At 49.8% G+C, this 70,331-nt stretch overlaps 2 protein-coding genes across 3 annotated transcripts; both read left to right on the top strand.

Annotated features, from left to right (window-relative positions):
* The first annotated feature begins 2,520 nt into the window (after positions 1-2,520).
* On the top strand, positions 2,521-32,580 carry PRSS56 (serine protease 56). 2 transcript variants are annotated; one of them, XM_083739410.1, is made up of 17 exons: positions 2,521-3,473; positions 7,994-8,155; positions 9,148-9,348; positions 10,517-10,570; positions 12,029-12,218; positions 14,140-14,248; positions 14,563-14,722; positions 15,875-16,017; positions 16,999-17,158; positions 18,227-18,415; positions 22,924-23,075; positions 25,090-25,193; positions 26,469-26,610; positions 28,474-28,633; positions 29,693-29,785; positions 30,674-30,798; positions 31,355-32,580. In XM_083739410.1, the coding sequence occupies exons 1-17, from the start codon at positions 3,380-3,382 to the stop codon at positions 31,526-31,528; spliced, it is 2,412 nt and encodes an 803-aa protein (XP_083595536.1). In that variant the 5' UTR covers positions 2,521-3,379; the 3' UTR covers positions 31,529-32,580. The 2 variants fall into 2 exon arrangements, with proteins under 2 accessions (XP_083595536.1, XP_083595537.1); XM_083739411.1 differs by having other exon boundaries at positions 30,686-30,798; positions 31,355-32,020.
* Positions 32,581-36,019: 3,439 nt separating this feature from the next.
* Positions 36,020-69,762, top strand: CHRND (cholinergic receptor nicotinic delta subunit). The gene is made up of 12 exons (XM_083739630.1): positions 36,020-36,135; positions 38,656-38,801; positions 40,202-40,246; positions 40,697-40,806; positions 42,331-42,486; positions 43,310-43,425; positions 56,457-56,657; positions 57,332-57,443; positions 58,265-58,379; positions 60,383-60,587; positions 66,379-66,497; positions 68,607-69,762. Exons 1-12 carry the CDS (start codon positions 36,090-36,092, stop codon positions 68,787-68,789), a joined length of 1,554 nt encoding a protein of 517 aa, XP_083595756.1. The 5' UTR covers positions 36,020-36,089; the 3' UTR covers positions 68,790-69,762.
* The last annotated feature ends 569 nt before the right edge of the window (positions 69,763-70,331 follow it).

The following is a 70,331-nucleotide window of genomic DNA, read 5'->3' as shown; positions in this document are numbered from 1 at the left end:
AGTCCGAAACACCTGGAGGGCAAGCAGGTTGATTTAGATCCTGAAAAGAAATGGGAATGGGGAGCACAATGCTTCATTCTGAGCACCATGTGCATGTATAAAAATATATGAAATATATGAAACGACACGCCATGTGGCTTTATTCTAAGGGCAGGTTCACACTGTACACTTAAAAGTATATTCAATGTGCATTCAAAGCACGTAACTTCTCCCAGAGACCCTGGGGAACTGTAGTTGATGTTAAGGGTGCTAGAAATGGTACCTCCTGTGAGGGGGAAACTACAATTCCCAGGATTCTTTTTTTTGCGGGGGTGAAATCTGTGCAAGTGTGCATTAAATATGCTTTGAATGTATAGTATGAACAATACACCAAGATACAAAGCCGCAAACAAGTTTGGCCCAAGCACCGTTCACACTCCCTCTCTCCTCAACTTGGGCCTGACTCTGAGCTCTCCGCCCTAACACGTAATGGTGGCAGCAATCCCGTGAAAAGTGGGACTCATTGCCTCATTTTGAGCTCCGAGTGTGCGTACCAAAATCTTTGAAACGGCCCTCCAGATCAAGCCATGTTGCTTTATTCCGAGAGCAGATCCACACTACAAACTTAGAGAATACCCAATGCACATTTGAAGCGCATGGCTTCTCCAGAAGCATCCCAGGAACCGTAGTTTGTTGAGGGTTCTACAAACGATAACTCTGAGAGGGGGAAATTACAGTTCCCGAATTCTTCTTTTTTGGAGAAGATCCGTAAGTGAGGATATCCATTCAGGATCGCCCAAGGTCGGCGCTCTCTCTCTCTCTCTCTCAGGGCGCCATGTCGAGCAAGAGGACCCAAGTCCTGCCTTTGGCTGTGCCTGTGAATACTTTCTTTATCCTGAGCAAACCGTTTTGTATGACTGGCTTTTCGGACTGATGAAGTGTGTAGTGAAACCTGTAATATATCTGGAGAACCGGTCCATGCATACGGCTTTGTGTTTCCAACTCAAGACCCATTGAATAACATCTCATCCAGTTCAATCTTTGAAAAACAGCTTTGAAAAACTTTTTCATATTCTCCAGTGTGCTACCCTTGCCATTGTGGCGGCATGGAGTTGCTGTCCCGTGATTGGACTTACACTAGAATAGAATCATAGAATCATAGAGTTGGAAGAGACCCCAAGGGCCATCGAGTCCAACCCCCTGCCAAGCAGGAAACACCATCAGAGCACTCCTGACAAGCATTTAGGGGCACCAGGTTGGGGGGAGTCTGGCGTGCTCTGCACAACCTATTGCACTCTTTAGAGCCCTGGTGGAAGAGAAGCCCTTGGTTTCCCAGTCGGGTTTCCTAATTGTCATTTGAGTCTCCGGCTTCCAAGAGAACCAGCCCCCTACTTGAAGGGCTGCTGGAGAACAGGCCTCTGTTTGAAGGCCTGAATTTGGTTTAAAGGAGACCTACAGTATAGGGGCCTTGACATCCACAGTGAGCACCTCGGCAGCAGACTAAGTAGCCACACGTGGGTCACTTGGTCCCACTGCAACAAGATCAGGTGCATTTCTATGCAAGTTGCAGGAATTGTTTTGAAACTTTCATCTGTACGTGTAATTCATAGAATCATAGAGTTGGAAGAGACCACAAGGGCCATCGGGTCCAACCCCCTGCCAAGCAGGAAACACCATCAGAGCACTCCTGACATATGGTTGTCAAGCCTCTGCTTAAAGACCTCCAAGGAAGGAGACTCCACCACACTCCTTGGCAGCAAATTCCACTGTCAAACAGCTCTTACTGTCAGGAAGTTCTTCCTAATGTTTAGGTGGAATCTTCTTTCTTGTAGTTTGGATCCATTGCTCCGTGTCCGCTTCTCTGGAGCAGCAGAAAACAACCTTTCTCCCTCCTCTGTGTGACATCCTTTTATATATTTGAACATGGCTATCATATCACCCCTTAACCTCCTCTTCTCCAGGCTAAACATGCCCAGCTCCCTTAGCCGTTCCTCATAAGGCATCGTTTCCAGGCCTTTGACCATTTTGGTTGCCCTCCTCTGGACACGTTCCAGTTTGTCAGTGTCCTTCTCGAACTGTGGTGCCCAGAACTGGACACAGTACTCCAGGTGAGGTCTGACCAGAGCAGAATACAGTGGCACCATTACTTCCCTTGATCTAGATGCTTGTTGAACGGTTCATTTATCCAGTCTGTATAACGTTTACTGCACATGTAACTTGTTAAGATACAGTTGTACATTTATCCACTCCATGTTTACAGTATCTCCAGGCTTTGTTTTGCACATGGCACCTTAGTATGTTTGTTGCTTGAATGGTTACAAGTCTTATCTCTATTCTAGCTATTATTCTAGTAAATTTGGTTTTATACTTATAAGCCAGTTTATGGTGTTGTTGTTTTGTTGCATTATTATTACTGTCACCACATTTGAGGCTTTGTGTATACACTACAGTACTGCCATTGGCCCAGTCACGCCTCTTTGTCGAACCGACCTCACAGGGTTGTCGTGTGAGGAGGGAGAAACGGGCGAAAAGACTCTCCTTTGAAGCTAAAGGCGGCACATAAGCGCAATAAATAAATAGAGGCACGTGCCCTAACACAGAACCACACCAGCGGCCTTCGCGCCTCAGCCCCGGGCCTTGCCTTTGAGGCGGCCGCCCGTCGTCGCGTAACGGCGGCGGCGAAAGCGCCACGGCCCGCTCAGGGAGGCCTGCGCGTGTATCTGTGGGCAGGTTCACGCTAGGCCCTTGACACGCGCGTGTGTTCGTGTGAGGGAACAAGGCCTTGCTTCGTTTATCTCCCAGGCCTCGCCTTTGCTGAGGGGAGCGAGCGAGGGGAGGCCCGGCCCGGCCTCTCCTCTCCCCTCAGCCGAGGCCACGGCGCTCGGCGGCCGAGGACAAAAGCGCGAGCATGATCAAGCGAGGCGGGCCGCCTCTGATCATTAAGCGGGGAGCCTTTTGATGGCCGCCGGCCCCCGCCCGGGCTCACAAAGGGCCTATTCAGCGCGGCCGCCTCCTCCTCCTCCTCGGCGGCGCGCAGCGGGGCTGAACCAGGGCCCGGCCGGGCTCCCCTAATGAAGCCGCCGCGCTGGCCCTCGTGCGCCTCCCCTTCTCACCGCCCCAATGGCAGGACCCTCGCCTGGCACCGCTGCCGGCCCTAATGAATGAATTCTCTCGCGTTTATTTATTTATTATCATTTATTCTTTCGGTGTGCTCCCCCCCCCCACAAAAAAAACATGAGCGTCGTCTGTGCGGGTCCCCCCACCCCCGAGGGCACCGCATATAGGCGCGCAAGGGCGGCCTCGGCGGCAGCCGCTCCGCTCGCCCCGAGGGGAAAGGGAGGCTCCTTCTCCCTCTCCTTCTTCTCTTCCCGCCTTCGCACCCCACGCCACCCCGGAGGCGATGGGTCCCCTGGTGCTGCTGCTGCTGGTGGATCGGGCCCTGGCCGCCCCCCTGGGCAAGGAGCTCTGCCCGATGCCCCCCGGCGCCTTGCGAGGTAAGAGCAGCGTCCGCCTGGGAGAGGGACGACCTGGATTTAGTCATCCTTTTTTATTTCTAAATATCGATATAGCCATGTCAATATGTAGCTTTATTTCAATGGCTCAATGAGCACCTGGTTTTTATTACACGCCCTGCTTGGGCAGGCAGTGTCGCGCAGTGGTTAGCAAGGCAGAGGTTTGAGGAGCAGAGGTTTCAGGGTAGCAGCTTTGGCTGCTGTAGTCCCCAAATAGGTTTTGGGGTGTCCTCCCCCCCCATCTAAAAACCCTGGAGAGTTGTTGCCGGTCAGTGGAAGCAACACAGAGCCAGGTGGGCCAGTGATGTGATTCAGTGCAGGGCAGATTGCTTCCCTTGTTCCTGTAGACACCATAGGGCTCAGGCACAGCCCGTTTTCCAACTCCAGCCTCTTTTAACTGGTTGTTTCAGAGATTTGAACCTGGGGCCTTCTGCATGCGGAGCAGCTGCTTCGCTGTTGAACTGGACACTGTTGTTACCCCACATCCCCTATGACTTCTCTGGGGGTTTTTTAATAGAGGTACTGCAGGTAAAAGGGACACGGGTGGCGCTGTGGGTTAAACCACAGAACCTAGGACTTGCTGATCAGAAGGTTGGCGGTTCGAATCCCTGCGACAGGGTGAGCTCCCGTTGTTCGGTCCCTGCTCCTGCCAACCTAGCAGTGCAAAAGCATGTCAAAGTGCAAGTAGATAAATAGGTACCACTCCGGGGGGAAGGTAAATGGTGTTTCCTTGTGCTGCTCTGGTTCTTAGTTATGCCAGCCACATGACCCGGAAGCTGTACACCGGCTCCCTTGGCCAATAAAGCAAGATGAGCGCCGCAACCCCAGAGTCAGTCACGACTGGACCTAACAGTCAGGGGTCCCTTTACCTTTACCTTTTACTGCAGGTAAAAAATCAACAGGTACTGTTCATTCTCGATACAGAGATGCAATAAGGCCGGTAACAACCTCTTCCGGGTTCTTTTAACCCGGGACCTTCTGCATGCCAAACAGGTGGATCTACCACTGAGCTGTGGCCGTATTTCATAGACTGCTATAGAGTGCTTCACGTTGGCTGTTTCCATAATCTGGATGACAGTCTTGTAAAGCAGACTAGCAGTATTTCTCTCCCACCCACCCCATGTTCGCAAATGGGGAGAGGAAGGCTGGGCTTGAATGCATAATGGGTTGCCGAAGGCTGCCTTAGGGAGTCCCTGGCAGACCGAGGGGGGATTTGAACCTGGGACTCTGCCCCAACACTGGGTCTTTAAGCCACTAGCTCTCTGGCTTGATACCAGGCTAGTAAAAGCAGGGAGCGAAAGGAGAACGGACACTTCTGGCATACTGTAGCCTTGTTTGCATGCAGAAGGGTTCAGTCCCAGCATCGTCAGGAAACCTGGGAAAGAGGAGACTGAGAGGAGATATGACAGCAATATTCAAATATCTTAAGGGGTTTCACATGGAGGAGGGAGCAAGCTTGTTTTCTCCTGCTCGACAAGGTAGGACTCGAACCCATGGCTTCAAGTTATAAGAAAGGAGATTTTGACTAAACATCGGGGGTGGGGTGGGGGTGGGGGGACTTTTCATTGGGACAGACTCTCTTGGAAAGTGGTGGATTCTCCTGTATTGGGTGTTTCGAAGCAGAGGCTGGATGGCCAACTCTCAGGGATGCTTTGGCTGAGATTCCTGCATTGCAGGGGGTTGGACTAGATGACCCTCGGGGTCCCTTCCAACTGTACGATTCTGGGGAATGCCCTTGCCCGAAGTCCTGAAGAGTTGCAGTCAGTCAGTGGGGACAATGTTGTGCTAGGTGAACCATTGGTTTGACTCCGAATGAGGCAGCTTCATGTGCTCCTATCCTGTCTGCACTCATGGCCTCTCTCCCGTTGGAGAAAGATCAGCAGCAGGGCATTGCTCAATCCCTGGCATCTCCAGTTGGGCAGGGAGAGAGACGTCTGCCCGGAACACCTGCTGCCAGTCAGTACAGAGCTGGACTAATGTCCTGACTTTATATGGCATCTTCCTATGTCTCCGTCTTTCTCCATGTTTTCAGTCCTCTTCTATGCATGGAAGATCCATGTGCCTACACACTTCTAGAGCATGGGAAGCTGCCTTCTACTGAGTCAGACCAATGACCCATTTAGCTCAGTATTTCTTGCACTGACTGGCAGCGGCTCTCCCTGGTTTCATACAAGACTCCCCCCCCCCCAGCTGCTAGGGATTGAACCTGGGACGTTCTGCATGGAGAACAGGTGCTCACCCCCCCCCCCGAGCTATGGCCCAGCCACCTGGTGCCTTTAGTTCTAGTTTGACTTTCTCCATCTTTATCTGTTCCATGTATGTATGCTGGCATGCACCCTGCTCTCGGCTCTCCAATCGTCATTGCAAAGTGAATGCAGACACAGTTTGGCAGAGGGCGCTGGGATTATTTGATACCAGATGCCCTCAGCCAAACACTTCTGGGAAATCCTTCGCCTTTGTAACAGAGATCAAGCCAACTTGGGGGTGGGGGGGAATAAGAAAAATTGAATGCAGCCAGGCCAAATGGAGAAGTTGGCTGGAGCCATTGGTATGCCCATCCAACAACTGACTGCCCTAACTGCCACTTTCCCAACGCCTGTCGTTTTCGCTCCAAGGTATTGCCAGGGCCAGTTTGCTCTGTTTTTTTAAACCGTTGACTATTCTTATTCCTATGCAACATCCATATATACTTTTGCCAGTGCCACATCAATGTTTGTTTTGCACTTGCAAGGAATCGGTCCTTCACAGTGGAACTCCCTGCCCATTGATATTAGGCAGGGACCTTCATGGTAGTGTTTTTAGTGTTTAGGGAAGCCTTCCCAGACACATAATTTCATTTGATTATGCATACATATATTTCTGATTTTGCTTACGTTTTGATAAATTCTAAATAACTTATTTTGAACACCCAGTATTTTTTTTTAACAAAACTTTTGATATTTTATATAAACCACTTAGGGATGATTAAGCGGTATATAAATCCCATTAAATAATTAAAATATTTACAGTTTAGCACATAGTTAAACTATGGAACTCACTCCCACAAGAGGCAGTGATGGCCACCAACATATATGGCTTCAGAAGAGGATTAGACAAATTCACAGAGCTGTGATCTGCCTCCACAATCGGAGGCAGCAATGCTTCTGAATCCCAGTTGCTGGAAACCTCAGGAGGGGAGAGTTGCTCTTGCGCTCTAATCCTGCTCGAGGGATTCCCACAGGCATCTGGCTGGCCACTTTGAGAACAGGATGCTGGCCTAGGTGGGCCATCGGCCTGTCCCAGCAAGGTTCTTCTTATGTTCTCAATGATAACAGCCAGAGTGTTTTTAATGGTGACAAAAGGACTACACACATGAGCCTGTGTAGAGTGGGGAGTGGGATTGTGCCTGATTTGCTCCCCTGCTTTGCAGCTTCTGAAATAGCTTGCATGTGCACAGGTTAGTAAAACAGAGACCTCAATTGCACAGATAGAGACTACTTTGTGGACTATTGTACTAACACCAGCTTTTTCAGAAGTTGTGGAGGCAGAGACAGCAGGCCCCAACCTGTTTCTCTTTACTTGTGCCGGTTCATAACACCTGCACGTTCTTTTTTCCCGTTTGGACCCTCCACGATCTGAAAAGACTCTGAGTACTTTTTTGAATTCCAATCTTACCAGTTCCGCAAAGTAGGGCTGCCGGTTTCCCCACCGACTCTGTGGCCGTGCCTTTAAGCTGCAGCTTGATGTTCGCAGGTGGTAAAAGTGTGGGTCTCCTCCACTCCCCGCCAAGTGCCCCCTACTCATCTCTGTCACTCATCCCTGCTCATCAAGCTGCTTGTAAAGACACAGCTGCAAACCCTGGCAGAGAAGTTGGCAACCTTGCCACAAAAAAGGTTGCGTTCCCTAAACAAGAGCCTGCCGGTTCCTGTGAGCGAGAGGGTGCATTTGCAGTGGGTGATGAGCGGGCTGGAGTAGGGGAACTTCATCCTTCCCACACTTACTCCTTCTCTTCTATAAATGCACTCCGTAAGATGTTTTTTCTTTGCAGGGGTTGCCTCCCAGTCCCTGAAATGGCTGTGGTGGGCATTTGCAGGGGAGAAGCGGCTGGCAGGGGAAGGAGTAAGCACCCGCTTCCACTGCTGATCCCTCCCCCTCGCCAAAAAACACCCCCTTTCCCCTGCTTAACATTAGCCTCTCTATGTCTTTTTAAGAAAAAGATATTTATTAAAGTTTTCAATATTAATACAATAAAAAGAAAAAAGAAAAAATAACAAAAATGCAAAAATAAAAATAATTAAAAACACAAAGTTTCAATAACTTATTTTCCATTAACTTATTTCCCAGACCTCCTCATACCTCCCTTTTTTGTATTCCAATTCAGATTGTTAGTTCAGCAAATCCTTATCAATAAGTTTTAACCTGCTTCTATTCTCTTAAAACATTACAGCTGGAAATCACTTAATTTCTATCCGACATCGTTCTAACATTCATTAATAGCCTCTCTATGTCTTGCCCCTTTGCAGCTCTGTCCAACCGTGGGACGCTGGTGCTGGAAGCTGCCATGAAGAGTGCCCTGCTGTCCCTGGAAGGGGCGCTGTTGGAGCATGCGCGACGCCTGCAGGAATGTGAGGAGTGCGTGCTCTGCCTCTTTGGGAACTGTGGCAATCGGACCAGGGAATGTGTCCGTAAGTGTTTCCCCTGTTCCAGCCTCTTGGGGGAGCATTGCTGGGTCCCCACGTGACTTTTACTAGAACCCCAACATCTATGAACCACAGAGCCGGGTGCAAAAGAATTATAGGCAGAATAGCAGGAGGAAAACCAGGGTGCCTCTGAGCATGCACTGAGCCTGTTGCACAAAAGTCTGTTCCTGCCTTGGCCAGCTTCCTTAATTTCAGCCACCTAACTTGGCTGCTGGGCTAGGCAGGCCTTAGCCCCATCTACTGAAAATCAGCCTGAGATCTCTCAGCGCATCCTGACCATCCAGAGAGCCTTGTTGTTTCCAAAAGCTGTGCAGGGGCATGAGCACCAGAAAGGGGAGGAAGCAACGGAGGGATAGGGAAACTAAGGCCTCGGGGGCCAATGTGACTCTCCAGGACTCTGTATCTGGCCCTTGGAATGCTCCCTAAGCCATGCCCTCTCCTTAGGCTGCCCAGAGTGGGAATGGGGCCCTCATGTGGAAAAAGGTTCCCTGCTCCTGAAAAGCAAGCATTGGAATATGACCTGGGAGACCCGGGTTCAAATTCCCACACTTGCTTTTCAGGAGCAGGGAACCCACACAGCCATGAAGCTCACAGATCTTGGAGTCAGTCACCATCTCCCAGCCTAAACTACCTCACAGGGTTATTGTGAGGGTGAAATGCAGAGGAAGAGGACCATTTACATGCCACTTTGATACCCTTGGAAGAATAAGGTGAATGCATGAATGCAACAAACAAACAAACAAACAAACAAACAAACAAACAAACAAACAAACAAACAAACAAACAAACAAATAGAGAAGCGGCAGATATTTCAAATGGAAAAGCAAGCCCCCAAGCCACCTTTTGATCATTGGTTGGTTCTGTTCGACATCCAATAAGACGCGTGGGGTGGGAGAGGAGATTTTGGTTCGCTCAGAGCATCCAAAGGACCTTGGGGTGACCTGGGAGTGGGCTTCTAGGTCTTCCTCTCTCCGCAGCCTCGGAGTTGCCCCTGGGCTCCCTGCCCAGCTGTGAAGCCGTGCTGCAAGCCCAGGCCATCCCAGAGCAGCCTGCCCAGAACTGGGCCCTCAGCAAAGCGTGTGCTCCATACCGACGCCTCTGCTCAGGCCACGAAATGTCCCCCGAGAGCTGCATACGCCTCATGGTCAGCCATTGCCAGCTCCGCCTGCAGGAATGCCGTGAGTGACATGCCAGTGGGAGGCCAAGGCGGGGAGGGGGGTGCTTCTTACGCTTCTCTGGCCTTGCTCTGCACCTAGCGCTGTGTGATAGAGGCTTCACTGTGGCTGGTGATGGTGGATCAGGGACCACCACCCAGTGCCACCTCCCCCACTCTCCTGCCCTCCCAATGCTTTGGACCACAAGCCCAACCAGCCCCAGCCAGCAATGGATGCCCTCCAGAGGTTTTGGACTACAACTCCCATCCGTGCCGGCCGGGACCGATGGGAATTGTAGTCCCAAACATTTAGGGGCACCAGGTTGGGGGGAGTCTGGCGTGCTCTGCACAACCTATTGCGCTCTTTAGAGCCCTGGTGGAAGAGAAGCCCTTGGTTTCCCAGTCGGGTTTCCTAATTGTCATTTGAGTCTCCGGCTTCCAAGAGAACCAGCCCCCTACTTGAAGGGCTGCTGGAGAACAGGCCTCTGTTTGAAGGCCTGAATTTGGTTTAAAGGAGACCTACAGTATAGGGGCCTGGACATCCACAGTGAGCACCTCGGCAGCAGACTAAGCAGCCGCACGCGGGTCTCTTGGTCCCACTGCAACAAGATCAGGTGCATTTCTATGCAAGTTGCAGGAATTGTTTTGAAACTTTCTTCTGTACGTGTAATTGGCAGATGTGATTCATATGCCAATCTGTGTCTTCTTTTGCTGTGATGTGTCCTTTGCCCCCTCCCTGCCCAGCCATCCCTGAGCCAAGATCCTTGCTGTGGATCAATGGCCACCAAACCAGAGGACATGAAAAGAGGATTAGGCCAATTCATGGAGGAGAGGGTTATGGATGGCTACTGCCATAATGACTATGCTCTCCCTCTGCAGTCAGAGGAAGCAATGCTTCTGAGCACCAGTCAATGGAAACCAGAGGAGGGGAAGGTGCTCTCATGCTGAATACTGCTTCTGGGCATCCAGCTGGCCACTGCAAGAAGAAGATGCTGGACTTTGATGGGCCATTGGCCTGTTCCAGCAACCTTTTCTGATGTTCTTATATAGACATCTGAAGGCAGCTCTGCCTTCAGCCTAAGTTTTTAATGTCTGATGTTTCGCTGTATTTTTATATTACGTTGGAAGCCGCCCAACATATTATATTGTTATGATGGCCCGTCTAATCCCCTCTCCCTCGTCCCCCCTTGCAGGGCTGGAAAGCGACATGGACTATTTGAACACAGTAGCAGACCAGTCTGATCCAGGTGAGGTTGCCACCACTGGCGCAGTCACAGAAAATACCACCTTCCCAGAAGTGGGATGGAGCAGGGCTCGAAAGTCATCCCTGGAGGCTCTGGCCCAGCTAATCCTCTCCCAGGCGGATGCTCCTTCACGTGCATCACTGTTTCTCAATTCCCTTGGACAGCCTCAGCGCCACAGGGCTCCGGGGGCCCCATGCACCAGCATCTGTTTTCCAATGCTTCCTGCAAGGGGAAAGGTCAGCGTTGGGCGCTGACAGGGCCACTGGGCCGAGCACTGCTCTCCGGGGACAAAACACTCGCCTTGTTAATTGGGATGAAGCTTGACAGCTACATGAGCACACAGACCACTGCCTCCCCCTCCCAAAGCAGCCACTGCTGTGCTCTGTGCGATTGCTGCCCATAGGTTTTGGGGGAAAGGAGAGGTTTCCACTGTCTGGGTCCTGGCAGTCAGGGGTGGGATCCAACCAAGTCATACTTTTAGGGTTGTTGATTTGGCAAGGGGATTTCATCCACTTCGCATTCAAAGGTGAACGTGCCAAATCCACCCTTTCCTAAACAGTACATGAACTGATACGCAGTCCTTCAAAATTCACCCTTCTTCAGATTTGGCAGTCCGATATCTACAGGCAGGCAATGTGTCCAGAAATGCACATGCCAGGGTAAAGTGTGCATAAAAATGCATATGTTTCTGTATGTAGCATACAGAAATACATTATGCTAGGGGAAAGCAAAGCAGAAAACTGCAATTGGTATGCATTGCACAATGCGAATGGAGTTGCACAATTTTGTAGCATGCAACTGATGCTGTGTTCCCCAGTTTATTCAGCATTTTCTAGATCGTGAGTATGCAGGGAGAGCCGTGTAGGGCAGTATGCAGAAAATCTTATCTGCAGTGCAATGGCTTCTGAGATTTTTATCAGATGCACAGTTCCAGGTCCCATATTAGCTTTCTTTTTTTAAAATAATAATAATAATTTGAACGTAGAGATTACCAGGTACAGTGGTACCTCGAGTTACATAACGCTTCAGGTTACAGACTCCGCTAACCCAGAAATATTACCTCGGGTTAAGAACTTTGCTTCAGGATGAGAACAGAAATCGTGCAGCGGTGGCACAGCGGCAGCAGGAGGCCCCATTAGCTAAAGTGGTGCTTCAGGTTAAGAATAGACCTCCAGAACGAATTAAGTTCTTAACCCAAGGTACCACTGTGGTCGGAATTGGTGCCCAGCTACCCATTCTGTACTTTTTCAGTGCTTCTGTGAAATCTTAGAACCTGGCTTCCTTTTCCCATTTCAGAGTTGGGGTTGTGGAGAGACGGCAGTTTGCCCCCAAATGAGTTCATCATGGCAGAACTGAGACTTGGTTGTGAATCTTCCAGGTCCAGCTATTGGACTATGATCATGAGTCCTGACAGCCGCCCCACAATGCCCCCTAATTTCTCCTTTTTGTTTCAATTGCCAGGGCTCTGTGGGCACCGCGGGGTGCCACCTCCCAACGCAACGATGGCAAAGGCAAAGATCGTGGGAGGCAGCAAAGCCTGGCCTGGCGCGTGGCCTTGGCTGGTGTCTGTTCGGCTCAACGGAGAGCTGATGTGCGGTGGGGTGCTAGTGGGGGATGCTTGGGTCCTCACGGCAGCCCACTGCTTCACAGGGTAAGGCTGCGCTCTGGGAAAAGTCTCCATGTCTTGCATTCACACATGCATGTCTTCATTTCAAAAATGTACTGCTACTCAGTGAAATTCATGGAACAGTGTGCAGTTTTTTTAAAAAGACTGCTGTGGCACTGGAACCAGTGTGAGGAATCTCAGGTCCTGGTGCCGAATGTGCCTCTACTTCTGACCCTCAGGGCTCTCCCAAGGCCACACCCTCACCAGCTAGACTTCATGCTATCATTGAGTGCATTGGCCTGGCAGGTAATGCCTCTTGATTGCTTGAATGGAGATTAGAGAGGAGTGTGTGAGCATGTGTAGAAACTAGCCTATCTCAAGAAACAATGGCGTGTGCCTCCAGGGGTGGAGTTAAAACTGCTGCATTAGCAGCACCAAAGTGTGTGCAAGTCTGTGCAGTGTGTAGGAAGGTATTGGATTGCCCAGACGACAAGACCCCCCTCCCAGCCTTGCTGATAAGATCCAAAGGAAAGCAGAGCGATACATTTGGCACCAGTTTTGCTGCAGGAGTTGCTGGAAGGAAGCATACAAGGCGCCCACCCAACTGTCTTAGGGTCTCTACTCCGGATTTGTGTAGGGCTTACTCCTCAGCCTTTTCTTCTCCCAAAGATATCCCACATGGCAGTGGAGGTTTAGGATCAAAAGGGGAAATTTGCATGAATTGCTCCACCCACATTTGTCTCTGTCCCCGCCCACCGTGGCCCCTGTAAGGTTGTCCAGAAGGGCCCTCTGTCCGGAAAGGGTTACCCACCCCTGACTTAAACCAAGGATGGTGAGCCTGTGGCCCTTCAGATGCTGTTGGATTCCAATCATTCCTTGCCAATCGTTCCACTGGTAGCTGTAGTCCAGCATTGTCTGACCTCTGAATAGCAGTTGCTATGTATCACATGAGGGCAGAGGGCTGTCCTACTGAGAACCTGCTTGCAAGGCTCCAATAGTCATCTGGTTGCCCACCATGAGAACAGTATGCTGGGCTAGACAGGACATTGACCTCATCCAGCAGGGTTCTTTTAATGTTCTTATTGAGCAAAGTCCAGCTTCCCCCAGTCTTTGCTGCCCCCTGGCCTCAGGAAAACCAGTTGGCTCCAGTTAAAGTGAAAATTGGGTCTGGCCGACATCCATTGAGCACACTGAGTGGGCATGGAAGGCTCGCTGTTTGCTTTTGTGTGGTGGGGCAGCAACCAAAAACCAGGGGAGAAGGGGGGGCATGGCTGGCACCCTGAACAGAAGCACTCTACACTGTGTTGTTGTTGTTATACTGTTTCCCCTTGTGATAATAATTTGAAACTACAAGAGCCTTGACTGCTCTGTAGAAGCCAAAGAATAAGCGAGCTAACAGGTCCATGGTGGCTTATCTTGGTGCTGTGACCAAAAAGGCTCTGCTACTCCTGGCAACCTGCCAACCAGAAGGTGGGGAGACTTGGGGAAGATCCTCCTCCAAGGACCAGATCACACAAGGAAATTTGAATAGGAGAATGTGGTCCAAAGTCCCTCCCAGCTCCATAATTCCTTGATCAGATATAACCCTACCCAAACTGTTCAAGTAAGCTGCCAAATCCAACAGCTGATTGGCATCTGTTAGCCGGTACAAATAATTGTAGATGCGACGCTTTGTTTTCTTCCTATGAGCACTTGAGTAAATCGCATGGCTTGGGTGGCTTTAAAAGAGAATCGGTCAAATTCATGAAGGATAAGGCTGTCAGTGACTACCAAACCTGATGGCTACGTTCTCCCTCCACAGTCGGAGACAGTAATGGTTCTGAACGTGAGTTTCTGGTGCAGGTGGGGAGAGGGCTCATGTGCTTGAATCCTGCTTGTGGGCTTCACAGTTTGACCACTGTGAGAACAGGATACTGAACTGAGTAGGCTACTGTTCTTACGTACCCTCCTGTCTTTCTACCTGCAGAAGCAGAAACGAACTGGCCTGGTCAGTGGTCCTGGGCGATTACGACCTGACAAAGCTGGATGAAGGGGAGCGGGTTGTTCCGGTCAGTCGCATCCTTTCCCATCCCAAGGTGAGCTGGGGTCGCCAGTGTGGTGTAGTGGTTAAGAGCGGTAGACTTGTAATCTGGTGAACCGGGTTCGCTTCCCCGCTACTCCACGTGCAGCTGCTGGGTGACCTTGGGCTGAAGTTTTCAGCCCCACTCACCTCACAGAGTGTTTGTTGTGGGGGAGGAAGGGAAAGGAGAATGTGAGCCGCTTTGAGACTCCTTAGGGTAGTCAAATCCAAACTCCTCCTCTTCTTCCTGCTCCACCCACCCACAATGATCCCATTCTTAGGGCCTTTCTCCATTCCTCCACTGTCAACTTCTCTTTTCTCTGCCCGCAGTTCAACCCCAAGACCTTCCACAACGATGTGGCTCTGTTGGAACTGAGCAGCCCAGTGACTCCGTCGGCCTGGGTGACTCCAGTGTGTCTTCCTGAGCGACCCATGGAACTGGGCACAGGGATGCCCTGCTATATCATTGGCTGGGGATCACTCTATGAAGGTAGTGTGAGGAAGGGCAACCCAGGAGCTTGTGGGAAGTGGGGGCTAGGGTTGAGGGAGAAATTTGGTTTAGTTCACATCTAATTATTATTATTATTATTATTATTATTTCATTATTCATACCCCACCCATCTGGCTGGGTTTCCCCAGCCACTCTTGGCCGCGTACAGCATATATCAAAACATAATAAAACATCAAACATTAAAAACTTCCCGATACAGGGCTGCCTTCTAAAAGTTATGTAGTTCTTTATCTCCTTGACATCTGAAGGGAGGGCGTTCCACAGGGAAGTTGCCACTACTGAGAAGGCCCTCTGCCTGGTTCCCTGTAACTCCACTTCTCACAGTGAGGGAAACCAGCAGAAGGCCCTCAGAGCTGGACCTCAATGTCCGGGCTGAGTGATGGGGGTGGAGATACTCCTTCAGGACTACTGGGCCGAGGCCATTTAGGGCTTTAAAGGTCAGCACCAACACTTTGAATTGTGCTCAGTAACACACTGGGAGCCAATGAAGATCCTTTAGGACTGGTGTTATATGGTCCTAGCTCCCATATAGCTGACGGAACAAACTGACTGAATTTGCCCTTTCCAAAGCAGTACACCAACTGAAACACAGCCACCCTTTGAAATTTGCATTTCTCTGAATTTTGCGATGCCATTTTCCAGCCATATACAAAAATGCACTTTACTAGGCTAAAGTGTGCCTGTGAACGCATATATTGGTGAAAACACATTGCAGAAATGTGCTAATAGTTGAGAAACTTGTGTTGCAAAAATTTGCGCACAAAAATATGTATTTGGGATATCTCAGTTGGTTAGAGCAGGAGACTCTTAATCTCAAGGTCATGGCTTCAAGCCCCACATTGGGCAAAATATTCCTGCGTTGATGACCCTCTTGGTCCCTACCAGCTCTACAATTCTATCAATGAGAACTAAAATGCTAAGGAATTTTCATGAGAACTCCACCAAACCTGGAGCTGGGCCCTAGAAAAAATGGAATGCCTGGAGCTACTGGCAGGGTTGGCCTCTCCCTTGTGGCTTCACCCAGCTGCCACATGGGAAGGGCTTCCATCGCCATGCCAAGGTGGGCAATTTTGTGGGGAGGTGGTGGTGGGAATTGGGACCCCTCCATAATGTCATATGCTTGCCCCATAGATGGTCCAGGAGCTGATGTAGTCATGGAAGCCCAGGTTCCCATCCTAGCTCAAGACATCTGCCGTGGTGCGCTGGGGCGCCAGCTCTTCACCAGCGCCATGTTCTGCGCTGGGTTCCTCTCCGGGGGTGTTGACTCCTGCCAGGTAAGGGACAGTGGAGCAGTGCCAGGGGGGTAGCCTTCTGGCATTTCCAGCACACTGCTGGCACAGAATTTGGCATCAGGGCTTGGCAGGGATGGGCATCTGCTGAGAGCTCACGATTCCACCAGTGGTCAAGTGACAAGGACCTCCGTAGTCCTGCTTCCCTTCACAGTTGCATCCTGCTTGTTCACCTGCCTCTCACTCAGGCCCAGAGCGGGAAAGCAAGGAAAAAACAGCAGTGGTGAGGAGAGAGCGATGGCGAGAAGCTGCCACTGACTCCATGCTCAGCTGACAGGCTCTGTCCGGCAGCAGTGCTGAGGCAGAGGAGCAGCAGCTGGCAATAATGGCAGGAAGCGGTCAGAGTCATGGAGGGGAGAGAAAACGCCATATCCTACAGTGGCCAGCTGGACTGGCAGGTGTGGTGCCATGATGCCCACATAACTAGTATAAGAAGACCCCGCTGGGTCATGTAGTCCCACCTCCTGTTCTCACAGTGGCCAATCAGATTTCTCCAGGAAGCCCACAGGCAAGAGCCCTCCCTCCCTGTTTCCCATAAGAACATCCAAAGAGCCTTCCTGTTGCATTTAGTCCAAGATCTTCTTCTCAGAGGGGCCAACCAGATGCCTGTGGGAAACCCGCAAGCAGGATTCAAGCACAAAAACGATCTCCCCTCCTGCAGTCTCCAGCAGATGCAATTGAGAAGCATCCCTGCCTCCCAAACCACGGGAAGGGGAGAGTTGCTCTTGTGCTCGAATCCTGCTTGTATGTTTCTCCACAGGCATCTGGTTGGCCACTGTGTTAACAGGATGCTGCTGAGGTGTGTGGTCGACACAGCACCAGACCTGCCAGTCTAGCTGGCCACTGTAGGCTACAGAGTTCTGCGCTGAATGGCCCTGAATGGTCTTTTCCAGCAAGGGCAGGGGGGCAGGATTCATTGACTTGCACATTTCCCTACTTTGGACCCACAGCTGTTTCTCCTTCCAGGGTGACTCTGGGGGACCACTCACTTGCTGGGACCCTTTGTCAGAGCGGTATGTGCTATACGGGATCACCTCCTGGGGCGACGGCTGTGGTGAGCGTGGGAAGCCTGGGGTGTACACCCGAGTCGCCGCCTTCACAGAGTGGGTGCACCAGCAGATGGAGAGTGAGTGTTAATGTTGGCATTGTCACTCCCAACTTTTCCAACAGGGGGCAGAACAAGTGGGAGGTTGACTGGGGCCAGTCACACCTTTGCAGTTCAGGGGCTGTGATGGAGGTAATAAATAATAATAAAATTTTATTTATATCCTGCCCTCTCCAACCGAAGCCAGGCTCAGAGCGGCTAACAACAGTAAGATGATATAACATTCTAAAATCATTTCATTATAAAATCAGTTCAAATCAGGTTAATGGCAACCATTGGCTAGAGTTCTGTAAGGATTGCCAAAGGAGGGGGTCAGGCTGTGCCTTGGCCAAAGGCCTGGTGGAATACGACTGGTGGAACAGTTCTGTCTTGCAGGCCCTGCAGAAAGATGTCAAGTCAAGATAGGGGAGGGTTGCTGTAGCCCAAATTAGCCACATCTCTGAACCGTACCTCCAAAACACAGTTGCGAGATGTGAGGCACTCAGCCGGCCTCATGATTGGTCTTGCATTGGCGAATAACACTTCAGGCACCTTCGGTCCCTGAACTGTGCCAGCCTGCCAATATAGGAACGACTATTTAGAAATTGGTGTCTGGGTTTTGATTTTTCCTCTTCCCTCCCTGTACATTTCCCCTTGTGTGTCATGTTTCCTTAAATTGTAAGCCTGCAGGTAGGGACTATCTTGTTTTGATGGTATTTAAGCTTCTCTGGGAGCCTTTTTGGCTGAGGAGTGGAGTACAAATGCTCTAAACAAAACAAGCAAATGAATAAATCCAGAACAGGGTGGGTGCAGGATTTGCTCTGGCACCTCTTTGTGCTTCACAAATCCAATGTGTTGCTCTCCATATGTTGTTGGACTGCAACTTCCATCATCCCCTGACCTTTGGCCACACTGGCTGGAGCTGATGGGAGTTGGAGTTCTGCGACATCTGGCGTGAGCTGCGCTGCCTACCCCGCTTGATGCCTTTCAGGTCAGCCCTGCTGGGAAATCCATGTTCCTTCCGACCCTTGGTCAGGCCCCTCCCTCTCTCCCTGCCGGAGCACATGGGCAGTGCTGACAACAATTCCCCTTTGCTAATCCTCTGCACAGAGTCGCCCTCCAGCCGGGAGCCCACCTGCTTCGAGCTGCTGGCATTGGCTCAGATGCCACCCGATAGGCAGCGAGTGGAGCTCTCACACCTGTGTGCCTTCTACACCCAGCCCTGCTCCCCCTCTGCTAGTCCAGCGGCTTGTGCCCATGCTGCAGATGAGAAGTGCAAGGCCAAGAGGCAGCAATGCGGTGAGTGGCATGGCAAGGGCTGGCTGGGAGCAGGCTTAGCATGAGAACACAGGCTATTGCAGCTTGTAAAGAATTATTTGCCTTGTCGCCTGCGGCGATCACAGTTCTCTCCAGGGGATCAGGCAGGGACATTAAAAAAAACACAACCACAGTTCTCTGCTGAACTCTGCTGAAATGAGACAAATGGTCCATACAGGTGTGCCTGGGGAGTCTAGTAAACATTAATGGGCAAATTAAGTCCACTTGGGTGGGCTTTTCTTCAAGGTGGGGATAATTGGGTTTTGAGGAGAAGGCTCGCCATTACTGTACAAACCAGTATATGGTTTGAACACAGAGATAGTCAATCTCCACAGCAGGGAAAGTTATCTTCAACATTTCTGTCTCACCTCCCTGTGAAGTTATTCTCCAGGTGACAAATCCAATGAGAAGCGTAGACAACAAATCCAAAATTATAAATGGATTAAAAGAAAGCTAAAATGATACAATAAAAATGGCTATCAGTAGGAACACAATCAATATAAAAACAGCAGCTGTTGGAAACTTGTTTTCAATGGAAGCAACTATAAATAAGTGTTTGCAGGGGGAAGGTCTCAGCTGCCTGATGAGCTGTGATGGGGAGAAGTGAGCCTCCTCTGAGTAGGGGATTTCATGGCCCAGGTGCTACTACGGAAAAGGCTCTGTCCATCCATCCCCAGCTTGTTCTTCTGATCTGGAAGGAAGCAGGCATTGTCCTCAGCAGATGATCTTAAAGGTCAGGCAGTTTCACACGGATGGAGGCAGTTCTTAAGATAATCTTTTTCCAGACTGTTCAGGGCTTTTTAGAAGTCAGAGCCAGCACTTTCAACTGAGCTCAGAAACAAACTTGTGATTATGATGGAAAAGGCTGGAAGCCTCTAAACTTCCCAGATGTTTGATGGCTACCTTCTCCCACGCAGCATCCATGGAGGAAGGCAGACAACAAGCCTTTGGGGAGTTCGGAGGATCCCACTCCTTCCCTCTATAATTGTGACCTAACACATGACTTGCATATTCTTCACGAGACCATATCTGTGAGCTGAACCTCACCTCATGCTTTGAGAATTTCACGCGGTTGGTTTTGAGCGTTCTATCCCCCAAGGCAGCACTCGTGAGAGATCGGCACATCATGCTTCCTTTGCCTGAAAGGGTGTCCCTGGGAAGCTCTGTTTCTTTCCCATATACTCTGGCGCTCCGTTTGATGCCTTGTTTTGCTGAGGCTTAAAGCACCCCCAAAGTGAGCCAGACTGGATTCTTGGTGTCTTGCTGAGGGATCTCTGCAGCGCCATTGTCCTTCCCAGGCTGGGCGCTGGAGGCTGATTGCTCTGTGTGGCATTCCTGGCTTAATCAGGTCTATGTAAACACTTGTTTTTCTCCAAAGCATTGTTGGTTTTGAGGAGAGGCTTAGATCTGATCAGAGCAGCGCTGCCAGTGTCTTTTACGGAGCCCAGGGCCCTGGTGACAAAGCCGGTTCTCAGCTCGGGGACATACTGAGTGAGAGATTGAAAGGTCCATTATGAAGTTCCTGCTGATGTGCAATTATTTATTTTGTATAAAGCACGTTTACCCTGTTCTTCAGACACAGAAAAGGCTTCTTGAGTGCATTGCAAAGACTGGACGTAAGACAACCTGGACGGCTGTAAAAGAGGATTGGATAAATTCATGAGAGATTAGGTTGTTAGTGACTAGTAGCAATGATAGCATCTGCCCCATGATAGCTCAGTTGGTAGGGAATGAGACTCTTAATCTCAGGGTAATGGGTTTAAGCCCCACATTGGACAAACGATTCCTGCACTGTAGGGGGTTGGACTAGATGACCCTCGTGGTCCCTTCCGACTCTACAATTCTATGATTCTGTGGTTGGCCACTGTGAGACCAGGATGCTAGACAAGATGGTCCTTTGGCCTGATCCAGCAGTGCTCTCCTTACATTCTTCCTAGCGTCAGAGCCCTTGTCCTTCCCATTCTCCCTCTCTCTCAAATTCAGCACAGTAATATCCAATCATGTATACTATAAATGGAGAAATAATGAGCACAGCACATACGACATTATATCATGCAGGCACATTATGAAAATTGACCAATTCTGTATGAAATTCATTAGTTATTTGATTTCCTGCTTGTGATTTTATATAATGTTAATTTTACCATGAATGCCACATTCCATTCTGCTTCTCTCCCCCCCCCCTCAAAAAAAAAAAAACATTTAGAAACATAAGGGACAGGTTATTAGTTTTTCCAATTGCAGGTTATTTTTTTAAATTTTGCAGCTGATAATAAAATAGTTCCATACCGGATTCTTTTAAAGTAATAGCTTTTCAATCATGTAAAATAACAGTTTTTTGGACTGTAAGGAATTAAGCGTGATCTGTTCCGTGTCTCTTAGAAATGAAAGCGAATACCCCAAAGGGGCGTAATGGAAAAACTCGAGCGCATCTTTGAGGCACGTAGGGGCAAATGATAGATGATATGTGTCGGGTTCAGAAGGAGAGACACAGGAGGGGGAGCAAATGGAGAGTGAGGAGGAGGAGTACGAGGGGGGCGCAGGCAGTGACAGTGGCCAGAGTTATTCCACAAGCCTCTCTAGCGAATCGGAGGACTCACAGAAGGGAGCGCCGGTGGCCAGAGCAAGGGAGATTCCAAGGGAGAAACCTCAAGAGGGAGGGGCCAGCGGGGAGTCTCTGAACAGCAGCTGGAGATCAGGGCCAGCGTCTCCACCAGAGCGCAGTGGGGAGGGGGAGTCCCAGGAGTCGGGACCAGTGTCCTCACCACCAGAGGGAGGAGAGGAGTCAGGTTTGGCAACACCCACATCAGGAAGCGGGGAAACGGTCAGAAGGAAAGTCACCGGCTGGGCGCGCGCGCCAAGTTCAAATGTACAGGAGCGCGGCACAGCGGGGAGCCCGGGAAGGGAGCCAGGTCCTAAAGCCCGCCGGAGGGAGGGGCAAGACTCAGGAGGCTCCGCGTCAGAGGAGTCCAGGAAGGAGGGAACCCCAGAGGGCAGAAGGACCCAACGCAGGAAAGAGCAGCGCAAGAGGTGGAGCCGGGCTAGAATCTTAAACTGGTGTGGGTGGAGCAGTGAGTCAGAGGGGACTTAGCCGGTCTAGCGTTAAGACGTGGGCCTGCGCGCCCAGAGCTTGGAAATGGAAACTAAACTTCAATAAAGACTTTTGTATATAATATCCACTGGGCGTTGGTCCTCTGTGAGCTGGGACCTAGCGGCAGTCCTGACAATATGAAAAATGGATGATCACATTTTATGGCTTTTTTTAAAGACATAGGTACAGCAGTGAGTGGCCAGTTTCCTGAGTGAAGCACGTTGGAAGGAGCTTTTAATCCCCACCTTGGTTGTGGTCTCAGTGAAAATCACACGCCTGTCAAGCAGCTAGTAGCTCTGAGAGGGAAGCATCACATCACAGAATTGCAGAGTTGGAAGGGACCCCCAGGGTCATCTAGTCCAACCCCCTGCAATGTGGGAGTCACAGCTAAAGAATTCCTAACAGATGGGTATTCAACCTCTGTGTTGTTGGTTGTTGGCATCCACCTGTCTCAGGAGTGCTCCTTTGTGAATGAAGTCAAACCGTTGGAGAGTTACAGCGCCTGCTGTGGCTGTAGAGAACGATACGGGAGAGACAAATTTTCTTGCAGCTGCAGCAGATGAAGGTGTCCGGTTGTGCTGTTGTGGGTGCACCATGTGTTCTTCCCCGCAGTCATTCCTCCTTTGGTCACTGCTGTGGATGCACCCCCTGACTGACTCTCTCCAGGCACTGTGGTTGTCTGCAAGGGAAGTTGCCAGCCTTGTGCAGACATCTCTTTAACGCATAGTTTGTCTGCCAACTAGCCTGGGACCCGAACCCAGCTCCTCATAGAGCACCTTCTTGGGTATCCTTCCATCTTCCTTTCTGTGTACATGACATCTCCAATGAACCAATTGGGACCCATGATGGCAGCATGGGAGGCTTTCATTGAAGTCTTGCTCTTGGGGTCTTACAGGCAAATTAATTGAGGATAAGGCTGCCAATGGCAACTAGCCACGACAAACATTTCTCCCTCCACTGTTCACTGTTGGAGACAGTATACAGTGGTACCCGGCTTACATATGCTTCAAGTTACATACGCTTCACCTTACAGACTCCGCTAACCCAGAAACAGTACCTCAGGTTAAGAACTTTGCTACAGCATGAGAACAGAAATCATGCTTCAGCGGCGCAGCAGCAGCGGGAGGCCCCATTAGCTAAAGTGGTCTTCAGGTTGAGAACAGTTTCAGGTTAAGAACGGACCTCCGGAACGAATTAAGTACTTAACCCGAGGTTCCACTGTACCTCTTGAATACCAGTTGCTGAGAATCAGAGGTGGGGATAGTTGTTGTGGGGCTCAGGTCTTGCTTTTGGGCTTTTGAGAATAGAATATGGGACCAGATGAACCTTTCACCTGATCCAGCTGCAGGGCTCCCCTTCTTGTGTTGCTCTTATAACACTCTTAACTTGTTTTCCACAGAGCTGCGCTCGTACGCTCAGACCTTGTTGGAGTTCCTGCGTCGGGCAGAGGAGTTTTTCCGCACTCAGGTTGACTTCTCGTTCTTCACACACTCCCTCCCCCAGTTCATGGAACAAGCTTACCACCACCTCAAGCACGCCAGGATTCCAGAGGTACTCCTTGGCCCATGTCTTGGGATCAAGACAGAATTTATGTAAGGGATCTTGTAGCTCGGGTTTCACTGGTCCTGTTGCACTCCAGAAGTTTGGACTACATAAACTATCAGTGCTGGCTGGAGCTGATGGGAACTGTGGTCCAAAACCTCTGGAGGGCTAGTGTTGAGGAAATAATGTAAAGGTAAAATAAAAGGTTTACCTTTACATTATTTCCTCAACACTAGCCCTCCAGAGGTTTTGGACCACAGTTCCCATCAGGTAAAAGTAAAGGTAAAATAAAAGGTGGACGCAGGTGGCGCTGTGGGTTAAAGCCTCAGCGCCTAGGACTTGTCGATCGAAAGGTCGGCGGTTCGAATCCCTGCGGCGGGGTGCGCTCCCGCTGCTCGGTCCCAGCGCCTGCCAACCTAGCAGTTCGAAAGCACCTCCGGGTGCAAGTAGATAAATAGGGACCGCTTACCAGCGGGAAGGTAAACGGCGTTTCCGTGTGCGGCTCTGGCTCGCCAGAGCAGCGATGTCACGCTGGCCACGTGACCCGGAAGTGTCTCCGGACAGCGCTGGCCCCTGGCCTCTTAAGTGAGATGGGCGCACAACCCCAGAGTCTGTCAAGACTGGCCCGTACGGGCAGGGGTACCTTTACCTTTACCTAAAATAAAAGGTAGGGACGCAGGTGGCGCTGTGGGTTCAACTACAGAACCTGGGGCTTGCCAATCAGAAGGTTGGCGGTTCGAATCCTCACAATGGGGTGAGCTCCCGTTGTTTGGTCCCAGCTCCTGCCAACCTAGTAGTTCGAAAGCACATCAAAGTGCAAGTAGATAAATAGGTACCGCTCCAGCGGGAAGGTAAACAGCGTTTCCGTGCGCTGCTCTGGTTTGCCAGAAGCGGCTTAGTCATGCTGGCCACATGACCCAGAAGCTGTACGCCGGCTCCCTTGGCCAGTAAAGCGAGATGAGCACCTCAACACCAGAGTCATCCACGACTGGATCTAATGGTCAGGGGTCCCTTTACCTTTACCTTTTTTAAAAAAGGTAAAGGACCCCTGTACAGTTAAGTCCAGTTAAAGTTGACTATGGGGTTGCGGTGCTCATCTCACTTTCAGGCCAAGGGAGCTGGTGTTTGTTCACAGACAGCTTTGCGGGTCATGTGGCCAGCGTGACTAAATCGCTTCTGGCACCATAATGGAAACCAGAGCGCACAGAAACACTGTTTACCTTCCCGCCACAACGGTATCTATTTATCTACTTGCACTTATCAACTTGCACTGGTGTGCTTTCTAACTGCTAGGTTGGCAGGAGCTGGGACTGAGCAACAGGAGCTCACTCCACCGCAGGGATTTGAACTACTGACCTTCTGATCAGCAAGCCCAAGAGGCACTGGTTTAGACCACAGTGCTACCCGTGTCCCTAGTGTTGAGGAAATATTGGGGTTCTGGCACACAGTTTCTCCCATTTCATCTCCTTGCCAACTTCCAGGTTATACAAAATCCCAGACAAAGATGTTTTGCTACATTGCAGAAGCCAAGCTGCAATGTCCATTGAAGTTCTAGGTCTTTAACAGCATGCATTTTTGTACAGCCAAATAAATTTATAGTTTCACCCCATCGTCTCTCTATTCCAGGAAATGCAGCCCCTGCTGAATTTCTGCCTTTATGTCCCTGTTCAAAGACTTTGTCAGGAGAAAATTTGCAATGCATCCTCTGCAGCAAATGGTCCTAGACCTGAGGAATGCCTGTTGCCCCATTTCCGCTGCTGTTAATCAACAGAGTTTCATCCTTATATTCACCTTGGTCCTAATGGCTTGTGAGAGCCTAGAGCTATCTCCACCTGCAACTGAAAACTACAGGAACACAGTTCCTGGCCCTATTTCTACCCAGGGACAGAGAGTACCATCAGAACACATTATGACTGTCTTACAGCTAAAGTCCCTAACCGTGCCGCAGCCACCATAGGTGGGGAAGGAGAGGGGGCACTTCTTCCCTACCCCAGACTGACACCCGCATTACCCCCAAGAGCAGGTTGCAGAGCCAGAGGCGGTCGTTGCCACAGGAGGTGGGCGAGAGAGCCTGCAGCCGGATGCCAGGAAAATGCAAAAACGAGAAGCCCAGACTTCGCCCAGGAGGTAAGGCGACACCTCTGTGTTTCTGTTCTCCTAGTGCCTTGCTTGTAGGCATAGTTGCATGGTGCTGGGTGCCAGAGTGGGAAGTGTATGTGTGTGTGTGTGTGTGTGTGTGTGTGTGAGAGAGAGAGAGAGAGAGAGAGAGAGAGAGAGCGCACGAGCGAGCGCACTCTCCCATTAGAGCAGCCAGGAAGGGAAGCTACTGAGTTCTTCTCTGGCTTGGATTGTAACTTTTGGGGACCATGATGCTCGCTGGGTAGAGCATTACAAATATCCAGGATACATTTTTTGAGGAGTAGGGAAATACAAAATTCACCAATATTAATCAGGGAACAATACTATAACTGCTGACCCTTCTGACCAGCAAGCCCAAGAAGTTCAGTGGTTTAGACCTGCTCCCTCATTTACTTTACTATAACCACAGAGAAAGATAAAGAGAGAGGCGGGAGAAAATCAGATTTGTTGATAGTTATTTACTTCACAGTCCTGTAAAAGAAATTGTTTAAAATCTCAAAGCGTTGGGGTTCTAGAGCTAATTGCAGTAAACGGGCATAGCAATTGTACTTTCGTATTGGCAAAGGGCAGTGAATGCAAGCAGAAACTCAGGTGGATTGTGCCCACCGGCCCACCTCTAATTCCATGTGTTTATGCAAACTCACATGAAGAGCCTACTATACATGTGCACACTGTGCATAGACTAAGTTCATGTGTGATCTGCTCCCTAGATAATATCCAGAGTGACAAAGGGCTTGGATCAACCCAGAAGCTTACTTGCAACTTCTTTTTTTGGCCCCAATAAAGGTGTTAAGCTGCTGTTCCTTTAGATTCTTACCATACTCTTCCTTTGATGTTAGAAAACCTTTCATTTCAAAGAGAGGTTGCATTGAAAGGCATAGGAGAGGGGTCAGGGAAGAGATCTTCAAAGCCAGGAGGTGAACCTGGCCAGACTTCTGAAATGTGCAGCCTCCTTCATTTTTACTCAGTGACGGTTCACGGAAACACACATATAGCTACAGAGAGAGGCAAAGAAGTAGGCGTCTGTAGGCAAGGGCTGTTCCGAACGCTCATCCTAGGGACCCCTCCAGGCAAGCTGTTTATTGAGAATTCATTGGTTTGCTTGCACAAAATTTGATGTGTTTAGAACCTAACACTCAGAGACACACCTGGGAGAGGAAGTACAAGCTGCATGGCAGGCTTGTGGGTGGGCGACTCAGGAGCAGAGGTGCTGGGATAGAGATGGGCTGAGCACCCTTTTCCTTACTGAGTCTCTCTTTGCAGGCCTCCTCGGTCCACCCTCCCCTCCTTTGCCTCGTTGTTCCAGGGCACGGGACCCAGTTTGGGCGACTGGGTGCAGGAGCTGAATGCCCTGGCCGAGGGCTCAAGAACCACAGCAGGCGGAGAGGAGCAGCTGTTCCTGCAGGTATGTGAATGGGTGGGGAAGAGAGAGACAAGATTGGAGCAGCACTCTGGCTGCAAAGGCAGACAGGAAGCTATAGAAAGAGGAGAGAGATATGGATCACAGTTTCAGTCAGCTTCGTGGCGTTACTCTCACTAGGCAGCAGGCCCAGGCCCTACCATAAAGCAAAGACAAGCAGTTGCTTCAGGCGGGAGCTGCTGGGTGTCAGCAACAACATCCCACCACTATTCCTCCTGAGGTCACCCACCCTGTCACCCACCCCCTAAATCAGTGGTTCTCAGAGTGGGGGTACAGCTCCCTGCAGGGTGATGAGATTGCCGGGGGGGGGTGCTAAGAGGCAAGGGGGCCGGGGGCACTGGAGGTGTAAATGACTATCAGAGTTTGAAAAGCTAGTATCACTCAATCAGGTCATCCATTCTGTTGAATTAATCAAACCAAATAGTTTTAACAGGGGTTTGATTGAATGCAATTAATTGTTACTGTTTTGAATTTTATTGTTATCTTCCTTAGTGGGTTGAAAGCAAACTTCTACTCTGTACAGTGGTACCTTGGGTTACAGACGCTTCAGGTTACAGAGTCCGCAAACCCAATAATAGTACCTCTGGTTAAGAACTTTGCTTCAGGATGAGAACAGAAATCTCACGGCAGCAGCAGGAGGCCCCATTAGCTAAAGTGGTGCTTCAGGTTAAGAACAGTTTCAGGTTAAAAATGGACCTCCAGAACAAATTAAGTTCTTAACCTGAGGTACCACTGTATAATGCTTTTTATAGGGTAGGAGACACTTGAGATGAAAGATTGGGAACCACTGCCCTAAGCTAACTGCCAGGGCTTGAAGTAAGAGCCGACTGCCAGCCAGCCAGTGAACAGTCACTTTCTGTTTGTGCAACAAGAGTGGGAAGAAGCCTCCTCGTCCTTTTCCCTGAGCAGCAAAGTATCTTGGCTTTTCTCCCAGGGGACCCACGGTTCATTTGCAGCTTTCTGCTCCTCCCCCAATATAAGTGAAAAGCACTTTGGTGCCATTAATGCATCAGTTTGACTTCACCCCTAGAGGCATACTCCATTGTCCCCCGTGACAGACAGATGCCAACAACAATAAAGCACTGGGGGAAGCTGCATTTAGGGCACTGACACAAATCGCCCCTGTGATGGCATCCAGATGGTTTTTGTGCAGCGTTTTACGTTGCTGAAAGACACAGAATATCGATCAGTGGTGCAGTGAAGCACCCCCTTGTTTCACAGCTAAGCCGACAAGGAACAGGCAGATTACATCACATTAGCAAGCATGGCTAAAGGTTAAACCAGAGGTCAGCAACCTTTTTCAGCCGTGGGCCTGTCCACTGTCCCTCAGACCTTGTGGTGTGCCGGACTATATTTTGGAGGGGAAAAAAAGAACAAATTTCTATGCCCCACAAATAACCCAGAGATGCATTTTAAATAAAAGGACACATTCTACTCATCTAAAAACACACTGATTCCCGGACCGTCTGCAGGCTGAATTTAGAAGGTGATTTAGCCCCTTGGCTAAACCGACCCTTTTATTTTGGGAGGAAATAAACCCCCCAGTCCCTTCCCAACGAAAAACATGCAAGCTTTGGAGCCCAGTAGAACTCTTCATCAGGATGGATATTCAGCAAAGCAGGGGAGTTAAAAATCTGGCTAGGGCTGCTGGGAGTTCAAAACATCCAGAGGACACCCAGTCTCTTTGTTCTCGAGGTCCTCCCATTATGTTCTTTCCAGTCATTCCTTGGCAGTTCTTCTGGTTTGGAACCGGTCAGCCATTTGACTTGCCAGGCCACTTGCCAGCCCCAAACAGACCTACCTATCGGCTCACTCTGAGCTATACCTCTGCCTTCTTTCCAAACACAGCAGGCAGATGGGGAGGTGAAGGAGCTGCAGGAACAAGGGTGGATCTTCCTTCAGCAGCTGCGAAGAGAACTGGGCCTTCAGGATGCTTCCCCCAAAGCTGAGACAGAGGAGGAAGACACCATTGCAGCCACCACCACTCCCCAAGGTCTTGCCTTGAATGGTATGGAATGGGCCATGGGGCAGGACCAGAAATGGGAAGGTGGGTGGGTGGCTTTGGGGCACTTGGAGGATGGTGTACCAGAGCGGTCAATCCCTAGAATGAATCAAGAAGCTTACATTAAGAGGCCAGATCTTTACTTCCCTGCAGGCCAACGTTGGCAGGTGGGCAGCACCACCAGTCGATCAATCTTCTGGTGCTATGATGGCCTGTGGTGGGGAAGGGTCTGCACCACTAGCGCATTCCTGGAGCGCCCAGCGGGATGGAACTCTCCGCTCACCAGCACATGGGCACCGTTTGGCCTGGAATGGCCCTGCTTTGTCCTATCCCATGGTCAGGGCTGTATACAACTTTGCAAGCCCACTTTCAAATGCTGGTTTTAACCCATAATCTCTTTCACAACTGGAGAACCCAGTTTTTTACAGAGCGGCTTGGATGGCTCCGTCAGAGCAGGAGACTCGTAATCTCAGTCTTGTGGGTTTGAGCCCCACATTGGGCAAAAGATCCCTGCATTGCAGGGGGTTGGACTAGATGACCCTCATGGTCCCTTCCAATTTTATGATTCAATTGAGCCTGCCTGGGCCTTCTGCATGCAAGGCATATGCTCTGACACTAAGCTGTGGGCCTTCCGTGAATTGCTCTGTGATGGCTTTTCATGCTTGGTTGTTTTTTAATCAGTTCACATAATAACTGGTGACTTTCATAGTTGGCATCTAACAAATAAAAGAATAGCAATGGTGATACCTATTCAGAATTCTACCCTGAGGAAACAGGGGAACCGCCATTGGCAGAATTTCTCCACTTCTCCCTATCTGCCCTCTTTCCCTTGTTTCCCCTCCCCAGCTGTCCCCCTTCCCCCCTTCCCCTGTGGTAATTAGGATTAAGGAAAAAAGACCCCCTTGCCCAACCTTCACCAACCTGGTGCCCTCCAACTGCTGGCTGATGGGGAAGAAGAGAGACGGGTTATGAGCAAAGCAAGGCAGGCTAGCTTTGTTCTGTGACTTTCCCCGTAGCTTCTCCCCAACTCTTAAACCTTCACTTTCCCATCTTGCTCTGTGGCAGACTCCCTGGCCAGCGAGGCCCACCCCCAGCGGGAAAAGCGCAGCCTTCGGAACGCGGGCCCCATTTGGGGAAAGGATGACACCTTCCCCCAAGGTAGGTTTGTCCAAGCTTCCTCAAAACAGAAGGAGGGGAGGGGCCTTGGGCAAAGGGGCGGAGCCTAACAGCATATGGGAGGGAACATCACCTGGTGGCTCTAAGGGCAAAGCCTGGCCGCTTAGTATGGAGCAAAGAGGCCACAGGTCCTCCTTTGCAGAGGAAAGTCCTCTATTTGATGGGCTGTCGGGAAGCCAGTCCTCTGTTTGAAGGGCTGTCCAGTCTAAGTCCAGTTTAAGAAGGTGAGCAATAGGGGCCTTGAAGTTGCCCATCAGCAGGTAACAGCGCTGGTTAGCAGACGGATCAGCCGCACAGCTCACCTGATCATAGTCTTCTCTACGGTGAGATATATTCCACAGGCAGCGACCAGTTTGTGCACGGCTTACTTTCTGAGGCAGCGGACGCTCACGTGAAATTTCATATAATCGGAACAGCCATTGAAAAAGCCTGCAAACACCCCATTCCACCCCTTTTGGTGACATTTTTGGTCCCTTTCAGGTTCGGTGTGATGCACGCATGCACGGTCTCACACATGTCAGACATGCCTAAAGCCGTCGCTGCCTGTATTTATTTTTAAGTTAGAGCAATTATTTCCAAATGTGCATGTGTAAACATAAATCAGCATGGACAAGTATTTCATAAGCTGCAAGGGAGCTATGGGCAGGGGCCTTGGGGCAGAGGAAGGATCCCCCCCAACTCCCCCTCTGCTTTGCTTTCCCGACGAAAATCATCCCCACCTGAAGCTGCCATTTGCCTTGGGAGGAAAGGTGCATCTCCAAAGCCCAGCAGACATCTCTCCAGCAAGAATATTCCCTTCTGCTCTGAAAGAATTTGCCTGTTCTCTCCCAAATCTTCTATCCACCTGCCTCCCATCCCTCTCCCCTTCAGTTCCTGCTGCAGGCTCCAGCTGCCGGGGCGTCAATGAATCTGCCCAGCAGGTCCGTTCCGTGCGTGAGATGCACCGCTGGATCCTTCAAGTCCCTGAGAGGGACCTCGCCATGACCTTCCAGGAGGTGAGGAATGAGAGGATCTGTCAATTGTGGTTTCTTTCCATTCTCATTTGTGCTCATCTTAAATTCAGATCTCCACATTCCCACATCAGTTTGCTGATCCCCCATACCGCCACAGTACACGTGAAAATTCACTAGGCTTTTTAGTGCAAATTATGCCTAATATGTACACATTTTTGCAAGACAGTTTTCCCTAATATAATGCAATATAATACAACGGTTGCCTTCCTCTGCACACATTCCAGCTTGTCAACATCCTTCTTAAATTGTGGCACCTGAAATTAGACACGGGACTCCAGGTATGGTCTGACCAAGGCAGAATAAAGCAGTACTATTATTTCCCTCAATCTGGACACTAGACTTCTGTAGAATACCATCAGCTGCATTTGATGCGTTGTTGCATCCTACACTGGAGGCCCAGCATAGCCACCCGGGCCAGTAGCCATTGATAGCCCTCCACTTCGGCCTTCATTGTCTTCGCCCCCCCCACTCGCTTCCTTTATGCTGCTGCCGCCATTGTTTTCTCGCTTTACGCCTCTTTGTCCTTTTCTCCAATCAGATCCTCGTGGATCTGGGCTCCAAGAACTCCAAGGGCCTATACAGGGCACGCGTCCAAGCCACCGTTGGACACAGATCCACCTCCTTCACCGGTCTTGTTGGCCTGGCCAGCGACTCTCTGTACCGCAGCATGCCTGGCCTCATTGCCCTCGCCCTGGAGAGCCTGAAGACCTAACCTGGCTGCTCCTGGCTGGGGCTGGACTAACAGGACGCCCTGCGAAACCAGAGGACAAAGGCACAGAGATGCCGCACACCCCTCAGTGAGGCCGCTGTCCTCCGGGTACCATGGCCTGGGAGTAAGGAAGTGTGGCGCAGGTCTGCTGATCTGCCCGGGCAGGGATGAGGGGCCTTTCCTAATCCAAGGGCCGCGTTGCTTCGTTGGGAACCTTCTGGGAGCCACATGCCAGCGGAAGGCAAGGACGGGCGGAAGGGAGCAGAGCCACAGACTCTCTACCTTTGTGCATCTGGCTGCATTCCAGCCAGACAAAAACCAGAAGTTTACACACACACACACACACACACTCCATCCTCCAGGCAAACTAGAACCATTGTCAGTGATAAAAGACACATCCCAGCCAGGTCAAAACATTCAAAGAGGGGCAGGGCTGGGGAGGACTGGGATGGAGAGGAGACATGGCTTAGGGGGAGGCCTGAAGGCAAGGGAGATGAGCCTCTCCAGGCCTCTTGGGTTCTTCATTGTACTAGTGTAAGGGCAGCTCGGAGCACAAGCTAGTCTCTCTCCGCACCAAACCACATTCTGATTTTCTTTTTCCATTTGCTTAAACTGGGCACTTTTATTCTGAAGAAAAAGCAGGCATGTGGCCCCAATACAGAACATGCTCCTGGCCCAGATCACAGCCCCTCACACCCAATTCCCTGCTGAAAAATCTGCCCCCTTCCAGGCTTCTGTTTACCCCGCAAGGCGCTGCTTGCAGGAAACAAATCCAGAGCAGACAAAATATCAGCTAGGTGATGATGATGGCAACTTTCAGGACCTGAAACCAGTTGAGGGGCAAGCCTCATTTGGGGGGGGGGGGGCAGTGTCATCTATTTGCGACTTTCTCTTCCAAATAAAAGCGGCAGGAGTAGAATGTGGAGGGACCCCCATTGTCTAAGAAAGTGTCTCTGGGGCTGAGAGTGGCCGAATAAAAGCCTTGCATTATGGGAAATATATTTATTTGTACAAAGGCTTGCTTTTGTAAAGAAATAAAATTATATTTTGTGGTATATCTTGTGGTGTGTGTTTTTTTAACCTTACAAAGTAACCGAAGCTTGGCAACTGGAAATCTTTCTCCCTCTCCTAAAAGAAAAGAGGAGGATAAGCATCCATATTCTCGCTCACCTGGTGAAGGCCAGATGCTTTGGCAGGGAGCATTAGCCCCTGCCAGCGAAGCCATCAGACTTCTGGTCCAGCGAGCTCTGTACTGTTTCCACTGGCTGGCAGCAGCTCTCTCTGGAGTTTCATTAATCGCAGAGTTCTCAGATTGAGTTAACTCATCATTAGCAAAAACAATATCCACAGTCTTCGTTGGATGTCAGACCTAATGAATGCAGCAGCTCATTCCTGGTGGATTTCCTCGATGAAAATCAGTTGCAGAGATTGAAAGTCCCTTCCTCCTCACAGCCATCTAAGTCCCCCTCTCCAGGGCTTTCTACTAGCAATCTGAGACTGCCTGTGTGCAGCCAACCTCTCCAACACATTTTTCATGCCTCTTCTGGGTCTGGGAGATGGGTGGGCAGGGGAGCTTGTAGTAGGAGGGGGAGACACGTGACACTTCACCAGTCAGATTCATCTCTGCTTCCTGGCCTCCGGCTTCTGATTCTGGACTTCTATCTGCCACAGACTCTCCCAGCTCACTAAGCCCTGTTACCCTTCAGCTTCCGAGAACCTCTCCCCATCTCCCTATGACCACTCATTGTCCCACCACCATTCCCTGGGGGGAATCTGAGCCATCTTCCCTTGGGAAGCTGGTTCCTCCCACCATTCATCTTTGTCCAACCATTCATGACTCCAGCCATAGGAACATCGAAACCTGTCTTATAGTGAGTCAGACCATTGGTGCATCTAGCTCAGTACTGTCTACACTGACCGGTAGCAGCTCTCCAGGATGTCAGGCAGGGATATCTCCCAACCCAAGACTTACCTGGAGATGTCGGGGATTGAAACTGGGACCACCTGCTTGCAATGCCGACACGCCACCCCCTAGCTCTGGTCGTTCCCACACAATGTCGCCACCTTAGCTCTGACCTCTGCTGCCCTGGGCCCCTTCCTCTGCTAACACGTGTGGGATGTGAAACACAAGAGCAGTAAAGTACAACATTCCTAGAGTGAACATGTTACACATGGGGAGTAATGTTTGTCCAGCCAGCAGGTAAACTTCCTGTTTCCTTCTGGCCTGGGACAGACTCCTCTGCATGTGACTAGAGGTGGGTGTGGCCTCACCTCTGCAGGTAACGACAAAAGCACAGGGCAGGGCAGCCATCTCTCTCTGACTACTTTTGTCAAAGAAGCAACATCTGCTTAGCCAAAGATGCTCGCTTGGCCTCCAGCCAAGAGAGGACAAAGGGACTGTCTCCTTATGAGATAGTTTGGAGGTGTATGTTTTCTAACTTAAGTCTGCCTTCTGGGATCTGATTGTGAGCAGAATGTGAGTGAGTAAACTCTTTTTATACTTTTATAGAAGACTGTGCCGTGTCTTATCTTTTATGAGGGAATAAGGGGGAAATACCAGAACAGTTGTTATAGAGGCTTTAGCGAACCTGAGCAAACGCATCCACTGTAAGTTTAAAAAGGGGAATGTTACTCTGCTAAATTGTGAACTTGTTAACAATTTGGAAAGGCTATAATCAAACAATATATCCTCTCCTGCATCCCTGAACATTCCCACAACACGCAGCCCCTGGAAAGTTGCCTGTTGAGAAACACAACTCCTGACCTAATGGGGGGGGGGATGCAGAACCTGACTCCCCAGTTGTCCAGGCGTTGCCTTCTTTTTCTGGCTCGGCTCAAAGGCAGCAGCTGTGCGATCGCATAACTCAGTGCCCAGAGATCTTGTTTCCACTGGGACAGGAAGCGGCTGTCAGGGGAGCTTTGATGGATGAAGTGGACTGGGCAGTGCCCTGCGGGGTGGAGAGTGGGGGGCTGGCTTGGCGCGGCAGTCAAGCTCATGCACTTGGAGCCTGCAAAGATGGCAGCGGTGACCCTGCTCCCACCCCAAAGAGCTTCCTTTCAAAGGCAGCCGGGCTCTCGCATGCTTAATCTCACATTGGCAGAGCAGCCTAGTTAGCGGACTGTCAGGACCTGGGGCTGCTTTGCAGGAGAGCTACTGGATTTAAGTGGAATTGTCGCACAGAGAGACACATCCAAGCTTCAGGATCTTGGCCTCCCTGAGAGATTTCAGGGTGTGTAAAAATAGGGATGGGAAGAAATGGATCTAGTTCACCTTTAAAGGCGACTTCAGCTCATTCTCCAAAATACCTGGACCGAAATGCAGCCATTCTTTGACATTCCCACTTCTCTGAATTGCGATACAGTTCTCCATTTGGGTTGCTCTCAGTTTCTCCTTTTTCTTCATTTCAATTCTCCAGATTTTTGCTGAAATTGGCAATTTTAAAAAATTTAAAAGAAACCAAAACATGACGGGAAATGCCTCATTTTAGTGTAGAATTATCCCCATAAACATATTTTTGTATGCAGTTGTGACTAAAGCGATTTGCCTTTATGTAATGCTATGTGCATTTTAATGCACACTTTCCCCTAAAATTGTTCGGTTGAAGGACTGCATAGCAAATTTCAGAGCAAGTGCAAATTTCAAACAATAGCAGTGTTTCTGGTGACATTGGTTTGAGGAGTGCAAAACAGGCAGTTTCTCATTAAAATAAGGAAGAAAAAATACCCGCCGTCCCCATTGGGTGCAGAGCCACTGTGAACTTTTTGTTTAAGTTTTGAACTTCCATGCAAATAAGGAATGAAGTTTAATAATCGGCCTCAGCATCATTTGGAGGCACCCGTTTAAGAACATAAGAAGGGCCTGCTGGATTAGACCAAACAGGGTCCACCTAGTCCAGCGTCCTGTTCTCACAGTGGCCAACCAGATGCCTGTGAGAAACCTGCAAATTGAATCCGAACACAAGACCATCACATATGATAAAAAGAATCTTCTTTCTCTTTACATTTCCAACACTTGTTTGATTTAGATTTATACATTTTTGCCAGCTTAGATACCAACGATCTATCATTTTCATATGATTTTCTCTTAAACCATAACATGCGGTACATTTTATATCCATATTCCACAACCGTTCCTATGGAAACTGCTCCATTTCTGCCCCCAAAACTGATCCTGCACCTCCATTCCACCTGATACCCACAGCACAAAAACTACACCTTGCATACTGAGGGGTCAGGCTGGGATCGGGGTGCTTTGCCCCTCCACTGGAGCCCCCCATGTGGGGCAGCTCAAGCCCTGCCAACTCTTTGTCCCTTGTTTGCCCGGAGCAAAACGTCCCTCTTGGCTCAGAGCAGAGAAGGAAGGTATAGATTTGCTCACTCTTGTTCCTCAGTCCGGCAGCTATTTTCTAACTCTCTCCCTGCCTGCCTTGCAGCTGCCGCCATCCGTCCGCATTCCCAAGTCACGGTCCCAGCTCGGACTTCCGTCCCCTTTGGAAAAAACACGGCTAAGGCATTCGGAGGGGGAGCTGGGCACAGAGACGGCACAGCCGACCCGGGTGCCAACATGGACAGGCGGACACTCGCTCTGCTCTGGGTTTTCATCCTCCCAGGTAAGGATGCAGCTGCCTGCCAGAGCCTGCAGACCTGGGCCTAGTGGGAGGAGTCACAGGAGGTGCTCCCAGCAAAATGTGGCTTCCAAAGCTGGGAGACTTGGAGGTGGATATGCGGAACACTTCACTTCTAGTGAGGAGTCCTGGGGGTCAGGCTATTGGCATCAACAGGAGGGAGAAGGAGGGACTTTTCTGCCCCTTCATGCTATCTATCTATCTATCTATCTATCTATCTATCTATCTATCTATCATCTATCTATCTATCATCTATCATCTATCTCTCTATATCAATCATCTCTATCATCTATCTATCTATCTATATCTATCTATCTATCATCTATCTATCTATCTATCTATATCTATATCTATATCTATATCTATATCTATATCTATATCTATATCTATATCTATATCTATATCTATATCTATATCATCATCTATATCTATATCATGTAAAAGGTAAAGGTAAAGGTACCCCTGCCCGTACGGGCCAGTCTTGACAGACTCTGGGGTTGGTGCGCCCATCTCACTCAAGAGGCCGGGGGCCAGCGCTGTCCGGAGACACTTCCGGGTCAGTGGCCAGTGTGACAAAGCTGCATCTGGCGAGCCAGAGCCGCACACGGAAACGCCGTTTACCTTCCCGCCAGTAAGCGGTCCCTATTTATCTACTTGCACCCGGGGGTGCTTTCGAACTCCCCATTTTGGGGCAAGTAACATTCTTGCCGCTGTGGTAGCATGCATGAATAAGTTTCTATACATTTTAGGTAGTTCTCTCCCATAATTCCCAAAAGAAAATCTTCTAGGGTTCCCCCCAAAAAGGTTATTTTAAACATCCTTTTCATTTCATTATATATCCCCCTTCATGTTAAACCAGAATAAGCTTCCAGCATTTATCGAAGCTGATAGATGAGGCAAAACACATAGGCACAATGCTTCTCATTTTCTATGTGGGAATTTTCACATTTTATTCCCCAAAATTCTTGCGGATACTTATCTTTCATTCCTTCTTAGAGAAATGCATAATCTTGAACCTGGAAACTTCTTACCAGATGGTGGAGACGGGGAAGGGCTTTGGGCACTCTGCGTTTGCTCAGGGGAACTCTTTTCTTCTCATATTTCTTGCTCCAGCGTGGGTGTTCCGGTACAGAGAGCATTGAAAGAAAAGGGGGGTTGTTGTACTGCAGCTGCCTTGACTCAAAAGAGGGGCAGAACCAGAGGGATATTGCATCCAGGTTCAGCTGAAGGGTTAAACTGAGAGCCGATGTGATGTAATGGTTGGTGTGTCAGACCAGGACCCAGGAGACAAGGGTTCGAATCCCGACTCGGCCAGAAAGCTCTGTGCGGTCTCTGTGTGTGGTTTGGGAGCTGCACAGTCAGGGAAAAAACAATGCTGTCCAGGGTGGTAAAGACTGCAGAGAGAATAATTGGGTGCACTCTTCCCACCTTGGATCAAATCTATGCTTCCAGGTGCCATAAGAAAGCTGCAGAGATAGCGCAGGATAGTGCGCACCCCGGAAATGATCTCTTTCAGCTTCTGTCTTCTGGTAGAAGGTACAGGGTTATAAAGGTACAGGACTAGCTGCCTGAGAAAGAGTTTCTATCCAAATGCGATATGGATTTTAAACGCAGTGTAAGGAGTCTCTATGGGTGTATATTGTACTTAAAAATGGGGTATCAGAGTTTTTAGTGGGCTAACCAGGTTGGGATAGCTGGGATAGCAGGCTTGTTGGTTTTTGAATGTCTTATGTAGATTTTTTTCAATTTCGTTGTTCTGTATGGGACAATGACAATAAAGATTATCGTATTGTATCGTATCGTAGCTCACAGGGTGACACTGTCTCTCAGCCTATCCTACCTCAAAGGGCTCTTGTGAGGAACTCTTCCTACTGATGTCAGCCAGGCCCTGTCTTGGCACCTGCCAAAAACATGGGGTCATGAAGAGTCGGACACGACTAAACAACTAAACAACAACACCCAGGTGTTTCGAAAGCTGGTGCGAGTTCTAATCTGTTTCTAGCCTACTGTTATTTTAGCAAGTAGATAAATAGGTACCGCTCCGGCGGGAAGGTAAACGGCGTTTCCGTGCGCTGCTCTGGTTCGCCAGAAGCGGCTTAGTCATGCTGGCCACATGACCCGGAAGCTGTACGCCGGCTCCCTCGGCCAATAAAGCGAGATAAGCGCCGCAACCCCAGAATCGGCCACGACTGGACCTAATGGTCAGGGGTCCCTCTACCTACCCTTTTAAATCCATTTGGGGGGAGGTATTGCCTTGTTGTTTTTTTATTATGCATTTTTGTGTGTTTTTGTTGTATTTGTGTGTGTGTGTGTGTGAACCACCCTGAGTTCTACAGATGAAGGGCGGTATACACATTTTAATAAATAAAAAAATAAAAATGAGCTTGCAGGAAGGCTGATGAGCTGGAGCAAAGCTCTGGCACTTCTCTGGCCAGCTCCTGGGATGAACCACTGCAAAAGAGGGGTCTATCTGAGCTCCCCCTGCTTCTCTCCCCTTCCCTTCAGCAACCCTGGGTGTGAACATGGAGGAGAAGCTCATGAAGTATCTCTTTGAGGAGAATGGCTACAACAGTAAACTGCGGCCCGTAGCATCCAAGGACGAAAGCGTCACCGTCTCCCTGGCACTGACCCTCTCCAATCTCGTCTCCCTGGTGAGCCCACCTTCCGGGATCCGTCAGCAACTGCTCACCACTTGTTGTCTTACGTGAAGAGCGTAAGAGCCCCTCTGGATTAGCCCCCAAAAGGCCCATTTGGTCCAGCCTCCTGTTCCCCACAGGGCCAACCGGATGCTTTTGGGAAACCCATGACCCCTCCCCACATCTTGCATTCGGATGTTGAAATGAGGGACATGAGGCAGGAGTTGGTAATGCAAGTGAGCTGTGCACAAGCAAGCTGCCAGCTAGCTCTGCTGAGGCTCTTTCTATTAGCACAATATGCAAAACCAGTCAGATACATTTTTGGACTGTGCCCTTTACATCTTCCAATCACACGGTCGTGGGGTGGTACAAAGTTAATTTGGCACCTGTTTTCCACCGCGTCACTTTCCCCTTGAACAATGAATAACGAAGGAGACAAAGGTCACAGACAGGGCACAGCAGACCACTAAGAGAGCAAAGGTTAGATAGAGGGCATGATGTTCAGACAGCTGTGGCTTGTCTGCGGGTGGAAGTGTGCTCCACATCCGGCGGTCATTCCTTCAGGAAGTACACTGCTGCGGAACATGGATGCTCCATTTCACTGTTGTGGCTAGAAGCATTTGATAGACCTCACCTCCAGGATTTGAAAAGGACTAGCTGTCTTCAAAAGAGGGTTAGATGAATTCATAAAAGAGGAGAGGGCCATTGAGGACTGCTAGCCACAAATGGTCCACCTCCACAGTCAGAGACAGCGATGCTTCTGAATGCCAGTCGCTGGAAAACACAGGAGATCTGTGCTTGGATCCTGCTTGTGGGTTTCCCACAGGCATCTGGCTGGCCAATGTGAGAACAGGATGCTGGACTGGAGAGACCATTGGCTTGATCCAGCAAGGTTCTTATTTTGTCCAAGCTCTGGTTTAAAACCATCTCAGGCAATGGCCATCACCGCAGGGCTACTGTATCTGTGTCCTGTGTTGCAGATCCTGCCCTGCTGGTTAGATCATATAATCCCCAAAGCCCGTCCCAATTTTACAATTGCAATCCCCATAAATTTATTGTGTGCATTCTGAAGAACCGTTGCCTTTCGTCTGGGATAGATGGACCAACGGTTTGCTTTGGTGTGATGCAATTTCCTGTGTTCCTGCTCCCTTCTCCTTCTCTTCCTAATTGGAGCAGCCTAATTTCAAAGCCTCAGCATCCTCAGTGACAAAAGCGATGGTACCCAGGGCCGTCTTTAGCGCATGTGGCACTGGGATGCAAAAACTGCCCAGCGCCCCCAATTTTTTGGGGGGCAGGCCAAAGTTGTTGAGCCTTTTTTAGGGGGGCAGCTCAGAGTTGTTGAGCTTTTTGGGGGGGGCACGCAACTCTCTCCCATGCCGCTGGGTTTGATCCTCCCTTATTGTGTGTTGTTGCAGAAAGAGGCCGACGAAACTCTCACCAGCAATGTCTGGATTGAGCATGTGAGTAGCAGAATGCCCCTGCCAGCTCCTCCAACCCAAATCAAAGCCTGGTCATTGAAGTTTGTGTGTGTGTGTGTGTTGGTTCTCAAACTTAATCCGTTCCGGAAGTCCATTCCAAAACCAATGCGTTCCAAAACCAAGGTGCGCTTTCCCATACAAAGTAATGCAAAATGATGCACACTGGCCGCTTGTGGCCCATGGGCCTTAGGTTGCGGACCCCTGACCAAGACGTTTGAGAACCAAGGTACTACTGTATATCTTCATTACTTCCAGCTGAGCTAATGCTCTAATTTGAACTCCTGATTCATGGCGCATTAGGCTTCTGTTTTATGGGTGTAACTTCATTGCTGATCTCACGCTGTTTGCTGCCGTGAATTTTCTCTATCTCTCTTAACGTTGGCATTATAGAATTTTTTTTGCAGGTAATTAAAATAAAGTAAATCCCTGCAGGCATGGATGGACTACCGGCTGAAATGGAACGAGACAGAATTTGGCGGCGTCGATGTGCTCCGCCTGCGGCCGGACAAGCTGTGGCTGCCTCAGATTGTCCTGGAGAACAAGTGAGCACCAGCTAAGTCGCCCTTAGGGTTGCCAAATCAGTGGGGCCACTATGCTCCTCTGCTTTCTGAGGCAGCTGGCTCTGCAGAACCTTAGCGGGCGATGTCTCCCTCCAGGCTGGTTCTTTCCTACATGGGCTGCAGGGCAAGGGTGGCATGTCCTGTGTTGCCACCAGAGGCAAAATGGAAAGTGCTGCCCGGCCCTACCGTTGCTGCGCAATCTCCACGGTCAGAAGCAACGCCGTTTTCCAGCGAGATCACACTGAAATCTCACGATATCTTGAACGCCCCACGAGATCTTGCAAGATTTGTGGAATGCTCCCCCTAGGGAGGTTCAGTTACTGCCATTGTTATATGCCTTTAGGTGGCAAGCGAAAACGTTTCCCTTCAACCAGGCCTTTGATTAATAATAATAACAACTATAATTTCATTATTTGTACCCTGCCCATCTGACTGGGTTGCTCCAGCCACTCTGGTCTGCTTCCAACATATATAAAAACATAATAAAACATGACACATTAAAAAGCTGCCCTATACAGGGCTGCCTTCAGATGTCTACTAAAGCTTACATAGTGATTAACATCTGGTACCCTTTTAAATGTGTTTGTGAGAGTGGGTGGTCGGAGGGTGTGGGATATTCGTTTGTCTTTGTTTTGATTATGCATTATGCATTTTTATATTAGTATTTTTATGCTGCGGACCTCCCTGAGATCTACGGATGAAGGGGGCGGTATACAGATTTAAGAAGTACTGTATTTTTCGCTCTATAGGACGCACCGGACTACAAGACGCACCTAGTTTTTAGAGGGGGAAATCAAGAAAAAAAATATTATTCCCCCCCCCGCCCCATAGAGAAGTCTCGGGGCTGCGGTGGAAGCCTGGGTTCCCCCCCCCCCAGCCCCAAAGAGAAAAGAAGCCAAGGCAGCGAGTGCGATCCATCCCACTAGCTGCGCAGCCTCTCCAGCCGAGAGGAGGGAAAAGGGACTGACTGGCCACCAGTCCCTTCTCCCTCCTAGGGAAAGCCCGCAAGAGCCGCACGAAGCTTCTGTGCGGCTCTTGGGGGCTTTTCCTGCCTGCCTCCCCCCTGCATTCGCCCCATAGGACGCACAGACTTTCCACCTTAGTTTTTAAGAGGGAAAAAGTGCGTCCTATGGAGTGAAAAATACGCTAATAATAATCGTCCTGGAAATTGGCACCAAAGCAACTTCTCCACTGGTGTGTGTGTGTGGGGGGGTTACCCATGGGGGGAAACACCTCAGGGACTTCCACCGAATGAGATGGCAGCTTCACTTCGCCTCCTGGGTGGGCCAGGTCTGGTTTCAGGGGGAGGACAGAGGCCACGGTTCCACGTGGTGAGCAGAAACGCCTGCGTGGATGGGTGGATCGCCTTAGCTTGGCGCAGGATCCCGCCCAGTGTCTCTGCATCCTCCCTGCTTCCTGGGGGCCTGCCTTGTCGCAGCAGACAGGACACAGTCCCCCGGGAAGGACGATGCCCTTCTCAGCCCACGGCTCCCTCTCCCTTTGCAGCAACGACGGGACCTTTGAGGCCACGTACGACGCCAACATCCTCCTCTCCTCGGACGGCAGCGTCTACTGGCTGCCGCCTGCCATCTTCCGCAGCGCCTGCCCCATCAACGTCAACTACTTCCCCTTCGACTGGCAGAACTGCACCTTGAAGTTCACGTGAGGAATCTTCAGCCCCCTTGCCGGGCTTCTTCAGCGCGTGTGGTTGGGTGGTTGAGTCCCTAGAAACTGCCACATGGCTCGTTCAGTAGAGTGCGAGACTCTTCCCCTCAGGGTCGTGGGTTCGAGCCCAGCGCTGGGAGCAAGATTCCTGCACGGCAGGGGGTTGGACTAGATGACCCCCGGGGTACACCTTCCAACTCTACAGTTTTATGATTATTCTGATTCACACATTTTTTTGGCAAACCATTTCCCCTCGTATAATGCATTTCCAGGTGGTAATATAAGCATTGCTATGCTCGCTTCACCCTGTCGAGTGCACGCTCTCTCCTTTTTGGTACACATTGATCACAGAATTGGTTCCCTTTAATACAGGTACGTCCAACTCCCCAGAGACTGTGATCTACTCCCACTATAAAAATAATCTGGCAGTGATCTACCCATTGTCATTGGAGGGAGGAGGAGCATGTGGGGGGGTGGATAGATTGCCCAGAGTTGTTGAGCTTTTTTATTTTTTAAGAGATCCCATGATCTACCAGGATCAGCTGGGAATCTACCGGCAGATTGCGATCTACTGGTTGAACATCCCTGCTCTAATTCAAACCCTTGTATTGCAGGAGTCCCAGCTATTGAGGTCTGAGGGGGTCGCTGGGCCTGAGGATCCCATGTGTGTGTGTGTGTGGGGGTGTTTTTAAAGGCTTCAAACAGACCGTCTGTCAGCTTTATGAAGTTTGCTTGGTGGCGCAGAGACGGTTCAAAGGCATCCGTGGAACCTTCTGCCACAGGATTCTCTGCTGACTGGTTTTCCGCCTGCCTTTCCCAGCTCTCTGATGTACAGCGCCAACGAGATCAACCTGGAACTCATGTCGAAGACAGATGAAGATACCAATAAATCGTACGTGGTGCAGTGGATCATCATCGACCCGGAAGGATTCACCGGTAAGTGGGGGGGAGGGGGGAACGTCCTCCTATAGGGGGGTCAGCAGCGGTGGGAGAAGGTCTCCCAACCCATGCCCTTTCAAAGTTGTAGGGCAGAAAACCATCGTCCTCAACGGCTGGGGGAAGATTCTCCACCCCAAGGGTTGCATTCCAATCTGGGCAACATGCCAAGGGCCATGTGTGGGTGGTGGGCGGGGCTAGAGGCAAACTGGGTGGAGCAATGAGTGCAATTTTCACTTTTGTACAACAGCAGTGCTGGATTTACGTATAAGCTAAACAAGCTATAGGTTAGGGCCCTGCACTCTTGGGGGTCCCCAACAAATTTAAAGGGGGGAAAGGTGGATGTACATTTCCCCCCCCCAAAAAAGGTGGGTGTACATTTCCACAAGATAAAAAATAAATAAAATAAAACCTATTGTGCTGGTCCCGGGGGGAAGGTTACTGTTGGCGTAGTCAAAGTCCGGTCCTGGGTCAATAGCCTGGAAACAGTTCTGAAGGAGCGGGGCGAGGTCTGAAGCAGGAAGCCGGGCGGGGACAGGAACACTGGAGGAACAGGACTGGATGCTGGCCAAAACAGCTCTTCATCGACGTTGCTCCCGCAAACTGGGACTGGGCTGACTGGCCTTTATCTTCTCTGAGGCCAGGGGCGGTCCCGGCCCCCAGGAGACCCACCTCTCCTGGCCTTAAGCACTCCTCCTGGGAGAAACCAGGTCCCTTCGCCTCTCTGCCCTGAGTCTCTGCAGTTCAGGAGAGGCTAAAGGGTTACTGGGCCCAGGGGGCGACTCACCTGCAGGCACTGAGTCCTCAACCACCTCTGGAGCCAGAGTGGAATCACCTGGTGCCTGCTCCTGAGGATCCGACACAGGTGCAGGCGCTTCAGAATCAAGGCCCTGCCCCAGTTCAGCCAGCCCTGGAGGCGGGGACTCCTCTGCAGGCTGGGATTCCTCTGGTTCAGCCTCTGAATCGGAATCCCAGGCCATCACACCTATATACAGCAACAGTGTTTTGTGTTGTGTAGGCTCCCATGACGTAAGTAATGGGCTCTGCCCGCTAGCCTGTTCCCTAAAATATCACTGGTTTGCTCATTTCTATATATAGGGTGCCTACATTCTGCATGGACTGGTGGCATGGCAACATGTAGCTTGCAGCTGCAGACTTCAGGGCAGCACAACTGAATGTAGCTCAAGCTGTTGTACCTGTTGTGTAATATTAAAGAGTGCTTGTAGACTGATGATCAGGCAGCACAGACTAAGGGTATGAGTCTAATGCCTACTGATTGATTTTATATAATACATAATTTATTTATTTTGATCCCGTTATGGCTTTAGGTACCTATTAGTGTTGGAGACTTCAGAATGCAGACCAGAATGGAAAAAAATCCAGGCAGCAATATTTTAAAACAAAAGTTTTATTGACTTTGGTTTATTTGTCAGACAAGGAAAGCAAAGTGGGTACATTCAGCAAAAATGAGAGAATGCCCCCGAACACCAGGGGCAGACAGTTTTTATCCCCTTAGGCAAAGCAAAGTTCAGCCCCTTCACCCACCCCCCTTAAACATTCCCCTTTATGCATATTCATTGAAGCTCAACCAATTAAAGAATTGATGGTGGCCCTTCGGTTCCAAGCTGCATTATCCACTAGGTGGCGCTGCGAGCTTATAAACCTCTTGACCTATTTACAATTCCTAGTAAAACCACATTGGCCATCTGTGTTCTCACCATTAGTCTTGTGGTGGGCTACATCTTCCTGTTGTTCGCTCTATTCTCGGTGTGTTTACTGGAATTGGGTCAACGGCTAGAGCAGGTGTGAAGTGCTCTGACCACATTTGCTGCATTTACAAAAATGCTGTGTGCAGGCAGAGGAGAGAAATAGTTTTTAGCTTTTAGCTTGCTTCTTATAAAATGGCTTCAGTCTGGCTCTCCAAAGTGGACCCAGGTGGACCCTTGGTCCTCACTCCTTCATTCCCCCCTTTCCATCAAGAAAATGCTGACCAGTTACGGTTCCGCATTTTCGATCGATGGACCTGTAGGTCATAGAGAGCCAGGATATGGGAGAAGTGGTAGTCCACTCATGGCATCTGTTGGGGCCAAGGTGCATACCAGACATTCTGACTTATTGGCAGAATGGGCTACAATTTCAGCCATTTGTAACTACCTCTTGTAGGGGTTATGGACGCCCCATTCAGTCATTAGACGGGGGGAAAAAAAGTTGGCATGGGAGGCCAGGGGACTCTTTCCCGCTTTGGCCAATACACAGGTAGGTTCTCTAACCAGATACGATATTGTTCATGCCAGCAAGAATACAGGAGCATCCAAAGAAGTAGGGCAGTACATACCACTCCTACCCACCAACCCCAATATTTCCATAGTTCCTCCCACCAATACTCGGGGCCATTCCTAATGTTCTTTTACCGCTGAAGGGCCCACTGATATTCGTATTCAATTATTCGCTGGGCCTCAGGGGTGACTCTCCACCTTATTTCTGAAGCTCCTACCACTTGGATCAACTTCCCAACTATTCCCGGTGGGTGGGGACCCCTGTGGGTTCCTGGGAGAGTACTATATCCAAAAGGGGCCCCTTCTTCCACGTAAATGATGTTGCACCCACAAGAATATATCCACCCCTGCAACGGCCTGACACACGGGTGACTATATCAAGGGGTTCTGGTCCCAATACCAAAAGTCCTAGTGGTGCCTCTAAATTTGCTGGAGAGCAAGTTTCTACGTTGGGGACGCTGCCAGTTGGTGCCCCTCCCATCCAATTCTTCCGGAACTAGGTGCCCTGTCTGTCTACTGGGTGGCAACTCTTGTGCAGCCACAAGAATTTCCTGCCACATTCAAGGGTATTAGGTATGGAGTTACCAGGCCCAGTAGTTCAGGTAGTATTCTGGGATTTGGGAGGCTCGAGCCACCACGACAACCACAGGTGGGGCTGCAAAATTTACTGGCACTTGTTCAGCAATTTCAATGCACACCTGGTTCAGGCTCCCTCCCATGCAACACCTGGAGTAAGATTTGGGCCTGGTTTATCAAATGGGGTTGATATATCGCTTTACCTTGCAACCAGCGGGCTATTCCCCCCACAACCACAAGAGCGGTCTAGAACTCGATAGATTTCGACCGATCCTGCAGCTCCCCGGAGGAGCCACATCCAAGTGTGCTGGGCAATGCAGTGAATAAAGAGCCACAGTGGGAGAGTGGGATGCTGTACTGTGGCCGGCCTATTGAACCCTCGTTCCCAAGAGCCAACGAGTATGCCGTCTCTTACCACCGGCAAGACAAACAAGTCATAGCAGAGGTCAGCAGGCCAATAGGGTTGGTATGGCTCGGTAGGGTCAGGGCAATAAGACATAGAGCAAGTCAATAAAGAAAATAAGAGAGAAAGGAGAAAGTCTTTGTGACTGTCCTTGTGATGATTAGTCGCAGGATCTCGTTGCCCGTGGCTTAACGCTTTTCCCTGGTAGCGTCAGACACAAGGTGATGATCAGCTTCAGAGGGTCAGCAGGATTTCTTTTGCAAGTCCAGACACCCTCCGACTTCTTGATGTACCCAGGGGATCACCTCGGCTACTTCCACTGCAGTTGGGGATGAGGGGGTCGCCAGACGCTGTTACCCAGTTGGAACTGGTGAACCGTAGCGGGACTGCTGCGGGACTGCACGATGTACGCTCGAGGGAATACCTGGAAAGGAAGCAAACACACACGACAAACACAGGGATTGCACTTGTCTCGGACGAAAGGGGGTGGCCTGCCATACAAAAGTTCAAAGGGTGATAGTCTCAGTCTCTTGGTTGGCGCACAGGACACAGTTTTGGGATGTAGCAGCAGTTAATTATAGCAGCAGTTAGTCAAGATAGGTTGGGGATGTAGAGTATTCTCCCAAGGTGTGCTTTAGCAGTTGGGCCTCCCAAATGGGTGGATTCGTGGTAATTCTTCACAATGACACTGGCCAGATGCTGGGGCACCAAAAACACGGCTGTCTGCTCCTTCTTGACATGCCCACTGATGTTCATCGAGGGTGTAACGTGGTTCCACATCATCTGGAGTGAGTTCTGGGATTATTCTTTTGGCATAGCAGGCATTTCCTGGAAATCTGGGCTGCCAGTTGATAAAGGTTGGCTATATAGACATACTTCTCCAGCTGCTTGGTTGTGGCATCTGGCCCCATGTGGGTGGACTCATAGTATCTGGTTTGTTAGCAGTGCTTAAGATCCCTTCTGGGACCACTGCTCCAATAACTGAGGCGGGGGCCGGTTCCCGGGCTGCTTCCTTGGCCACTCTGTCTGCCAATCGATTTCCTCTGGCCACTTCTCCTGGTCCAGTCTTGTGTCCATAACCTCAATGCAATCGTGCATCTGCTCCTCACCTTCTCCTACCGGCAACAGGGTAGCTGGGTTGAGGGCGCTGGTGCCCACTGGTGGAGGTTTCAGAGCTGCCTCACAAGCCTCCACTGCGCCTGCAGACTTCTCAATGGGCTGGGCAAAGCCTGTTTCAGCCTGTGTACTTTCCCATAGCTGCTTTTCTGCCAGCCAATAGTACATGCGTTTTGACCAGGCTTCCCAATTGGCTCCATGCAGCCTTTCACAGGGATAACTCTCATGGCCTTGCTGTTGCTGAGCAGGCATCTTCCTCCCCCTTGGCCGCGGGTCTCTGAATGGCTACGGCGGACCCCTCGGATCGCTGGGCTGTGAGCCATTGCCGTGCCTAACACTGCTGCCTTTTCTTTCCTCCACTGCTTCTTCTCCCTCTTCTCAACATCTCCCCTTTGTTCAAACACCTTTTGGGCGGGTTGTCCCGAACTACACGAAGGGGGGGGCAGGACTGTTGCTCCTGCCTCTGCGGTGGACCTGGACCGCTTTAGGTGCTCCCCCAATGCTTTGGCTCAAACATTGCGATAAGCTTCTGCAGCTTCTCGATACATAGTGGTCGAACTTCTGTATTTGTTCATCCTTTCCCTCAATTCTTTAACTTTGGGGTATATTTCCTCCAGGACTTGGTCACTGGGCTCTGCCTTGTGTACTTCTGGGCTGGCTGGCAGCCCCCCCTTTCCTGCTTCGGCTCCCGGGGCCGCATATTGGCGGTGGAGCTTTGGGGATATGGGGCTGTCCCTGTCCTCCCAAGGGGGGCCATCACGGCACTTGGATCATATGGGGGTGGGGCCAGGACTTTTGCCTCGGATCCCTGGTAAATGGGCTTCTTGAGGCGTTTTCCTGCCTGTGCTCCTTAATTTTGCATTGATCAGTCTTATATTTCTTCAGCCAGGGGGGTGGGTTTCTCTATTATCACGTGAACCTCTAGAGCTTCATCCATGTTCACAAACTCATCCAAGTTAAATGGAGAAAGCTCTTCTTCCTCTTCTAGTTTTATGCAGTTTTTTTTCTTAAAAACTTCTAGTATTTCTCCCAACAGACACCTGCCACTGGCTGCTCACACCCTGTGTCAGCTTCAGGTGTCCGGCTTGTTTCTTCACCTCTTCCTTCATCCTTTTCTGTGGCAACTAACTTGTCAACTGTGGTGGCCACAAAGATGCAGGTCTTCTCTTGAGGCTCCTCTGCCTGAGCCTCAAACTAGGGGTCTGCTGCAGTGTTCTCTGAGACACACCTGAGCACTGAGCCATCCAGCTGGTGCCTGGTTAAGGACACCAATTAAATTGCCCTCCCTGTCTGTAACTGCTATAGGTCTGAAAGCATTTCGTAGTTCCTAGCCATAGACCACCTCTACTGGTCATCAGAGAAGCTAGGGGGCTGCTGGTGGTTTCCCTGATGTGTTCCAAACTGCCGCTGGTCACTGAGGTACCCAGCTCTTCCCTAGCTAAGTTCTGGGATTTAGGTTGGCCTCCCTGGTCAAGCTGTAGTTACTATAGGGATCAAAACTGTTGGAGGTCTGCGAGGCTCATGTGCTTCCCAGTTCAGTGATGGGCTTTGGAGAAACTAGGAGGCTTGCCTTACTACCAAAGCCACAGCTCAGCAGAGAACCCTTCAGTTCTGCCTGGCTGAACTCTTGCCTTCATTGAGGTCCAGAGATCTGAAAGTTTTATATGCACTCTAGTTCTGTATACTAACTTGGATAACCTAAGGGATCTCTGGAGCGATCCCCTCCATCGCTCCCAAATCTGAATCTGAGTCTGAAACTCTTCTCTAAGTAGGTACTCAGCCTCAAAAGATACCCCTTGTTGCCCTGTCCCAGCTAGGGCCCCTATGTTTCTTCCCAGTTCAGTGCTGTGTCCAGTCCAGTTCACACAGAGTGCGTAAGCGTTCTGGCGTCATCACAACGCCATAGTCTCCGCTGAATCCTTTCTTGAAATTGTTCAGCATGCAGGGGCGCCGACTTATAAAAAATATTGGGGGGGGGCCATACCGGGGTCCTGCCCCGGGAAGTTTTATAAGATCCGCTCCCGGCCCGTTGCTGCTGCTGCCGCCCGCCTCGTGGCCCCCTCGCCAGCTGAGGGAGGGAGAGAGACCGAGAAGGAGAGAGATGCGTGGTGGGCAAGGCAAGTGCCCACCGCGCCTCGCCTCCCACCGCCCCTCGTGCTGGCCGCCCCCTCCCCTCCCTTCCCCGCGCACACGCGCTCGCTCGCTCGCCCTCCTCACCCCAGCTCTTGGCCGTTCGCCCCAGGAACTCGCCGCTGTTGGGGTTGTAGATGAACCTCCGCCACTCGGCCATAGACTGGCTGAAGGGCTTCTCCTCCTCCTTGGCCATAGCGCGCGCGAGAGAGAGAGAGAGAGGCTGGAAAGAGAGAGGGAGCTCGGCGGTTCGCAGGCGGTTTTCCCCCTGCCGAAACAACAGCGGCTCCTCAGAACCGCTAAGTAACTCTCCCTCAGGCGCCCGGCGGGAGAGCAGAAGAGAGGAAAAGGAAAGAGGGGCTGGGCCAGTCGCACGCACCGAGCAAAACTACTCGCGCCGCCTCTTTTACTACCGTAATAATTATTTGTTTTAACTCATTACTGAATGTATTTTAAAAGGTAACTATCATCAAACAAGGAAAATAAAAAATACCAACATAATTTTGTGATTTTACAAAGCATAATATAACTACCGTATTTTTCGCTCTATAACACGCACCTGACCATAACACGCACATCGTTTTTAGAGGAGGAAAACAAGGGAAAAAAACATTCTGAATGAAACAGTGGATGTATCATTTTTGTGCTTCATGCTGTGGCCACAGACATGTGATCTGATGGTGAATTTGGGGTGACCCAATGCAAAAATCCTGAGGATCCATGTGGATCCATGTTTTGTAACCACGTTTTTGCACCATTGCAGCCCCAGGGAACAGTGGGTGCGTGATTTTGGGGGGGCAGGCTGTAGCCATGGACATGCTATGTGATCTGATGGTGAATTTAGGCTGACCCAATGCAAAGATCCTTAGGATCCATGTGGATCCATGTTTTGTAACCACGTTTTTGCACCACTGCAGCCCCAGGCAACAGTGGGTGCGTGATTTTGGGGGGGCAGGCTGTAGCCATGGACATGCTATGTGATCTGATGGTGAATTTAGGCTGACCCAATGCAAAGATCCTTAGGATCCATGTGGATCCATGCTTTTTAACCACATTTTTGCACCATTGCAGCCCCAGGCAACAGTGGGTGCGTGATTTTTGGGGGGCAGGCTGTAGCCATGGACATGCTATGTGCTCTGATGGTGAATTTGGGCTGACCCAATGCAAAGATCCTGAGGATCCATGTGGATCCATGTTTTGTAACCACGTTTTTGCACCATGGCAGCCCCAGGCAACAGTGGGTGCGTGATTTTGGGGGGGCAGGCTGTAACCATGGACATGCTATGTGCTCTGATGGTGAATTTGGGCTGACCCAATGCAAAGATCCTGAGGATCCATGTGGATCCATGCTTTTTAACCACATTTTAAGTGGGGAGGGAAGGAAAAACACAGAAGGGACAAGGAGCAGGAGAGGGGTGTGCAGAGAAGCAGCTGGCTAAGAATGCAGGAGAGGGGTATAACGGGAGGAGGGAGGAAAGGAAGGCAAAAGTTTTCCCTCACCTACCCACCCAAGTCAGCCAGCTCGCGCGCTCTCTCTCGCTCTCTCGCTCTCCCTCCTGCACGGAGCACAGAGACACATGCTGCTTTCCCTCTGCCTGGAGGGGAGGGGCTTTCTCTGCTCTTTGTTCCGTTTGAGCAAACACAGCAAGGAAACAGAGCAGGGTGGGCAGTAAGACCCTGAGGCAGAATGCCGGAAAGCAGCCGCTTCCTCTTTTCAAGTTTCCCTTCTAGGAGAGCGCAATTTGATTTTTGCTTGCTTTTTTTTGCCTCCCCTCGCACCACTTGGCTCCAAGGACCACACATTCGCTCAATAACACGCACAGACATTTCTCCTTCCTTTTTAGGAGAAAAAGTCTGTGTGTTATAGAAGGAAAAATACGGTAATAATTTTCTTAAATTATTGGGGGGGGCGGAGCCCCCCCAAACGAATTTTTGAGGGGGCTCGGGCCCCCTCAGGCCCCATGGAGTCGGCGCCTATGTCAGCATGCATTGCAGGGGAGTTACCGGACCTTTTGAGCCACTCCCTCCCATATTTAATATGGCCCTTGTGCAGCGTCCCCAAACACCAAACACACACACATGCAGTTCCCAATTTTCCTCGCCCAGTCGAGCTCGCGCTGCTGGGAAACGGAGTACTTATTGGTTCTACCCCAGGGGAATACCCTGGGGTTGCACACACACACGCACCAAGTGCCTCTTCCACTGGACGCTGTACCACACACTAGCCTCCCGGTGCCCCCCCTTTTTCCTTCTGCCTTCCTTTAAAATCCTTAAGCGTGGGTGGCTATCAGGGGCCAATCCTTCCCTTAATGCCACCAAGCACGCTTGGACATGTGATCAAGATGTCCCTTCCCCTTTTAATTACAAGGGGGTCTTGCCTTCCTCTGTCCCCAGGGCCCTTTTTCCCATGTACTCACCAGCCGGCTGGACTCTGTCCTGTCCTGTCAACCTCGGTCCTTCAATCCGTTGTCTCCTCTTGAGGGTACAGCAGAGGGTCAAATTGGCCTCGCCCTCCTCCGAAGAAACGTTTCGGCGAGCGCTCTGGAGCAGCGGGGGCCTTGGCCCTCGGCTGCCCCCTGTCCAGAGAAGGACAAGGGAGCTGCCTTCTGGTCCTTTGAGGACTTAAGGTCCTCGATCCGAGTCACCTGTGGCACCAGAAATGTTGGAGACTTCAGAATGCAGACCAGAATGGAAAAAAATCCAGGCAGCAATATTTTAAAACAAAAGTTTTATTGACTTTGGTTTATTTGTCAGACAAGCAAAGCAAAGTGGGTACATTCAGCAAAAATGAGAGAATGCCCCCGAACACCAGGGGCAGACAGTTTTTATCCCCTTAGGCAAAGCAAAGTTCAGCCCCTTCACCCACCCCCCTTAAACATTCCCCTTTATGCATATTCATTGAAGCTCAACCAATTAAAGAATTGATGGTGGCCCTTCGGTTCCAAGCTGCATTATCCACTAGGTGGCACTGCGAGCTTATAAACCTCTTGACCTATTTACAATTCCTAGTAAAACCACATTGGCCATCTGTGTTCTCACCATTAGTCTTGTGGTGGGCTACATCTTCCCGTTGTTCGCTCTATTCTCGGTGTGTTTACTGGAATTGGGTCAACGGCTAGAGCAGGTGTGAAGTGCTCTGACCACATTTGCTGCATTTACAAAAATGCTGTGTGCAGGCAGAGGAGAGAAATAGTTTTTAGCTTTTAGCTTGCTTCTTATAAAATGGCTTCAGTCTTGCTCTCCAAAGTGGACCCAGGTGGACCCTTGGTCCTCACTCCTTCATTAGGTCCATAAATTAGCATATAGCATACAGTGGATGCTTGGGTTGCGAACGTGATCCACGCAGGAGGCATGTTCGCAATCCACAGCGCCGCGTCTGCGCACGCGCGGGTTGCCATTCAGTGCTTCTGTGCATGTGCAAAGCTCAATTTAGCGCTTCTGCCCATGTGCAAGCGCCAAAACCCAGAAGTAACCTGTTCTGGTACTTCTGGGTTCAGCGTGGTGTGCAACCCGAAATCGCACAACCTGAAGCGCCTGTAATCCAAGGTATGACTGTATATTCAACACACAAAAAGCGACAATTTGTTGTTGACAAAGGATAGCTGGACATATAAAGGGCCCCTTCCTCTTCAGTAGCTTAGGGCCTCATCAAACCTAAATCCGGCCCTGTACAGTAGGCTAGTTTTGACACACCAACACACCTTTCTCTCCTCCAGGAAGGCATTGTCAGGGTTCAAGGACACATCTCATTCAGGGAGAAGCACCCAAGGTGGGCATGAAGCAGGGCCAGGAGAGGGAATGGCAAGGGAGAAGGGTGTGGCATGGGTAAAGTTTCAAGGGCCAGAAAGAGTGGCTTGGAGGGCCTGAGGTTAGACTTTTCGGTTAGAGAATCCTGGGACCTGTAGTTTACCCTCTCATGGAGTATTATTATTATTATTATTATTATTATTATTATTATTATTATATTTATACCCTGCCCTTCCTGGGTCAAAAACCGGGCTCAGTGCGGCTAACAACCAATTTAAAACGCTTAATTGTAAAAGCAGCATAACATACAGTATAAAAACATTAATAATAATAAAATTCAAAGTTCAGAAATCAATTTAGGGGAAATCCATCTACTAAACACTAGATAGTCACCAGGGCTAGCTGGCTGAATTAGTCCTACTGTGGCCAGCGAGGAGGCCAGGGGAGAATCTTCATAAAAGGGGACGGGGAGGGAAGGAAGTAGAATAAAAGATCAGGCTGAATTCAAATTAAAGGCCAGGGGGGAAATCTCTGTCCTACAGGCACGGCGAAAGGAGGTTAAATCCTGCAGGGCCCTAGTCTCATGGGACAGAGCATTCCACCAGGTTGGAGCCACCACTGAAAAAGCCCTGGTGGAGGATGGTCTGGCTTCCTTAGGGCCCGGGACCTCTAAATTATGGTTATTCATGGACCTTAAGGTCCTCTGCGGGGCAGACCAGGAGAGGTGGTCCCATAAACACGAGGGCCCTAAGCCACAATGTGGCAGCACCCTTAATGAAACTACATCTCCCAGCATTCTCTGGGAGAATGCCAAATGTCCACCCTGCCTGCCTGCCTCCCTCCTGGTTCATGGGCCTTGCGCGTCTGCCCCCCTCTCCTTGAATGCTCACGACACCCCTGTTAAGAGCTTGGCAGTAATTTCACTTATCAGCGCTCAAGGGGGTCCCTGTGCAGAGTTTCAAGACAATGAAGCATTAAGGCAGCACTTTGCAAGCACGGCCCGTCAATACTAATTCCTTGCGTTTATGTGGAACTTTCAAAGCGCTTTCTCACAATTATCTTGTTGTGATCCTCACAACATCTCCATTTGGCAGATCCAGTAATAGAACAGTAATTCACCCTCTTTCGGATCCAATTCGCTGCCTGCCGTCGCTTTGTGTAGCTGGCGGGGGGGGGGGGCAGGGGGAGAAGGGATGGGATGGAGTGGCTGGAGTCCTCAGCAGACGTGCTGCATCTTTTTTGTCGCAGGACTCCCATCTGCTAACCTCATTGCAGATGGAGGCTGAGTCAATAACCCCTCAAAAATCAACAGTAGAGAAGAGGTGGTTTGATCTTCCCGCTCGGTTCATGTTTGCACTGGCTCGGCCTCTCCTCCCTTGAAAATGTCCCCTTGAGCATATGCATAAAGAGATTATTGTGGCCTTCAGGAAATGTAAATTGAATATTCAGCCACTCATTATTGAGGGGAAGTGCGTGGAACAGGTCTCTGTGTTTCGATTTCTGGGAATGGAGTTGAGAGATGACCTAACCTGGGGAGAAAACACTAAAGACCTGATGAAGAGAGCACAGCAGAGGTTATATTTTCTGAGAATCCTCCGGAAAAACAATCTCTCAAAGGACCTGTTGATGGCATTTTACCATTGTACTGTGGAGAGTGTATTAACTTATGGTCTGTGTGTGTGGTTTGGGAGCTGCGCTGTCCAGGGTTGTAAAGACTGTAAAAACTGCGGAGAGAATAATTGGGTGCACTCTTCCCACCTTGGATCAAATCGATGCTTCCAGGTGTCATAAGAAAGCTGTAGAGATAGTGCAGGATAGTGCACGCCCCGGAAATGATCTCTTTCAGCTTCTGCCTTCTGGAAGAAGGTACAGGGTTATAAAGGTACAGGACTAGCTGCCTGAGAAAGAGTTTCTATCCAATATACTCCCATAGAGACTACCTTACACTGGTTTTAAACGCAGTGTAAGGTAGTCTCCATGGTAGTATATTGTATTTAATTATGGGGTATCAGAGTTTTTAGGGGGCTAACCAGGCTGGGATAGCAGGCTTGCTGGTTTTTGAATGTCTGATGTAGTTTTTTTCAATTTCGTTGTTCTGTATGGGCCAATGACAATAAAGATTATCGTATCGCACTTTACTCTGGATGTCAGGACTGGATGTCTACCCTCACATTCTGAACAGAGGAGCTTCTCTCTGTGGCTGTGTGACACTGGCTGATGTAGGTACCTTTTTTCACTGGTGGTGAAGATGCCTGTCTCTTTTCCCTAATCTTTTAGATGTGGCGGCCATTTTGTATTATGCTTTGCCTCAACAGCAGCCATATTGTGCCCCTCTACATTTCGACAGCAGCCATATTGTGACTGGCGCCCCCTTGGCACTTTCTCCAAATTCCAAAATGAGCCAACTGGTGCCAAAAAAGACTGAGGAGAAAGGAGCAGAGATGTTTTGTCCTTACTTACAGCCTTGTACATAGCAGGGAGACGCATAACACAGAGGGAAGACTTCCTCAGAACCACGCAGCCAACCAGAGCATGTGTTACCTCAATAGAGATTGTGCCGCTCCGACTGGCTGCTAAGCAACACCGCCATCTTCCTCATGGCTCGTTGACTTTAACATTAACAGAATTAAACTTTAAGTTGCAAACCGAATTAACGCTGCCGCCGTACTTCCAATGGCTAGGAGCCCTCTCCATTCTGGGTTCCTGTGAACTGCGGCATACTCTCTCTCTCTCTCTCTCTCTCTCTCTCTCTCTCTCTCTCTCTCTCTCTCTCCCCTATCCAGAGAATGGCGAATGGGAGATCATTCACAGGCCGGCCCGCAAAAACACTGACCCGTGCGCCCCTCGCGACAGCAACAAGCACCAGGACATCACCTTTTACCTCATCATCAAGCGCAAGCCGCTTTTTTACATCATCAACATCGTCACCCCCTGCATCCTCATTGCCTTCATGATCATCCTGATTTTCTACCTGCCTGCTGACTGTGAGCAAAATCTAACCTTCGAGTCCAACCCTGTATGCAGCCACCCCAGACAGGGATCAAACCTATAACCTTGGCATTATCAGCACACTGCTCTAACCAACTGAGCTATCCGTATCGAAGCATGTGCCAATGAGGGTGGGATGTGTAGCACCAATTCCAGGCTCAATTTGAAGTTCCGGTTTGATCTATAGAGAATTATGTGGCTCAGGACCCCGATGCCCCCAGAATCGCCTTTTGAACTGACCCAGATCCTGCAATCATCATCTGAGTCTCTTCTCTGTCTTCCTCCTCCATGGGAGGCCCAGAGGGTGGTGATATTCTAGAAGGGCCTTTTTAGTGGTGGCTCCCTGTTTGTGGAATACTTTCCCCAGGGAGCCATACCTGGCACTATCTTTCTCTATCTGCAAGTGGCAAGCAACTTATTATTTATTTTTACCTTCTCCTAGCCTTTTAACCCTTAATTTGAAGGCTCTCAGGTATTTGGAGCCTCTTTTGGTGGGGCAGGTTCCACGAGGCCTGTCTTCTACCTGCACAGGTGTGCTTTGAGTTTTCATTGCACCTGTTTGTTGCAGTTGATTTCAGCACTCATACTATTTGTGTGAGTCTCTATGTCTTGCTTCCTAGAGGAAAGCGGCTAATAAACTCCCCTCTGCTTCTCCTTTTGTGCCTTCCAGGTGGGGAGAAGGTGACCCTGGCCATCTCCATCCTCCTGGCTCAGTCTGTCTTCTTGCTGCTGATCTCCCAGCGTCTCCCAGCCACCTCTTTAGCCATCCCTCTCATTGGCAAGTAAGTCTTGCTCTGCCTGGAACACTATCTTGGAGGACTAGGCTATCAAGGTCTAACAGCCGTGATGGCTACGCTCTCCCTCTTGAACCTTCTAATCTAGCAGCTAGCCTTTACTTGTGTTCTCAGCCTGCTTGTCCCTTTGTGACCCATTTTGCATTCTCCCCCTTCCTTGTTCGTTCAGATTATTTCCGTCGTTCAGTTTAAATTGTGCAGCTGCCTGGAAGGCTCTTGAATGGGGGAGCAGCTGTGCAGGGCGCCATCATTTGAAAACATAAATATTGCGTCAGGAAGGCTGCACTGAGGAAGAATGGTGGGAGCTACCCCCTCCCCTTGATCCTGAATCTTCCCAGGAGCAGGAAGACAGTATAGATTTGGAACAGTGGTTTGCAGAGGGGCATAGTTCTGACGGCAGAAGCTGGGAAATACTGGATGGGGAACAGCTAGAAGAAGAACAACTGGGAGAGAGAGGGTTAACAGATTCACGGTCTTTGGGTAGCATTCCTCCACCGCCCTCCCCAAGGTCGAGAAGAGCTCAGAAAGTCTCAGAACAGGAAGCGCAGAGCGTACAAGCTCAGATTACAAGACGTAGGAGTGACGTAGATTAATAGGGACAGAGTGGGGAGTAACCCTTAATTGGGAGCACCGCCATTTCTAGGGAGACGTGTTCTTTTGTCTCTCACTGTGATTATTAAAGAATCTAACCGGTAAGTCATTCCTTTCGTTTGATCTTACTATTCACTGCCATGGGAGAGGAAGGCGATTCCCCGAAGCCCCCATTTCTTTCAAATGCCCCTTCTGCCTCTCCCCCCTTCCCTGGGCAGGTACCTGCTTTTCGTCATGCTGCTTGTGACTGCCGTGGGGGTAGCCATCGTCACAGAGCTCAACATCCATTTCCGCACCCCTAGCACCCACATCCTGACCGACTGGACCAAAGAGGTGAGCTGCAAGGGCCGGGTAACAGGGAGGGGGTGGAGATGTGTAAATCCCACATACCATGCGCCCAGGAAATACTGCCAGCGTGGCAGTGTAGCATAGTGGTTGGTGTGTCAGAGTAGGACCTCTTGTAGACTGGGGTTCAAATTCCCACTGGGCCACAAAGCTGCCTTATACCCAGTCAGACCATCTCTTGCCTACACTGAATGGCAGCGGCTCTCTGGGTCTGAGCAGGAATAATAATAATAATAATAATAATAATAATAATAATAATAATTTATTACTTATACCCTGCCCATTTGACCGGGCCTCCCCAGCCACTTTGGCAGCTCCCAACAGAATATTAAAAACACAACAAAACATTAAAAACTTCCCTAAACAGGGCTTCCTTCAGATGTCTTCTAAAAGTCAGATAGTTGTTTATTTGCTGGACCTCTGATGGGAGGACGTTCTACAAGGCGGGCGCCGCCACCAAGAAGGCCCTCTGCCTGGTTTCCTGTAGCCTCACTTCTCGCAGGGAGGGAACCGCCAGAAGGCCCTTGGAGCTGGACTTCAGTGAACGATGGGGGTGGAGACGCCCCTTCAGGTATACTGGGCCAAGGCCGTTGGTGCTTTCATGGTCAGCACCAACACTTTGAATTGTGCTCGGAAACGAGCCAATGAAGGTCTTTCAAGATCTTTCAAGATGTTATGTGGTCTCGGTGGCCACTCCCAGTCACCAGTCTAGCTGCCACATTCTGGATTAGTTGTAGTTTCCGGCTCACCTTCAAATGTAGGCCCACGTAGAGCGCATTGCAGTAGTCCAAGTGGGAGATAACCAGAACATGCACCACTCTGGCCAGACAGTCCGCGGGCAGGGAGGGTCTCAGCCGGAGTACCAGATGGGGCTGGTAGGCAGCTGCCCAGAAGTCTGATCCTAGTGCTACCTGGAGTTGCCAGGAACTGAACCCAGGACCTTCTGCATGCCAAGCAGACGCTCTACCATCTGAGCTACGGCCTGTCCCCAAGGACTAATCTCTTGCACAAGGAGGCCTTCAAGAACCCTGTGTGGGTTGAAGGCCAGTTTTTAGACCTCAATGCACAGCAGCAACATACCTTCCAAGCATCCCTATTTTAATTCCCAGAGTTACAGAAGCTGCCCTGGCTTCTGATTTGATCCCAGAAAGTCCCAGGGATGAGCTGGTGCTTCTAGCCAGCACTGGTTCTTGCAGTGGTGCTGAGTTTTCGCGGCACCCAAAGATGGACATCCCGATTTTACATGCCCCGATTTTCTTCAGGGGGATGTTGGAGGGTATGCAGACATGGGATATTCCTCCCAACTGTTATAAGAAAAACTGCTCCTTTTCCCTTATCCAAGAGCCCATGTAGAGTCCTTAAGTGGGTCCCCTATCGGTGGGAGAAAATAACAGAGGCCAAACAGAGAATATTGAGAAGCAAAGCAGTTAGTAAGCCTGATCTTTATTAAACTGTTGCAACAGGGTCCTCACTCACCACACGCAGGAGGGAGGAGAACCCTGAACAATGGTGCGCAAGCCCTTATATAGACTTTTGAAATTGCCCACCCTGTAGCCCAAGACCACCCCCCAAAACATCATACATACATCACAGAAGGCGGCGGTCTACAGCAGAGATCCTGCCTGCCAGGATACCTGATAATGGTCACTGATTGCATTACCTGGACAGCCTGGCCATTCTTTTGTGATAGTTAATATTTAGTTCCTGAGTCCAGGTCGCAAGCTCACTCTATTCATACACAGATGCACTCTTAAACAGGATTTGTAAGCAAAAAGACAAAGGGAAGGCAGAGGAACATTTGAGGTCAATTTGGGAGAGTCAAAATGCCTTCAGGATTGCTCTCCTGTACTGTTTCAGACATGTGGTTTATATACTTATGCATGTGTTTGCCTTGGACATTTATGAACATTTAAATTATATTTGAGTGCTTAGAATTCTTATGATGCTACCTCCCCCAACCTTTCTGCTTCCCTGTCTCCCCAATGCTGCAGGTTTTCCTAGAGACCCTCCCTCGCCTCCTTCGCATGTCCAAACCGGCCGAGAGTGAGCCCGAACACAGGCCCGTGATCCGGCGATGCAGCTCTGTGGGCTACATCGCCAAGGCGGAGGAGTACTTCACCGTCAAGTCCCGCAGCGAGCTGATGTTCGAGAAGCAGTCGGAGAGGCACGGCTTGGCTAGCCGCATCACCCCTGCCAGTGAGCTTGTGGGGGGGGGGGCAGAGGGTGGTCACTGCTCCCAGGGGGCCAGAAGAGGGTCATCATCTCAGAGGGCTTGGGGAGAAGACGAGGCAGAACTTACGGAGGGCAGGGCAGGCGTATGAGAACACAGACCCAAGGGACCACATGCTCTTCTCAACAGTTTTCTGTGAGCCATACAGTGGTACCTCTGGTTGTGAATGGGATCTGTTCCGGAGCCCCATTCACAACCTGAGCAGAACACCCCCCCGCGTCTGTGCGTCCGCGGGTCGCGATTTGCTGCTTCTGCGCATGCGCGTGAATTCATTTTGAGCGTCTGCGCATGCGCGAGCGGCGAAACCCGGAAGTAACCCTTTCTGATACTTCTGGGTCGCCACAGGACACAACCTGAAAAGATTTAACCCGAAGCGTCTTTAACCCGAGGTATGACTGTATTTTATTTAGTTCCATCTCATTTTTAATTTGCATACCGTCTTTCTGTATTACTTTGCACAAGGCAGTCTGCAAAGCTGAAGAAGCAGCAAAAAAGAGAGTTCACCCATCTAATAACAACCTGATCCAATGCACAAAAGTCATAATAAAAACATAACTTTGAAATGAACAACCTATATCGAACAAAGCAATATTCATTAGAATATAATAGAATTAAATAGCAGCAGATGATAATTAAACAGTTTACCCTTAACAATCATGATAAAGAACTACAAAACTATAATCAATAAAAATAATGTCAAGTCACAACGCATAAAATACCACAAAACTTGCAAAACTGGGTAAAAGGGGCAAATTGAGAAACAAGGAGGCACAAGTTATAAAATTATTGGGCAGGGCCAGAGGCAAAAGTGGGTTTTACAGTTGCAAAGGAGGCTGGTTTCTATGCCGACTCCCATGCCCTTCTCAGCCCTCAGTCCATGCAGGTAAGAGGCATGGTCAGAGTTCTAGGACATAGTCCAGCCAGGCAAAAACACTCCAGCAGAGGGTGAAGGGGTGTGTGGCCTGGGGAGACTCCCAAGGGCCAGAGGGAGAGGCCTGGACTTCTCCCCCCCCCCCGGCCCACCAGCATGAGGCTCCTCCACCCTTGATCTACCTGGCCCAGCATCTTGTTCTCGCAGTGGCCAACCAGATACCTCAAGCAGCACCTAAGTGCTCAGTTATCAACAACAACAACAACAACAACAATTTATTATTTATACCCTGTTGTCTTTGTCCATGGAGTTTTCTTGGCAGGGATACTGGAGTGGCTTGCCGGTTCCTCCTCCAGGTGGATCACGTTTGGTCAAAACTCTCCACTATGACCTGTTCATCTTGGGTGCCCTGCTCGGCATAGTTCATAGCTTCTCTGAGTTCAAGGCTCAAGCAGTATGTGGACCGAGAACTCCCAGAAGTGCAAGCTGGATTTAGAAGAGGCAGAGGAACCATAGACCAAATTGCAAACATGCGCTGGATTATGGAGAAAGCTAGAGAGTTCCAGAAAGACATCTACTTCTGCTTCATTGACTATGCAAAAGCCTTTGACTGTGTCGACCACGGGAAACTATGACAAGTTCTTAAAGAAATGGGAATGCCAGATCACCTCATCTGTCTCCTGAGAAATCTCTATGTGGGACAAGAAGCTACAGTTAGAACTGGATATGGAACAACTGATTGGTTCAAAATTGGGAAAGGAGTACGACAAGGCTGTATTTTGTCTCCCTGCTTATTTAACTTATATGCAGAATTCATCATGCGAAAGGCTGGGCTGGATGAATCCCTAGCCGGAATTAAGATTGCTGGAAGAAATATCAACAACCTCAGATAGGCAGATGACACAACCTTGATGGCAGAAAGTGAGGAAGAATTAAAGAACCTTTTAATGAGGGTGAAAGAGGAGAGCGCAAAATATGGTCCGAAGCTCAACATAAAAAAAAACGAAGATCATGGCCACTGGTCCCATCACCTCCTGGCAAATAGAAGGGGAAGAAATGGAGGTAGTGAGAGATTTTACTTTCTTGGGCTCAATGATCACTGCAGATGGTGACAGCAGCCACGAAATTAAAAGACGCCTGCTTCTTGGGAGAAGGGCAATGACAGGCCTAGACAGCATCTTGAGAAGTAGAGACATCACCTTGCCAACAAAGGTTCGTATAGTTAAAGCTATGGTTTTCCCAGTAGTGATGTATGGAAGTGAGAGCTGGACCATAAAGAAGGCTGATCGCCGAAGAATTGATGCTTTTGAATTATGGTGCTGGAGGAGACTCTTGAGAGTCCCATGGACTGCAAGAAGATCAAACCTCTCCATACTGAAGGAAATCAACCCTGAGTGCTCACTGGAAGGACAGATTGTGAAGCTGAGGCTCCAGTACTTTGGCCACCTCATGAGAAGAGAAGACTCCCTGGAGAAGACCCTGATGTTGGGAAAGATGGAGGGCACAAGGAGAAGGGGACGGCAGAGGACGAGATGGTTGGATAGTGTTTTTGAGGTTACCAGCATGAGTTTGACCAAACTGCGGGAGGCAGTGGAGGACAGAGGTGCCTGGCGTTCTCTGGTCCATGGGGTCACGAAGAGTCGGACACGACTAAACGACTAAACAACAACAACAACATTTATACCCTGTCCATCTGTCTGGGTTTCCCCAGCCACTCTGGGCAGCTTTAAACAGAATATTAAAAATACAATAAAGCACCAAACATTAAAAGCTTCCCTAAACAGGGCTGCCTTCAGACGTCTTCTAAAAGTCAGATGGTTGTTTATTTCCTTGACATCTGATAGGAGGGCGATCCACAGGGCAGGCGCCACCACCAAGAAGGCCCTCTGCCTGGTTCCCTGTAACTCCACTTCTCACAGTCAGAAGGCCCTCGGCACTTGACCTCAGTGTCCAGGCAGAACGATGGGGGTGGAGACGCTCCTTCAGGTCTACTGGGCTGAGGCCATTTAGGGCTTTAAAGGCCAGCACCAACACTTTGAATTTTGCTCAGAAACATACTGGGAGCCAATGTAGGACTCCACCACTGAATCGCAGTGGAACCTCCTTTGGTTGCTTTTTATGAAAACTGGAATGAGCCTGAGAGAGGCTTATGCACCAGGATGTAATGATCCTTAAAAAAGTCTTAACCAACTTACATAAAATATGCATTATAATTACACATCGGGTCAGATGTGAAAAGCAAGGAAAGTTTAGAAAGAATTATAAGCTGACACACACCGGTTTGTCCAGTCAGTAGAACCTCCGCTCTGGTTCACTGTGACTCAAATTCAAACTGAATTTTTATCTAACACCAGAGCACCATCTCCAAAACACGTTGGCTGCCAGGAAATTCGAATATTGTTTTTATAGACTGTAAATTTAGCTGGTGGATGTAAAAGCTTGGGTTGTAAATTTTTTATGCCTGCCTTGCACTGCTGCTGTGGGCCGTGCTTTTTATTATTGCTGCTATCAGAACAGCAGCTTAGAAATACTGTTCATAAATAGATAAATGTTTGAAAGCCCGGGAATTGACGATGCGCTAATCTGCATTCGTGAACACTGCAGGGTTGTTGCAATGGGAGGGGGGGGGGGACAGGAGAGCCTGAGCCCCTCTCCTGCAGCCCCCACTTCTTAGCGAAGGGAGTGATCACACACACCCATCCGCTTGTAAATTGTGGAATGTTTATTCCAAAAACGTTATGCAGCCAACTCAGTGACAACGATTCGCATGGCGACTAATTTATAAGTTAAATACTGCAGAGGGAACTCAGAAATCTTGCAAATCAGTGGCAAACCAGACTGCGGCACCTTCAAAACACCCTCAGCCGCCCCTGGGCAGATTAGAGCCCCTGTAAGCAGACAAGCAGAGGTGGCCCATCCCATCTTGCCACCTGAGGTGAAACAGGAAGGCGCTGCCATGAGTGCGAGACGTATTTTTCGCTCCATAAGACACCCCTGAACATAAGACACACCTAGTTTTTAGAGCAGGAAAACAAGAAAAAAAATATTCTGAACGAAACAGTGGGTGTATGATTTTTGTGGTTCATGCTGTGGCCACAGACATGTGATCTGATGGTGAATTTGGGGTGACCCAATGCAAAAATCCTGAGGTTCCATGGGCTTTTACCTCCCCCCTCCCTGGCAGCCTCCGCTAGTGTCCCTTATCCCTCTTCCGATCCCACCGATCAGCTGTTTCCTTTCAACACTCCCTTCCCTCTTGTTTGCCTTAGTGTCTTTTCCTTAGCTGGAGCAGTTTTTTTGCTCCTCCTTTTCTTCTAATTTCTCTCCTTATTGCTTTAGTCTTCCTGTCTCCTCTTCTTGCAAGTTTGCTGTCTTTACCTCCCCACTCCCAGGTAGCCTCCTTTATCTCTAGCATCCCTTATCTCTCTTCCCGATCAGCAAACGATCAGTGGCTTTGTTTCAACACCCGCTTCCCTCTTTCAAAAAAAAGAGGATGATCTGCTTTTTGCCCCTGTGCAATTCAGCTCCAGGGACCACGCATTCTCTCCATAAGACGCACAGACATTTCCCCTTACTTTTTTGGGGGGGGGGTGCGTCTTATGGAGCGAAAAATATGGTACATACACTCTTGACGCCCCCACTGAAGCCTCACTTACTAGGGTCACAAGAAGGCAGCTGAGGACTGTCCTCTGTGAAGTGGACTGCATGGCCACCCAAGTCTCGCTGTGGCCCAGGTTTGGTTCCAGTGGGTGGCCAGGGGAGGCCTCTCTGGGGCTGGCAAGGGGCCCTGCACCCCAGCAGCAGCTCCAAAGATCAGAGAGGATATTCTCGATGCATTGCAGAGGGTTGGACTAGTTGATCATGGGGGTCCCTTCCAACTCTACAGTTCTAGGATTCCATGAAGCCCCTTTTTGATTATGAGTCCACTGAGGTCATCTTGATTACGGATGAATGAATCTGCCAGCTGTGCTTAATATGCATATTTCTCCAAAGAAATGGAGAATGCCACAGCGAGGCTCCTTACGGGGTCCTTGCCACGGGTACACATTCATCCAGTGCTTTACCAACTGCACTGGCTCCCGGTGGAGTACAGGGTCAGATTTAAGGTGCTGGTTTTGACCTTTCAAGCCCTATGCGGCCTAGGACCCACGTACCTACGGGACCGCCTCTCCTGGTATGCCCCGTGGAGAACCTTAAGGTCCACAAATGAAAGGTCCACAAATGAAAACACCTTGGAGATCCCAAGTTGCAAGGTGGTTATATTGGTCTCAACTAGGGCCGGGGCCTTTTCAGTACTGGCCCCGACTTGGTGGAACGCTCTGTCACTCAGTATGACCCTTATGTTGCCCTCCCCTTATGGTCTTGATCTATCGACTACTCTTAAAATGAGGCTGCATTTTAAATTGCATTTTAACCTGTATTTTAAATTGGTCCCCCCCTTATGTTTTTACTGTGATTTTATTGGTGTTAGCCGCCCTGAGCCCGGCTCTGGCCGGGGAGGGCGGGGTATAAATAAAATTTATTATTATTATTATTATTATTATTATTATTATTATTATTATTATATATTTGATACTGACTTTATATGCAGCCGACACATTTTTGCGCCCACTGCTTGGCTGGAGAACTGCACTGTGAAGGATGGCTGTACGTTTCAGTTCAGGTCCCCCCGGAAACCGCAAATTGGGTAGCTTCACCCCAAAGTGCAAGCTGAACTGAATTCCTCCCTCCACCCATCATAGCCCAGTTTGCTTGATCCGGGAGCTGGGACCCAAATTCTGGGCTGCCCTCCCGGTGGCTGCCTTCACCCTGCATTTGTGAGGACCCCCCCACCCCCGTTTCCTGGATGTCACCTGCTCACCGCTTCTCTCCTCTCTGTCCGCTAGGGCCAAACCCCCACGGGGTGGAGGGCACACAGGAACAGCTCTACAATGAGATCAAGCCGGCGATCACGGGAGCCAACTTCATCGTGAAGCACACGCGAGACAAGAATGACTACAATGAGGTGGGCTTGGCAGAAGGGTCACGGCTCATCTCTGGTTTACCTTTGGTTCCTCTGAGCCACAGCTCCTTGCTAGTGCCTTAGATTACAATGGATTCCTACTCAACAGTCATCGATGCCCCCCCCCCGTCCGCACTATGCATTTAAAGCAGTATCATTCCACTTTAAACAGTCCTGGCTTCCCCCAAGGAATCCTGGGATCTGTAGTTCTGCTCTGGGATCTGTAGATCTGCCCTCACAGAGCTACAGTTCCCAGAGGGGTTTAAATAATAATAATAATAATAATAATAATAATAATAATAATAATAATTACCAGTACACTCTGCCCATCTGGCCGGGCCTCTCCAGCCACTCTGGGCAGCTTCCAACAAAATATTTAAAAACTCCTCTTCCCAGGGAGTTTGGGAATTCCCTGGGAATTGAATGCTCTGCTGGATTTTAACCCTTGCTGGATCCAGGAGATTAGGAGGGACTGAGGCTAAATCTCTGCCAAACATACAACCATTTTTAACGATGTTAAATCATCTTAAATAGTAATGATTATATCAGAGCGGCCTTGTACCAAGTCGGATCATTATTCCATCTAGCTCAGTGCTGTGCAGCACTGACTGGCAGCTGCTCTCAAGGGTTCCCGGCAAGGGCTATGGAATGGCTCTCCCAGAAGGTGCCATTGGGGGTGAACCTGGGACCTTGTACATCCCAAGCTTATACCTGCAATTTTGCAATACGGCAGGCTCGCAACTTGCAACACATTTAACTGCGGGGTTGCAGCTTTACACACACAAATTAAGCATATGCAAGGTGGAGAGATTAAAAGCTCTTTTCCTGCCACAGAAATGACTTCAAAGCTTTCCACATTGCTTCCCGGGCTCTGGGAAGGTCTTTTTGGCTCTAGGACGCTCTCTGTCTTCTGGTTTCATGGGAAGCAATGCTTGCCTGGCATGCCAGCGTTGAGAAATTAAGGATGGCCACACAGGGGCAGTTCTGGGGTTGCTATGACTATGTGCCTTCTTGGCTTTCCACATGTGCTGGGCCTGGGTGTAACCCGTGAAATGCGGTCCAGGTCCGGTCCAGAATCCAAAGGTTCCGCTGGGAGTCAGTCCAACAGGGCCAAGGCAGGACACGAGGCAGGAAACCAGGCAAGGACAGGTGCAGAATCTCAGGCAGGTTCTAGCAAACAGCAATGTTGCTCCCGCAACCTGGGGCGGGGTCCGACAGCCTTTTATCTTTGTCGGGGTAACGGGCGGTCCTGATCCCCCAGCGACTCACCTCCCTGTTTCGTCCAAAGGTGAGCACTCCTCCTGCGAGTACTCAGGTCTCTCCTTCTCTCAGACCTTAGTCTCTGCAGCTCAGGAGATGTCGGTGGGTTACTAGACCCAGGAACCGCCTCAGCCTCCCCTGACCCAACCAGTAGTGGAGCAGCTGTAAGTGATGGCCCAGCTGGAGGCAATGAGGTCATCCCCGCATCTGGAGCTAGGGCAGGCTCCGGCCCCTGACTCGGCCCAGCTGGTGCTTGTTGTAGGGGAACCTGTGCAGACTGGGACTCTTCAGAATCAGGCCCCAGACTTGGTTCAGATGCCGCCTGAGGCAAAGGATCCGGTATGGACTGAGACTCCTCTGGTTCCAAGTCCGAGCCCGAGTCCCAGGCTATTACACTACACAATCGCCACCCCCTGCCAAAATGTAACCTCTCCTCAAGTTGAGAGTCTACTGTATCCCAGCTGAGCCCTGCCCTCCCTTTGCATCCTTCATCTCTGGCTGCTCACACCAACCGAGTGATAGGACCAGCCTTTGGCTCATGTGCCGCGGAGGCTGGATGGTAATCTGTCATGGATGCTTTATTGAGAGGAGGTCGGACTAGATGACCCTCGGTTTCCCTTCCTGCTCTGCAATCCTATTATTCTCTGCTGCGCAGCCCAGCTGCTGAGAGAGCATCCTTGGATACCCGTACTTTCTGTGTCAGGCTGTGGTGCAGAATGTGCTGTATGCATCGACCGGGAAATGGGAAGGTCCGTGTGTGCTTGAATTGGGCCATGACCTCTGTACATTGGTGGGGGGGGGGGAGATTTTGTGGTCTTTGGGCCCTTCCGAACCTTGCGATTTCATTGGCAGGAGATAGACAACTGGAACAGCATTGCGCGCACGGTGGACCGCCTTTGCTTCTTCCTGATCATGCCTGTTCTGAGCATTGGCACCTTGTGGATCTTCCTGAATGGGTCCTACAACCACCCTCCCCCCTTGCCCTTCGAAGGGGACCCCTACGACTACAATGAAGCCAACAAGAATTACATCTAGAGCTGGAGGGGACCCTTGACCGCCGCCTCCCCAGATTCAGAGGGCTGCCCTAGGCCCTGGACTCCATTTGAGAGCCGGTCTTCTTCCCTTCCTCTTACCTGTGAGATGGGACGCAGCCCCTACTAACTCACACTCGCCTCCCAAGCCAGCTGGCGTGTTGCATTCTCTTAAATTGTTTCTGCTTTTCTGCCTTGTCCCTTGCGGTGCAATAAAAGCTGTGTTTCCCAAGCGCTGGCTCCGAAACTACAGGGAGAACATGTTCAGGCAGAAGAGTCCTGGATAGCAAGGGGGAAAAGGTTGATGTAACTTTTCTTAGGCAATGTGTCTCTGGGTGAGGAAAACCACCCTCACTATGTTCCACACAAAAAAATGTATCCCTTTCCATCACTGGTAAATTCTTGCACGTGACAGAGAAATATTATAAGCTGCCTTATGTCAAGTCAGATACCCTTGGTCCATCTAGCCTAATATTGTCAACACTGACTGGCAGACGCTCTTCAGGGGAGGGGGCATTCTCAGCCCTGTGTTGAGATGCCAAGGATTGAATCTGGGGCCTTCTGCATGAAAAGCAGGTGCTATATGACCACCCCTCTCTTTTTTAAAGAAATGTGGTTTAGTTTGAACTATGGAAAAGCCAGCCATGCAAAGCTCCTATTGGGCAATGACTGTGCCTTCACCAACACTACTTCCTGATGCAGTTTTTCAACATCCTGCAGTCCAATACACACTTACCTGGGAGTAAAAGTGTTTCCAGATTAGGGATGGACAAATCTGAACATGTCAGTTTCTCTTTTTTCCAATCTTAGATTCAGTTCCCCACATATCAGTTTGCTTTTTTAAAAAGAGTCCTTGTGAAAAATTGTCAGCGTTTAGTGTGCATTTATCCAACATATACTCAGTTTTGTATGCAGTTTTTGACTAATATAGACATTTTCCAAGATGTTTCCAACAATAAACTGCATTTTTAATGTTATTTTCACAAATATATGCCTTTTTAATGCATGCTTTCCTCTCTTATACCAATTCCTGTGCACATTATTGGTCGGAATGCTACATTGCAAAATTTAGAGAAGCACAAAGCTTAAAGGATGGCTGTGTTTCAGTTTGTGTATTGTATCAGGAGGAGCAAATTAGGTACGTCCACATTAGAATGCAAGCTGAACTGAATTTATCCCCCATCCCTCTTCCAGACATGAAGCTCGTTTTGCAAATGGGTCATTCAGATCTGATATTTATTCTGTGTGTGCATTTGGCAAGTGAGCTTCCACACATTCCTGCTGGGGGTTTTAAGGTAATATTGTTCCTGTTACACCACTTGCCATCCATATCAGGGGGAGATATGGCTTGATGGAATGTATATGTGGTTCTTGTCCTTACCTGAGCAGTCAGAGAAACCTATGTGAAGTCTGCAAACAGGAGCTGAGGGCAAAAACACTCTTCTCACTTATGATCCGCAGCAACTGGTATTCTGAAGCATCCTGCATCTGACAAGGGAAGGGAGAACATCGCCCTACGGTATCTTCTCCCATCCTGGTGTACAGG

Source organism: Podarcis gaigeae (genome assembly GCF_964106915.1).
Source record: "Podarcis gaigeae genome assembly, chromosome: 5".
Classification (NCBI taxonomy): domain Eukaryota; kingdom Metazoa; phylum Chordata; class Lepidosauria; order Squamata; family Lacertidae; genus Podarcis; species Podarcis gaigeae.
The sequence above is the reverse complement of the archived record's forward strand: the minus strand, read 5'-3'. Positions and strand labels throughout refer to the sequence as shown.

Bases quoted from the DNA above. Each gene is read 5' to 3' on its own strand.
- PRSS56 (XM_083739410.1), top strand. From the start codon at position 3,380: ATGGGTCCCCTGGTGCTGCTGCTGCTGGTGGATCGGGCCCTGGCCGCC. The intron at 14,249-14,562 runs GTGAGCTGGGGT...CTCTGCCCGCAG, and splicing joins GCATCCTTTCCCATCCCAAG to TTCAACCCCAAGACCTTCCA. The intron at 26,611-28,473 runs GTATGTGAATGG...TTCCAAACACAG, and splicing joins AGGAGCAGCTGTTCCTGCAG to CAGGCAGATGGGGAGGTGAA.
- CHRND (XM_083739630.1), top strand. From the start codon at position 36,090: ATGGACAGGCGGACACTCGCTCTGCTCTGGGTTTTCATCCTCCCAG. The intron at 56,658-57,331 runs GTGAGCAAAATC...TGTGCCTTCCAG, and splicing joins TTTCTACCTGCCTGCTGACT to GTGGGGAGAAGGTGACCCTG. The intron at 57,444-58,264 runs GTAAGTCTTGCT...TTCCCTGGGCAG, and splicing joins GCCATCCCTCTCATTGGCAA to GTACCTGCTTTTCGTCATGC.